A 72089-nucleotide genomic window follows, 5' to 3' on the forward strand; every position below is an offset into this window, starting at 1 on the left:
TTAATATCCTGTCCTTCACTTTACCTGTATTTGTGCAGAAATGTTTTGCATTTCACTGCTGCAAAAATGCTTGTGTATCTTACTCCCTGTCATTAAATACAGTTAAATTGAGAACCATGAAATTGTTGCCAGAATAAAAATGTGACAGTGGCCTAAACATGTTTGAGAATAACCAACTGTACCAATGCTGAAACACACACATGCTGCTGAACCTTTACATTTTGCACTCATGCCTAAAGATAGGTTTGAAACAATCAAAACAATTTATTCTATAGGGAAAAGATGCTGATTAGGTGGAAAGTCAACTCAGTGGTCATGACATTACCACGGACAAAGCATCCATAGTCGTGCTAAAAATGTGCAAGGTTTGAACACGTTCCTCTTGTTTGCAGAGAATGAACTTACATAAACAGGAAAATGTATAAACAAACTGAGTTATGAGTTCAAGTCAACAAGTTCCTCGATGATGTTGGTGAAGCTAGTGAGCAAAGCCAGTTTGACCAGAAGTCAGTGCATCTTGGAAATCCTGGTGCGATAGACTTGTGAACACGAATCCCTACAGTGGCAATGCTGTTCTGTCTCAGTGAGAAAGGGCAACAGAGCTGATGTGTAAAGGTTTTACGAAGCACTGACTTCCCTTTGGCTGACTGGGGAGGATTCAATGAAAGGCTCCCCCTGTACCAGACCGTGCTGTCGTTCAACACTTTGCTGATGTTGGACGGTCAGCAGGAAGGTTTGATTGCTGCAGATCAGAAAAATAAATCAAAAACAAATATCAATCTGATTTGTCACTACTTTCAAAGTCTCTTTCCTGCCTGCTGCTGCCTTGTTCCCTTCCCAAATGCTGTCTAAGGTTAGATCCCCCGGGCCTTCGCAAGTATCTCAAACATTCCGAGGACCCACTGTTTGCCTGGCTGGAATGAATGGAAAGAGCAATTCATTTACTTTTGAACTGCTGATCACTTCTGCTCGCCTTTCATTTCCAGACTGGGCCACGTTTATCTGTCAGAAGGCTGGGAAGGGAATGTAGCTGAGTAAATAATCAAGGGTTAGCCTGCACCAGGTCTGACGCCTTGGGCAGAGGCTTCATTCTGTGTGGAGACAGGCTTGGAGGTGGGCGTACTGGCGCCTTTTCTGTGCCAATCCACTGGCATGTCCCTACTTCAGGCCTGTTTCCAGGGAGGCTGCATCCAGAGCATGAGAGGTCCTGACCCATCAGAAGTGATAGCTAACTGGCCCATATTGCAGCAGACTGGCAATATTACTGGGCCGGCATAGGGCTCTCAAGACCGGATTGTTAAGTGTATTTGCAGCTGAGTGAAACAGGTTTTTAATTAGCAAGGGAATGTGAGCTTTTATTCCTACTTTCCCTGGTCTGTCAGGATTACTCTGGATAACAATAACCTCAGCAGTGAGACACAGCCACTTGTTCTCCATTGAAGCAAGGCACAATGCAAAATATCGCAATTATGGTAACACATCATGAACTTTTCTGTACAATGTTTACAAACTTAAGTGGCCCCGGTTTACAGGGATTTGAGCAAGGATTAGACTGAAATGGATGATTATCCTGCTCTGCCTCAATGTTCAGTCATTGCTCACAGCCTGCTCCTGTCCCTGAGAGGTCACCATTACACACTTTCTTTTTGACTCCTTTCTAAACAAGCAGCCTGTGTGATCAAACCTACAAACTCTCTAATCTTCAGTGATTGAGCAGTTTGGCAACATGTGTCATCTACCACAGTCAGGCGACTTTCCGTTCAGTGGGAATGTTGTTTGTTTTCCCCAGAAAGAGGCTTATCTCCCTGTTTTAATGAATCTTGATCTCAGGCTAGCTTGCTCACTGCTACTGCAATTTATGCATCAACTAATCGGCCCTAAGATTGACCTTTCACTCAATTAGGATTCATACTTTTTATCATCAATAGTAAGAACTGCAGATGCTGGAGTCAGAGAGAACACAGTGTGCAGCTGGAGCAACACAGCGAGACAGGCAGCATCAGCGGAGCAAGAAAGTTAATGTTTTGGGTCGGGACTCTTCTTCAGAAATGGGAAGGAGGAAAGGGGGCTCTGAAATAAATAGAAAGAGGAGGGGTGGGGCTAGGGAAGGTTGGTGGGATGGTGATAGGTGAGTGAAGGGAGGGAGTGGTATGGATTGGTCAGTGAGGTGGGAGGAGAAGATGGACAGGTTGTGTCAGGTCAAGGAGGCGGGGATGAGAGAGAGGGTTGGTCATGGGATGAGACCGGGGTGGGGAGAATTTAAAACTGGTGAACTCTATGTTTAGGCCATTGGAATGTAGGCTCCTGAGGTGGAATATGAGGTGCTGCTCCTCCAGTTTCTGGGTGGTATCATTGTGACAATGGAGGAGGCCCAGGATGGACATGTCACCCAGGGAGTGGGAAGGAGAGTTAAAGTGGTTCATGACTGAAAGGTGTTGTCGTTTATCGCGAACCGAGTGGGAGGTGCTCCACAAGCGGTCTCTGGGCCTCCACTTGGTCTCCCTGATGTAGAGGAGGCCACATCTGGAGTAGCGGATACAGTATACCACATTAGCAGATGTGTAGGTGAACATCTGTCTCATGTAGAAGGTTTTCTTGGGGCCTGGTGTGGGGGTGAGGGGGGAAGTGTAGGGGCAGGTGTCGCGCTTCTTGTGGTAGTAGGGAAAGTTGCTGGGGGTGGTGGGGCTAGTGCGGAGAAGAGGGAGTCACAGAGAGAGTGGTCCCTATGAAAGATGGATAGGGTTGGAGAGGGAAATATATCTTTGATTGTGAGGTTGGATTATCGGAAATGGCGAAGAATGATGCGTTGAATCTGGAGATCAATGAGGTGATATATGAGGACAAGGCAGATTCTGTCCTTGTGTTTGTTGTGGGGAGGGGATGTGAAAGCAGAGGTGCGGGAAATGCAAGAGATGCGGTCGAGAGAACTTTCAACAACCGAAGGGGAGGACGTTACGCTCCTTGAAATAAGAGGACATCTGGGATGTTCGCGAGTGGAACACCCCATCTTGGGAACAGATGTGGTGGAAATGAGGAACCTGTTCTTCCTCTCACCCATCCCTTCCTCCCACCCCAAGCCGCACCTCCATCTCCTACCTACTAACCTCATCCCGCCTCCTTGACCTGTCCGTCTTCCCTGGACTGACCTATCCCCTCCCTACCTCCCCACCTATACTCTCCTCTCCACCTATCTTCTTTTCTCTCCATCTTCGGTCCGCCTCCCCCTCTCTCCCTATTTATTCCAGAACCCTGACCCCATCCCCCTCTCTGATGAAGGGTCTAGGCCTGAAATGTCAGCTTTTGTGCTCCTGAGATGCTGCTGGGCCTCTGTGTTCATCCAGCCTCACATTTTATTACAGTCTGTTGGTATTTCTGTAAGCGACACAGTCTGTAGGTATCTCTGTAAGCGACACAGTCTGTCGGTCACTCTGTAAGGGACACAGTCTGTAGGTATCTCTGTAAGGGACACAGTCTGTTGGTGTGTCTGTAAGGGACACAGTCTGTAGGTATCTCTGTAAGGGACACAGTCTGTCATTATGAGTAGCATGAGAATTGGTACATCAAATAAAATACCCTGATGGAGACAAACCAACATCATATACTTCAGCAAAGTGGTGCAGCCATCAGCAAAAAAGATATGCATTTGTACAGAGCCTTTAATGTCCCCAAGATGTTCCAAAGTTGTTAACAGCCAATGAAGTGCCTTTGAAGTACAGTTATTGTTGTTATGTGGGAAATAGTAATAATGAGTTTATTATGATGTTGGGATAAAATGACAAAGGAATATTCCCCTGTTCTTGCTTTAAATAGTGCCTCACAATACCTTATAGTCACCCTGGGCACGTAGAAGGAGCATGAGTGAAATGTCTCATTTAAAATACACATCCTGTACTGTGCAGTGCTCCCTCAGTATTGCACTGCGGCCATTGGCCAAGTTTATAACCATCTAACATACTGTGGGTTGGGAGCAGAATCTGATCCTAACTCTGGATGATTGTTTGCTCCTATTCCTACACTGCACTGCTATATTCTTTCAAAGTGCATACTTTTGTGGGATGTAGATATCAGGAGCAAGGCCAGCATTTGTTACTCATTATTAACTGTCCTAGTGGCTCTTTCTGCCATCCAACAGTCCTCTATAAACACCATGTTACTCTATAAACACCATGTAGGAGACCACTCAGCCCACTGACTCTGTGCTGGCTTATATTACAATCTCCCATTCCTTCATTAAAGCCCATGTCTCCTCAAAGTTTACTCTCTCTGATGATGGTCTCTGTCTCACCTACTCCCCGCTGCATGGTATTCCATGATCCAATAACCTCTTGTGAAGAATGTTTACAAAAATCTCACTTAGTGACAGTATTTAATCTTTACCACTGTTTACAGCACAGGACGAAGCCATTCTGTGCTTGTGCTGGCTCTGTACAAGAGTGACCACCGCCGCACCCCCAACTGCGTGCCCCCCCCCAACAATTATGGAACATTCAGCATTGCAAGGAGGTATAAGATAACCTAAAAGCTCAACCAAAAAGGCAGGTTCAAAGGAGCATCTGAAAGGGGAGAGAGGGGTTTTAGGGAGGGAATTTCCAATTCCTGCCTGGACAGCTGGAGGCTCAGATACACTGGGAGTTTGAAGGAAACTAGGGCTGCAGAAGATTCCAAGTAAGGATGACCACAGTTTACAGGCTGATATTAGTGTAAGCTGCTGGATTCCTCTGTGTCAGAAGGTAATGAACTCAAATTCTATTGAGGAACTTAAGCTGATATTGCCCCTGAAGGATTGAGGCATTCTCAGAGATACCAGCTGTCAGGTGAGGTATTAAAATGCTCAAAAAGATACGAAGATGGTCATTAGTCGTGTGGGAGTGTTACTAAACACATATTCCCGAGCTCTGGACTAATACATTGAGTCTCTGAATAGAAATTCAACTGTTTGGGAATGTTAATTCCATTCACGGGTCTGAATTTAAAAACTAATCTCATTCATTATCATCATGAAATTATTTAATTAAAAATAACTTACCTAGTTCACTGTTGTCCTTCTGAAGTGGAAATCTGCTGCCTTCACCTGGCCTGACCCACAGTTACCTCCAGACCACCAGATTGTGATGACTCCCAATGAGAAACTTGTAAAACTATCGAGGTTTATGTGCATCACATGAACTGCTCCAGTTCAAGATGGCTGCTCAGCACCACCTACTTCAGGGCAATTGAGGATGACAAGAAATTCTGGACCTCACAGATTTACAGAATTGTTATGGTGCAGAAGAGACCACTCAGCCCATTGTAACTGCACTGGTTCTCAAACATGCTTAACAGCTTTGTGCCTGCTCTTTTCCAATAAGCTTGAATATTGTTTCTATTCCGATAGCCACCTCATACTCTCTTAAATGTCTCAATTGATTCTGCCTTCACCAATCTTCCAGGCAGTGTATTCTGGAACCAGTCAGTCTTTGTGTGCAAAGGCTTTGTCTCAGGTCATAGATTTGCAAATCACTTTAAATCTGTGCCTGCTCAATCCTTTTCCAAGAGAGAAGGCTCTCCCTGCCTATTCTACTGAAACATCTCTGGATTTTGAAAACCTCTATTAAATCTCCTCTCAGTCTTCTTCGTACAGAGAACAGTCCCATCCCCCCCAATCTGTCCATACAAACCGCAGTTTCTTATTCCTAGAATCATTTTTGTAAATCTCCTCTCTCCATTATGGTCAAATCCTTCCGACAGTGTGATGCCCACAAGGCAGACAATACTCCAGCTAAAACTGTCTTATACAAGTTCAGGATAACTGCCTTGATCTTGCCCAGGATACTGTATCCTTTATGAGCTGCTCTCTCCCCGCTGTCCTGTCACTTTCAGTGATATGTGCACACATATACCAAGAATTGTCTATTACTGCTGGCCCTTTAAAATTGTACCATTGTTTGACATTGTCTGTGTTCTTCCAACCAAAATGCATCGCGTCCCACTTCTGTTCATTGCACTGGGATTATCAACTTATCCACTTTCTCTACCAATCTGTCTATATCCTTTTGGAGTCCGACACTGTCTTCCTCACAGTTTACAATGTTTCCAAGTTTTGTATCATCTGTGAATTTTGAAATTGTCTCCTGCACCTCAAAAATTACATCATTCATATATATTAGGTAAGCAAACATCCCAATTCTGATCCCTCAGGAACTCCACTACAAGTCTTACTCCAGCCTAAAAGATATCCATTGACCATTACTCTCTGTTTCTAACATTCAGCAATGTTGGTTGTATCCATGTTGCTACTGACATTTTTATTCGGCGAACAATAAGCTTTCTCCCAAGTCTATTGTGTGGTACTTAAGCAAATGCTTTACAAATGTTCATCTCTACCACATCAACAGCATTACCCTTTTCAATACCCTCTTTCACCTCTTCAAAAAAGCTCCAGCAAGTTACTCAGACACATTTCCTCTTGACAAACTCTGCTGGCTTTTTCCTTTTGACTACTGAGCTTCCCTACCCCTGAGGTGAAACTGATTGGTTTATAATTGCTGGCCTGACCCTTACAGTTTTTTGAACAAGGGCATATTGTCTGCTATTTTCCAATCCTCTGGCATCCTTCCTGAGCTTAAAGAATGAAAGATTGTAGCCAGTGCCACTGCAATTTCCACTCTCGTTTCCTTCAATACTCTTGGATGCAGCTCATCCATTCCCAGAGCCTTGCCAACTTTGAATGTTGACAGTCTATCCAATGCATCCTCCTTATCAATTCTGAACCTTTCCAGTGATAGAGCTGTGTCCTCTGCCGCCATTGGGCCTGGGTGGCATCTACCTTCTCAGTAAGGACAGATGCAAAGTATTAATTTTAACACACCATGCTACTGCCTCTATCTGTAAAGTCATTTCTTTTCATCCCCAGCCAACACTAATGTTCCTTTTGCCACTTTTTTTTGTGTTTTAATTGCCTGTAGAAGTGTTTAAGATTCCCCTTTACATTGGCTGCTGGTCATCTCTCATAGCCCCTGCTCACTCCTCTTTGTGTTAGGTCTGTTCACCTCCCCTCTGAACCCACTGTATTCCTCTTCGTTCTCAGCTACTGACATCTGCCATAAGCGCACATTTAATTTCAAACTCTTATTCATCCAGGAAGCTCTGCATTAGATTGCACACACTTCCCATTTTAAAGGAATATACCTCAACCATCTCCTTTTTGAGGGTAACCAATTGTTTAACGACAGTTTTTCCCATCACCATTTTGTTCTAGACCACCTGGCTCAGCTCCATTCTTGTCCCATTGAAATCACTCTCTCCCAGTTAATTGCTCTTTGCCTGGATTGCCCAATGTCCTTTTCTATCGTCATCCTAAACCAGATGATTCTATGATCTCTGTCTCCTGAATTATCCCACACTGACACTTGTCCTATTTGGCCCGCCTTTTTTAAAAGATACAACCGTGTATCCTTTCTTGTTGGACTGGAAACATACTGCTACGGGATATTTTCCTAAATGCAACTTAAGAACATTTACCCCTCCCAACCTTTGACGTCACCCATTATCCCAGTCCACATTCAGGTTGCTAAAAGTCCCAGTAACTGGTTGAATGTAGATTGGGGCTGCCAGTGATATCCCATGCTGAATATTTTGAACTGGAACTTGAATTTCTGAACCCATTGCTGCTTTTGTGAGGTTGTTGTGTGTAAATTGGCTTATTATTTATACAGCAAACATAACAAGCATATAAGGCTTCGAATAATGAAGCACTTTGGAATGTCCTCCAGATGTGATAGGTGCTATAGCAATGCAGGTTCTGCTGTTTTGACTTTAGATTTATTGCTGAGGAAGATTCATTGAAAGCTTTCCCTTGTTCATTCATGCCTTCCTGACCACTGACAAAGAGGTCATTGGCAATCAACAAGATCCTATTTCGAGGAACTGCTTTTATTGTCTCCTTTTCCACTTTAGAACATTCCGGATACATAACTTGTCAAACAAGAAGGAGCTGGCATCTCTGTGCCAACCATTAGCCTGATGCCAACATGAGGGCAGTGGAGGATGAGTACCATTGAGAAAGCAGAGTGGGGGTTGGGCAAGGACACACAAAACTGAGGGGAAAGGAGACTTGAAAAGGCAACAGAAAGACCAGAGACACTGCTGAAAGGAACAGAGGAAGAAACAATACCTCAGAGGAAGCTTCCTAAAACCTCTATGAATATGTGTTTGCTGGAACAGAAATGAATATTTCTGAAACTGCCACTGATGAGTCTAAAATGAAAAAAAACAAAATCAGCAACACATTGTCACTTTTCAGCAAGATTTAAATATTTTGATGCTTCGGGAGAGAAAAAGTCTTCCTTTTCCAACACATAACAGGCCATTCAGCCCACATAGTTTAGGCTTGTGGTCACCTTCCACACCTGCCCCTTTCTTTTTTACCAATCAATCCTTCTATTTCTTTTAGCACATGCCCATTCCCTGTGGGAGCTAGTTTCTCCACCCACTAGGGAAAGCAGCTGCTTCCATATTCTGGATTTATTAATGGTTATTTTATAACAATCTTCCCTATTTCCTATTTATTTACTTGTTTCCTCATACATCCGGAAAGACACAGTGAAAACTATTTCATCACCACAAGCCAGTGCCATTTTGAGTTACCAAAAGAATAATAAAGAAATTACACAAGTAGAGTTTCATCTACTGTACAAGGTTCTTCAAACACAGCTCCAGGGCCTCTGCAAGCTCTCTGTGAGGTGTCCCAGGCCTCAGGGAATCCCCGCACTTCAGGCCTACAGCAGCTAAGTGTCGCCCCTCCAGACACCACCACCAGCACAGCCGGTGACCCACTGAATACCCGAGTCCAGGCTCCAGGCCTACTGCAGCCCCAGTCTGGGTGCTAAGTCCTACTGTAGCCAACATCCCACTGAGTTCTGGAGTCCAGGATCCGGGCCTACCGCAGCCTGTAGTCCTCACTCGTCAATACCACAGCTGCAGCCAATGCCCCAACAAGCACCGCCTCAGCTTCCCCATGATGTCAGACAATGAGGGAAAGAAAGAAAAGAGAAAAAAAAACGAGAAAGGAGAGAGGGGAGGGGGAAGCAGACACTTCCTAACACCTACACAAGTGAAAACATATTCTCAACATCTATTGTGTCCAAACCCTCATTATCTTTGACAACTTTCTGCTCGTCTTCCCTCAGCCTTCTATGTTCTGGACAAAGATTCCCCTTCCCTCCAGCCTGTGACTCAATCAGGAGAAGAAAATGGTGCTTTCCCAGTCAAGCATCCCATTGGATCTTCCGAGTGCAAGGAGCATGGGGAAGTGTAGGTGGCGGAGGTGCTGCTAAGGGAGAAGGGAGCCATTAACTTCCCCAATTTGACGATTTGAGGTGCTGTGAAATCACACTGCAGATTTCGCTCGATGTGGGAGCGGTGTATGTGTCAGCTGTGAGCAGTACTCTGTCTTCAGATTCAATGGAGTCTGGTTTCAAAACTCTCTCCAGATAGAGATCAGCACATGTTCTAGGCTGACACTCCCAGCAGGAACAGTACTGAGGAATTGCTGGGGAGGGACAGGGTCAAAGAAGGGGTAGATAAACTGTTAAACTGAGGCACCACCTGCCCTCCTAGGTGAAAGTAAAAGACCCCCATGCCACTATTTTGAGGATGAGCAGGGAGGTCTGACCAGGGTCACGAATGATATCTGATATCTGTCCGTCAATAAATATGTGGGAAAGAGAGTATCTGACCTTTCACTACGATGATGTTAGCAGAACATCAATGTTCATCTCTGATACCAACCCAAAACAGAAACCAAAGTACTTTAGGCCATGCTGAGATTGTAACAGGCGTTATATAAATTCAAGCATTTAATTCTTCCCTTTTACAGTTCCAGTTGGGAATGGGGGGAATCGCAGATTCTGAGAGTATAGGAGGAGGCCACACGATCCATCATGCCTCTACCTTTGATAGTTTTCCATTTCATCCGCTGGCTCCTGCTCTTTATCCACAACTCTATCATTCATTTTCTTCTGAACTATAAAGACTGTAGGAACATAAGAAACAGAACCAGGAGTAAGCCATTCAGCCCCTCCAGCCTGTTCCACTATTCAATCAGGTTGCGGCTGCTCTGACATTCCTCACATCCCCTTTCCTGCCCTTTTTCCATAACCTTTGATTCCCTGACTGATCAAGAAACTATCTCAGCTCTAAATATACACAAGGACTCTATCCCCACAGCTATCTGTGGCAAGGAGTTCCAAAACCTCAGAATCCGCTGAAAGAAGACATTCCCCTCATCTCAGATTTAAACTGGTGGCCCTTTACCCTGATACTATGCCCTCTGGCCCTGGACTCTCCCATGAGTGGAAACACCCTCTCAGCATTTACCCTGTCAAACCCTCTAAGAACTCTCTTTGTTTCAGTGAGATGACCTCTCATTTTTCTGAGCTGCAGAGAATCCTGCCATGCAGGGATCATCTCAATGAAGCTTCTCTGAACAGCCTCCAATTAAATGAAGGATTTCATTAAATAAGGGGAACTGCTCACAGTACTCCAGATGTGGTCTCACCTTGTATACTTACAGTAAGACTTCTCCAGTTTTTACTCCAACACTTGAAATAAAGGCTAACATTTCATTACCCTTCCTGATTACCTGCTGTACCCGTGTGCTAGCTTTCTGTGTTTTGTGCACACATATCCCCAAATATCGCAACTTTCTGCAGTTTTTCTCCATTTAAATAATACTGCTATTTTGTTCTCCCTTCCAAAATGAACAAATTCACATTTTCCCACATTATACTCCATTTGCCAACTTTCTTTCTCACTTACTTAACCTATCAATATCTTTCAGAAACTGTTTGTAACTCTCTCACAACTTGCGCTTCCCCTATTTTTGAGTCTTCTGCAAATTTTGCTTCCTTCCTCCTCTCAATTGTTCCTTTTTCCTCTCAATTCCTCTTTCTTGGAAGTTATAGTTAAATTCACTTCCACCGTCCATTCCATATGGCTAGTCCTTGTGTTGAAAGAGGCTTTTCCTCATTTCCAGTTATTTTACCAGACGTCTTCAATCTCTGTCTCCTAGTTAGTGACTCTCCTGTCAGTGGGCACGGTTCCTTCTTAGCTACTGCATTGGAGCACCTCAAGGTTTTGAATATCTTTGTCAAATAAACCTTAAGAAAAACAGACTTGGCTGTTGACACGAGATGATTACTCAGGCAGCCAGATGAGAGTATCTAGGGTCTGGTCAGGGAAATGGCTCACTGGTGCAATATTTGAGGGGAATTTACTGAGACAAGGCTGGCACCTTCCTATTGAGCAGTTAGGGAGGAAGTTTACTCGACAGTGAGCATTGATCGGCAAGTATTTATACTAAAGGCGTCTGGTTTGGTAAATTCTTCCATTTCCCTGCATTAATAGTCAGGAGGCTGATTAGATAACGTCTCCACTGAAGTCCATCAGTCATTGCACCATTTCACTGGCACAGAGCTGCTCAGTAGGTCCGTGGTCTGCAAGTATTTGTTTGTTTGACTTGAACCTTTGAATGAGTCAATATTTTCAATGTGCACCTCACAAACAACTGTGCAACTAGGCATCAGCACACTAGCTGCACAGAGACCTTCAGCCAAGGGGAGAGGGTCAAAGAGGGAAGACTAGTACATGAGGGAAATGAGTGATGGAGGACAGAGAGAGGCACAGAGAGGGAGAATGTGTGTGTGTGGTCTAAAGAGTGCATGGAGGAGAAAGAGTGACCAAGAAAGAGCAATGGCAGAGAGAAACCGAGGAGTAAAATAGGTTAAAAATGAGGACAGCCCTGGCAGGGCAGCCAAACAATGCGAAAGAAGGAGAAAGAGAGAGAGAGATGAAGTGAGACAAAAGAGACGGAATAACAGAGCAACAGAGACTCAAAGAAAGAGACAATACATGAGAGAGGAGAAATGGCAATGAGAATCATAGAATCCCTACATTATGGAAGCAGGCCATTCAGCACATTCCAACCCTACAACAGCATGCCAGTCAGATCCGTCCTCCTACCCTATCCCTGTAACCCTCCATTTCCCACGACTAATCCACCTGCAACACTGAACACTTTGGACAATATAGCATGGCCAATCCATCTAACCTGCACATCTTTGAGCTGTGGAAGGAAACCGGAGCAGATGGAAGAAACCCACGCAGACACAGGAAGCGCATGCAAACTTCATATAGATAACCGGCAACACACGAATTGAACCGAGGCTTTCAGCAGTATGAGGCAGTAGTGCTAGCCCTGTGTCACCATGGAGAGAGAATGCAAGAGGAGAGAGTGAGTGTCTGTGTGTGTGCGTATGTGTGTGCGTATGTGTGTGTCTGTGTATGCGCATACGCGTGTGAGAGAGTGTGTGCACATGCATGTGCGTGTGTATGTGTACATGCACGTGTGTATGTCTACATGCACGTATGTGTGGCCATGTGCGCACACATGTGTATACGTGTGTGTGTGTATATGTATATGTGTGTGTGTATGTGTGTGTGCGTATGTATATATGTGTGTATGTGTCTGTGTATGTGAGAGTGTGTGTGTGCGTATGTGAAAGTGTGTGTATGTGTAAGTGTGCGAATGTGAGAGAGTGTGTGTATGTGTGTATGTATATGTATGTGTATGTGATAGTGTGTGTGTGTGTGTGTGTGTGTGTGTCTGTCTATGTATGTGTGTGTGTCTGTCTATGTATGTGTATGTGATAGTACGTGTGTATGTGAGAGTGTGTGAGTGTGCATGTGTGTGTATATGTGTGTGTCTGTGAGAGAGTGTGTGTGTGTGTGTGTGTGTGTGTGTGTGTGTGTGTGTGTGTGTGTGTGTGTGCGTGTTTGTGTGGGTGTTTATGTGTGAGAGAAACAGGGAGAGGTGGCTGAGCCACGATTATTTTGTTAAGCACATGTTTACACCCTTGGTTATACTGAAGCAAATTATAGCTTGTGGTTCTAACCTCTGGCTAAATGCCCAATTCCAGACAGCATTGTAACAAGTGAGTTTTTATTTGAAACAAATGTGTCCCTTGCTTCTGATTCAAAGTCTAAGGTTGAGTTCTACTCTTTACCTGTTCATGTATCAATAGCCTTCTTTCGTACAGCATTTACCCGAACTCAGTTACCCCTCCCTACCCTGTGATCATTCTTACCCTATTTATCTCTTGTTGTACATTCACATGATGCAGGCCAGTTAGCTTCAACCACAAGGGATTCTTGCTAAAGAGATGGGTGTAAAACTAACACTAACTTCCACTTTGAAGTCACATCATGACTGGTATTGTGTAAAAGACCTTGAAAAACTTTGTCTGCATTTGAACGTTGCCAAAATGGAACTCATACATCAACCTCCAAATGATCATCCAAATATTCCTCACCTCAATCATGTAGAAGAGGGAATCTGGAATGCACTGAGAGCTTCCAATCCCACAGCAGCTCTGGGTGATTCCTGACAAGGAGAGCTGTCACTGGGTCAGCCATACCTGGTTGGTGCTCCACAAACTACAGCAATGATAGTTTACAACAAAAGGCCTCTATCAGTCAACAACCATCCCCTCATCTGCAGAGGTCTGCTCCACTGCACGCTGCCCCTGAAGTGGCTGCCAGGGGGCTGTGTGGGTACAGACTGTTACACATCTCCTGCTGGAAGGCGCCTTTTACGAGGGCAACCTTGCGGAAGATGCAGTGCTGTTCGTTGGGGATTGACAAGGTGTCACAAAGCTCCTGCACTGCAGGGAGTTCGGGATTGAGCACACTCACCTGGCCTATGGGGTGTCTTCGCCTTGCTTCATCGTTCAAAGGGGAAAGGAGAATATCATCCAAGGGTGTCCAGAGCAATGGTCTGTCTGGATGACCAACATGATCTCAGGAGATACTGCAAAGTAACACATGGAGAGTTTGGAACAAATCTTTTAATGTTTTTTCTGAGGCTAGCACTCAGTTAAAAAGGGGGAAAACATGTGTGTTCCAGGTAATGGAGATAATGTACCTTACGTGCAGGGTCAACAAGGACAGATTATACCCTGTGAAGAGAAAGTGAAAGCCATATGAAGGGGCTCCAACTGCAAGGAACACAATGGAGTTGAAGTTTTTCCCAGATCTCAAAAATTATTTGGGGAAGAGACAGGCCATGTCAGGATATTTGGTGGCAATGCTCCAGGGATCCTAGGAATTATCATTAAAAATAAGGGACCGGTACTATATGTGGTCAAAAACAGGGAGTAGATTGCAATAAAAAAGGAAAACACATTGACCACCTTTGATGGACGCACCACTGAGGACAAGTCCCCTGCAGAAGGTGTTTGACAGTTTTGCCTGTTTGTTATTTGCCCCCCATACCCAGACTTGGATCAGGCAGCCAGACAGGAATTGACTTGTCCAGTCGTAACATCAAGTATGATCATAACATGTCGCCTCTGGACATGGAAGAAGAAGCAGATTTCAATATTGTAAACAACCAGTAAACTGAAATGTCAACAATGACATAATGCGGAGTGACTTATAGAACAAGGAAAGACAGTTCAGAATGTTATCAACAATTGAATGATCAGTTGGGGAAAGGTGCCCGTTTTTTGTCTTCGCTTGTGAATGTTTTATTCAATATCTGTTTGGGAGCGACATCGTGACATGGAATCCAACCAGAAACCACTTCAAAGCATTTTCCTCAAACCACTTCTATCTGCTGTAAAGTTTCTGTGAGGAATGTTGCTTTGTTTGCAGAGGCGTGACATAGAAGTAAAGGGAACATATGTATGTTGCTGAGGTGCAGGTAAGAGGAGCACTACTAATGATGAAGTTGGGGCTGCCAAAATAAACTGTGGCATCTTCTAAACTCAATCAAAAGCAATGGCTTGGAACTAAAGATAACAAAGCGTGGGGCTGGGTGAACACAGCAGGCCAAGCAGCATCTTAGGAGCACATATAGAAGTCATCAAGCCAGCCGAGACATCGAATCTCAAAGACTAGTATCTGGCTGAAATCAAGTAAATTATATACCAGGATACAACTCAGCAAGTGCTCAGCAAGTGATGAAAGGATGGCCTGAAAGCATCGGAGACAAGCATGTTGCTGCCAGAAAATATCAGGCACACAGACCTGAAGGGGGAAGAACATATGATATTTTGTACAAAGAAAATACAGTAATGCCATTGGACCTGAGAGAATGAGAAAAGTGACGCTGATGCATCAAGCAGTTGAATTGAGTTTGAGAAAGGCAGATGAAGCTGGATAAATATGAACAATGAGATTATGGACCCCTCACCCAGTGCAATGCTGAGACCAATGACCAAAATAAACTAAAATAATTAAAAGATGCATAATTTTAAGGTGAAAGGCAGGAGGTTTGGAGGGGGTTTGAAGACATAATTTTCACCCAGACCATGGGGGAATCTGCTAGGGTGGTTGAAGCAGGAAACCTCACAACCTTTAAAAAATACTTGGATGAGCACTTAAAATGTCATAACATTCAGGTCCAAAGCCTGAGTGCTGGAAAGTGGGGCTAGTGCAAATTTAGAACAGTTTTTTTTTGTCGGTGCAGAGGGCCAAAGGGCCATTTCTGCAGTAAATCATTCTGTATATGATATCCCAGACTGATTACAAATGAAACTTGAAGCAGACCTTTTGCACAAATTGATTTGCTTGTAACTTTCAGCTATTATCCTGAACACTGAGTGTTAGACTCGCTGAATTTAATGACTACCAGGATGCCTGGAATCAGTTCAGGCTTTACAACGTTCCAGTCATTCTGACGAGAGACAAAGGCACTAATTTCATGAGGGAAGAATTCAGCTGAAGAATTTTTTAAAAATTGGGAAATTCAACACTATACGATATGACCACACTATCTCCAGGCAAATGAAAGGGTTGAGGTGGCAGTGAACATCATTGCAATTGTTTGGACATTACTGAGTTGAAAAAGGTTCTATCATGCGATTTCTTGAAAAAAAAATCAAGATCCAAGGAGAACTGTGGGTTGTTTGCTGTTTACTGGGGAGAAAAAAACAAGTTATTTTGGAAGAAAGACACAACCCAAAACTTTAAACAGACATACAGTGTAATTATGAATAGTTTCATGGTTACTAAAAAGTTTGGCCCCAGCTTCAGTTAAGACTATAAGAATCCATTAAACAACATGATCAAACATGGTATAGAGGATAAGATAGGCCTTGCTTTTTCTCAGTAGAATCAGAGGCCAACCATGCAAGATTCAGTAACTATTTGGTAAGATTCTTAAAAGTTTTCCCAAGTATTGTGACTTGATCATTATCTCAGAGTATGGTGAAGGAGTTAAAGACTTGTGAAGTGAGGTCAGTTGAGGTACATTCCCATAGAACAGTGTGGCTGTGCAATTCCTACTCTCCTGTATCCTCTCTGATGCAGGTATATAAAAGTTCTGGAAGATGCATTTCCTCAGATCTCCATTTGAGGCAGCAGCAGCTCTGAGTCAGTTATCTCTGTCCTTGTACATAATGTGTCTTTTTAGTGTCGACATCCTCACCCAGCAAACTGTTGATGAAGACTCAGCAGACTTTCATTCAACTGGAGCAGCATTCAGCTCTTATTTTAGCATCAAAAAGAGGTTCATTATTGAATATACCTGCTTCAACTAATGGTCTCAACATCCATGAAAATTGGCAGACTCCTTTATTACATTATAGGGCACTGAAGGGTGAACTTATTTGAGATAGAATCATGGCCAGCATCGTTGATGGCAAATGCTCCAGTTTATTGCAGTTGCAAAATTACCTAACAACAGACCAAGCAGTGGTCAAAGTGTGTGTAACTGGAGGTGCACAATGCAATCTGGAGGCTGGGTGTAAAATTGTAAATTGGGCCAACAAGAAGATCACCAAAACTGAGGAAAGGGTGTAAATTGTCTTTTTGAAATGCTGGTGTTCTGGTGAAAGCAACTGTCACATATGGGTAACATCACAATCTTTAAAAAACACTTAGACAAGCACTTGAAATGTCCCAACTAGTGTAGATTGAGTGTGGTTTTGGTGGTATGACTTGATGGGCCAAAGAGCCTCTTCTGCGCTGTCTGATTTGATGAGGAGCCAAAATTGTCCCAATGGTTTTAGTTGGCAGCTTTGTCCAAGTACAGCTTGGTTGTTCTGCAAATTCCCGTCTGCTCAAAGTAAATGAAAGAGATGGACTCAAGAATGAAGTAGAATCGAGCTAATTGAACAAGAAAAGCAGAAGGTGATATGGAAGGGATCTCTTTCTTTGGTCACGTCAATATTGTCATCCCTGTTGGAGTGCTGACTGAACAGGACTTTTGGGCAGCCACCTTAAAAATCAACAATCTTAACACAACAATTTATTCCTTGATTCAGGATCAGACATTACCATGCTGCCTCCTTCTGTAAAACTTTACACAGTACATCTTCTGTCACTAAATGTCAAGATCCAGATACTCAGAGGCACTAATCTTCCAGCTGGTTTCAAGCAATGTTTCCCTACAATAGTAAGGCTGTTAGAGCGCCTGTATATGTCTTCTGGAATCAGAATAAACACTGAGTCAGTCGGCTTGTATGCAATTAAGTTGTTTACTTTTTGTACAAGGCAGTCTTTATCAGCAAGCTGATGACTCCAGCCTGCATGATGTTTCCAATCCCTTTTGTGAGGAACCTCCATGTCCACATGGAGATTATGTCCCAATTGGTGATGACTTACAACATTCTTTTACATAGAACATAGAACAATACAACGCAGAACAGACCCTTCGGCCCTCGGTGATGCGCCGACCGGTGAACTAATCTAAGCCCCTCCCCCCACACTATCCCATCATTATCCATATGCTTATCCAAAGACTGTTTAAATGCCCCTAATGTGGCTGAGTTAACTACATTGGCAGGCAGGGCGTTCCACGCCCTTACCACTCTCTGAGTAAAGAACCTGCCTCTGACATCTGTCTTCAATCTATCACCCCTCAATTTGTAGCTATGCCCCCTTGTACAAGCTGAAGTCATCATCTTCGGAAAAAGACTCTCACTGTCCACCCTATCTAATTTTCTGATCATCTTGTATGTCTGTATTAAATCCCCTCTTAGCCTTCTTCTCTTCAATAAGAACAGACCCAAGTCCCTCAGCCTTTCCTCATAAGACCTTTGCTCCAGACCAGACAACATCCTGGTAAATCTCCTCTGCACCTTTTCCAATGCTTCCACATCCTTCCTGTAATGGGGCGACCAGACTATACGCAATATTCCAAGAGAGGCCGCACTAGCGTTTTGTACAGTTGCAGCATGACATCACGGCTCCGGAACGCAATCCCTCTACCAATAAAACCTTTTAAGGGACAGGACCTGGCATCTGAAGAAGGTCAAGAGAACATTTTGTGAGGATTTCCCACAGACAACTCTGCACACCGATGCTCAATGTCCATGGGATTGGATCACATATTGTTAAGAACTTTCACAGCTTTTCCAAAAGCTTCATCAGCATGAGGAATCCTTTCCAATTTGTGTGGAAGAGGATATTCTCTCTCTAACTGGGCGACACATCCAGAGCAAGCTTTATCACATACCACTCTCAGGCTGCATTTCAACCCTTCTGCAGGTAGCTTCTCACTCTTCAGTTCTTGAAATAGCATATCAAGATTGCTTTGATACTCTTTGAAATCAGAGAGAACAGGATTCCTTACATAGTTTTGTTATGAAGCCAGTTTATGGACTGATAGTGCTCATTGAGAAGCTCTGTAGGTGATGAATTAATGGAAGTTCTAGTACTTTCAGCTTTGTGAGGAGATCACACACACACAATTCATTCAACGGCTTTTGGAGTTTTCCCAAGAGTTCAGGATGCTATACATGATCAGGAAAATTCATCACCCATCCTGAAGTATGGTGTTCCCCTTTTGCATGGACGCCAATGACATTTATTATCTTTGCCTCGTGCTTAAGGAACATATTTAGGTTTGGCAGCAGGCAACACAAAGCTTCCTATTATCCTATTTTCTCAACTGGAAGGTTTTGCTGACAATCAGATACTGCCTCATTGGCTTGGAGACAGTAAGGACTGCAGATGCTGGAAGCCAGAGTCAACAGCCATGGAGGCTGGAAAAGCACAGCAGGTCAGACACCGTCCTAGGAGCAAGAAAGTCAACATTTCAGGTTGAAATCCTTTGTTGAACGACTGATTCAGGGAGAATTGTGAGACCTGCGCAGCATTTCACTCGGTGGGAAATTGAAAACACATTGGACAGGATCTTTTCAGGCCCTGAATGACGTGGGCTATGGTGAGATATTTGGGAGAATGGGACATGAAGTTGAGTGAGGCCTTGAGACCAGCAAGTCATATTTTCCAACTAATTTACGGACACCATGTCAGGATGTACACTCGTGAGGAGCAAGAGGTTACTTAACTGGGATTTTCACTCATTATCACCCTCATCATTACTTAATCTCACCTTGTTAATATGCACACTCCCATTCTTCTGCTACAGCTCAATAAATCCCAGCATGAAAGTCAGAGCTAGTATCTGGTAAATCAAGTTCACACATTCCTCCTCCAGTTCACCTGCTCCTCCTCCAGATGTCCATGTTGAACTCCTGGCACCAAGGTGAATGCTCCTCGGATGCTGCCTGACCTGCTGTGCTTTTACAGCTCCACATCTACTGACTACTACCTCAGTAGCCCTACCTACGAATCTTGCAGTGAAAGCAGCAGTCTCTGAAAGACTGACTTTTTTTAAGCATATCCTTGTACTTTGGTGTTTTCCTAAAAATTCACTCATCTCTTTATCCTGAACATGAGAATCCGTTGCTTATGTATGTGATCTCCCCAAATCCCCAGACCTTCCCCCATCATTGCATTTCCCTTTTTCTGGTGCTTGACCATTCCAATTTTCATTGCTGGTGGTCATGCCTCTGCTGAACAGAAAACATTGGAAATACTCAGCTAGCTTGGGAGCATCTGTGAAGAGAGAAACAGAGTTAATGGCCTGTCTAGGTCGCATCGGGCTTCTTGGAGGGATTTCTGCTCTGAGGCCTAGCAAGGCTTTTCCTCATATCTTACCACTTTTGCCTTATTAACTACAGGCCCCACCCCAATGGTGGCCCTAATGTCACAATTCCAACCCCACCTTATCTAACACACACCCTTCCAGAACAACTTGCCACCACCAGGATGTCCCAGAACTCACTGCACCCACACCAACTTTAAAAGTCTGGAGCTGCCCTGAATGGTTCCTGACATTGGTCCCAAACATGACAGATGGGAAAATTAGCACCTCAGTTTGCAGGCAAGGTCTTGGATGGCCTGCCTCGTTATTTACATGTCCTTATATTTCCTCATATGGCTGGATGTCTAATTTTGCTTAATAGTCTCTCCTATGAAGTGAGATCTCTGGAAGATTTTATTGTAATTGCAAATGTTGTGATTGCGATTGCATTGTGTGGGTCTTTGTCATCCACAGTCCAGGAAAATCTATTTGGATAAAATTCCCAGATGACTAGCTTCACCTTGGCAGAGTTAGTCACTTGAAGATTTGGCTCAGAATCCTTAGACTAGACAGCATACAAAATACAAACTCTACCAGGAATTCTGCTCCTGCCAGTTCTCGGGTAGACCCTGTTCTAATGAGGGGAGATACCAAAGTGGTTGCCAATCAGGCTGATGGGAGTTACTCAACTTTCAGTCAAAAGTCTGGCAACAGTACTCTACAGGAGCAGGGAGCTTGGCTGCTCTCTCTGAGTTTTAAACCCAACATGAGCCATTAGCCTTGGAGAGAACGAGAGAGAGAGAGAGAGAGAAGACTGAAGGCCGCTGAGTGAAGGAGAGAGAAGCGGCCAGCTTTCCTAGTCCAGCATACAGCAAGACTGCTCCTCACTTGACCTTACACAAGGAAGCAGTCAACTGGGGCATAGCCCTGCAAATTCTAATGCCAACCCACAGATACATTGCAAAAAGAGGCGCACTGCCTCCTACCACGCCCCAGGAGAGACAGGTTATTCCAAGTCACCCAACAAAGGTTGTGCTTGTGTAAGCCTGAGAGAGCTATTATCAGGCAGCTAGTGGAAGGGTGCCAACTGTAGCACTATCCCAGCCAAGGCAAGGCAGCAAGGGAGACGGCGAGCAAGAAACAGACAGAGGGAGAGAGAGTGAAGATGAAGAAAAATATGATATATTATTACGTTCGCATTTCAGAGACAATCTGGCTCTTTCTTAGCCACTCTGAATGGTAGACTGGGCCCTGTGTGCAAACCGTAAATAATCAGCCCTCTAACGGATCTTAAAAGGCAATATCTGGCATTCTTGGCCTTCAGATTTATTTACTTTCCTTGCCTTTAAATAATATAAAGTAAACAGCACATTTTATTGAAAAGGAGCTTGGGTCATGGCAATGCTTTCATCCAACAGGCCCAACAGGGCCTTCTTTATTGTGATTGGTAGCACAAAGTGAAGGGGGAAGCCAAGGCAGCTCCCAAGTCATTCCAACATTTATATATAGATCCAAAAAGGATGGAAAAGGTTGGAACCATCAACTGCATTTCCCTATGTAGAGTACTTGCACATAGGAATGAAATCTTTACTTTCTAATATAAAAGAAATCTTCTCTTCTGTATATTACCTTGTATTTTGCACCTTCTATTATACACACAATCCCCTTAAGAGCACAAGACATAGGAGCAGCAATCAGCCATTCAGCCCATCAAGTCTGCTTCACCATTCACTGATATCATGACTGATTTGATGATCCTCAATTCCACTTTTCCGATAACTCTTCTCTTTTTGATGAGAATACATATGGTGAAATCGCCTGCATGTCCATCTATCATGGCAGGAGGCATTGATCATGGAATTGTAGAGAGAGATGTAGACCTCAGGCCGAAGAAGAAAGTGGAACATATCGCTAGACAGCCAGAAGGGGTCCAGTTGGCACCGTCAGATCTGCAGAGTAAGCCCTCAGGGCTGATCCCTCTGAAGGGATGTTCTGTGCCAGGGCTGGGCACTTCAAACAAAACTGCCCTCAACAACCAATGCCATCACTGCACCCTCAGCCACAGAGAGCCCATCCTGTTCAAAGGTCCTCCCTTCTCACAAGGGATTAAACTGGTATGGCCTCCCTTTGAGAGCCAGGCAGGGCTGAGTTTCCTTCAGGAAGAGGCTCTTTCCAATGTATATCAATCGGGATTTGCCCTCCAGTGAGTACGAAATTTTGAAAGGCGAAAGCTCGTGGTTAATTGACACAGGAGCCATTACTCACCAGTTTTCCATATCTCAATGAGGAATGTGAGCTGATCGATGATTCTTCCCTCATCAGGACTCTGCCTCACTTGAGTTGGAAATCCTCTATTGTGGTCACATGGAACTCTCCCTGTCTCTACTCAATCACAGCTTTCATAGCCGGGTGTTTCTGCTAGTTCACATTAGTCACAATACTATGGCTTTAAGAGATATATTTTTGTCCTTGTTTCTGTTTTGAAGAAAGGTTGAGACAGAGGTACTTGAGTGGTCTGCTTTAAGCCAGCTTGTGAGGCCTTGGGGTGTCAAGCTCCTGCAGAATCAGGATTTTCAGCTTTCACTTTCGGCAGCTGTCAGGGTTATGACATTTCTCTCTCTCTTTGCTACAGCTGAAAGAGCTCTTCCTGCTGCTAGAATTGCATGTGAGACAATCTATTTTACTGAATTTCCCTCTGCCAAGGGTGTGTTTATGGGATGTCACTATATTGGGACGGTGATAATAGGAACTGCAGATGCTGGAGAATTGAGATAACAAGGTGTAGAGCTGGATGAACACAGCAGGCCAAGCAGCATCAGAGGAGCAGGAAAGCTCCTAAGATGCTGCTTGGCCTGCTGTGTTCATCCAGTTCTACACCTTATTATTTTGGAACAGTTGTTGTTTTGTATTTCAATACTCTATTATCCTGTTAAGTTTTCATTTGAGTTCAATTATTCCAATCCATGTTTTTGTGTTTATTTTAATGCCAAAATATGAATAAAGTGTGTTTTGCTTCAAGACTGGTAGTTTAACCAATTGAATTGCGTCCAGAAGACAACACTTGCCACTTGCCTTTAACATAAGAAAAAGTTAGGATCTAGGCTATCTTCTTAATATATTTTGAGGGGTTTTGGTCTGGCCCATAATAGTAACCCAATTGACACTTCCAGTAGACATAAGGAAGTTGAGACAATCCATGCTGTCTGGGTTGTGAGATAACCAGTTGTCCTTGGAAAATCTACATGGTGACTACAAGGCCAGCAGATAGAGCACAAGTAGCTTTGACCTTGCTCCATTTATTCAAGATGTATCATATACAGGACTTTAGAACTGTTCATGAGGCAGGGAATGGGACTGCTCTGATACTGCCTGGAGTACCACTGTTCTTGAAAGCTCATTTAGTAGGATCATGGCCGATCTCACCCAGCCTCAACTCTACTTTCTGGCTCCCTTCCCATAATCCTGTAACCTGATACTAATTAAGACACTGTCTGACCTCGGTCAACCTGTTGTCGTGTGATTTTTGACCTTGACCCCTCCAGTCCAATACCGGCATCACCACACCTTGGCATATCAAGGCATGATGATTAGATTGTGTTTTGTTGGAGATGGTCATTGCCTGACTTGTGTGCACCATGAATGTTACCTGCCACTTGTCAACTTCGGCCTGGATATTGTCTAGGTCTCCATGCATTCGGATATGACTGCTTCTGTATCTGAAAAGTTGGTGAACATTGTGTAATCATCAGCAAATATCTCCATTTCTGACCTCGTGATGAAGAGAAGGTCATAGATAAAGCAGCTGAAGATGGCTAGGCCCAGAACATTACCCTGAGGGGCTAGGGATTTTGTGATGCAATGGTAGTGTCCATACCCCAATCCAGGAGGCTCAGGCTCAAGTCCCACTTACTCCAGAGATTTATAATGACACTCAGTACAGGCTGATTAGGAAAGTACCTATCCCGAGGAACACAGGCAGTGAAGTCCTGGAGCTGAGAGGACTGACCTCCAACAACTACAACCATTTTTCTACGTGCCAGATAGCAGTCCAACCTGTGCAGCAGTTTCCCCTTGTTCCAACTGATTCTGGTTTTGTTAGGACAATATTCAGTCAAATGTGGTCTTGATGTCAAGGGTTGTCCCTCTTACCTCACCTCTGGAATTCAGCTCTTTTGTCCATGTTTGAATCAAGGCTGTAATGAGGTCATGAGCTGAGTGACCCTGGCAGAACCCAAACTGGGCGTCACTGAGCAGTTTATTTCTGGGCAGATTATGCTTGATCGTGCTGTTACTGACACCTTCCATCAGCTTACTGATGATCGAGGGGAGACTGATGGGGCGGTAACTGGCTGGGTTGGATTTGTCCTGCTTTTTGTGTACTGGACATACCTGGGCAATTTTCCACATTGTCAGGTAAGTGTCAGAGTTGGAACTGTACTGGGAGAGCCTGGCTGAGAGCATGGAAAAGTTTGGAACATAAGGCTTCAGTACTATTGCCAGAATGTTGTCAGGGTTCATTGCCTTTGCGGTATCCAGCGCCTCCAACATTTCTTGATGTCAAATAAAGCAAATTGAATTAGCTGAAAATGCGATATTGGAGACTTTTGACGGAGGTTGAATAAGTCATACTTTTGACTAAAGATGCCCTCACCCACCCTGACCACCATTGTGGACAGGCATTTGAGATTTGTGATTTGTGGTTGACAGTAGGGGAGCTTTCTGTTCCAGAGAGCTGTTTAATTGCACACAACCATTAAGGATCTGGCAGAACTGCAGAGCTTCGATCTGATCTGTTTGTTGTGGAATTGCTTCGCACTGTCTATTATGATAGTTATGCTGTTTAGCCTAATCTGCTTGACATCTCACCTTTAGATATGCCCTGTGTTGCCCTCCTGCACTCTTCAGTGAACCTGGCACCAGGAGCAGCTCTCTGTGATGGGCACTGGTTAATCTGACACTCAGTTCACCTCCTCAGCTCATTGTATGGCATTGAGTTTGAAGAGGAGTAGGGAGAGTCCTTCGTGGCATTCTCATTTAATATGTCTTGCTCCAAGAGCACCACTTCAAATAAATGAGTTGATCATGAGCACATTTCATTTGTGGGATCTTTCTGTGTGCAGACTGTTACAGCAGTGGCTACACTTCATAGAGTGAAACAATTCAGGAATTCCAGAGGCAGTGTTAGATGATTGTAGAGGAGAAAAGGAATCTGTGAACGCTGAAGTACGGAGGGTAACCAATAAAGAAACAGGCACAGGTTAGGTCCAGAGCATTTGGTAATCTGGGATAATGCAGTTTGATTTGGAGCTGGTATCTGCCATATTCTGATTTGAGTCAGCCTGAACATTTGCAAAGGAAGATGTTCTGAATTCTAGCACTTTCTAGAGACTCAAATTGCAACAGTGAGCTGGGAAATTTCATTCTTATACAGAGGGTGAAATCTCAGCTCCCTCCTCTCAGTCCTGGCACATCTAAAGGGTATGGTTGCTGGTAGCTCCATGATCTCAACTGCACTGGTTACTGTCAGAGGCTCAGGTCCAAATTCCTCAGGCCAGAAAAATGTGTTTACGCAGATTGAATTGCTCACTAATACAAATGCTGAGATGCAGCCAGCACAGCACAGTGAAAAACAAGAAACTACAAAGCACTCTTGTTCCCAGCGGGAGATAATCCCAGCAGTAAAAATGCTATGACTTTCAAACTAAAGTGCCTTTCATTCCTGTCTTACTCTGACTTTTTCATTCAACTTCTGATTCACCAAGATGAGCCTGGGCCAAGGGTCCATGGACATCACTAAGACATGCAGCACCTCTGCCAATAACAGGAGGTACCCCCTGGCAATTGCCTTGGACTGAGTGGACTTCTGAGCTTTGATTGACTCCTTTATGCAGCACTGACACATAACTCTCTGCTCGAGATTGTCTTCGATTATAATCAGGTGCTGAGCCCTTCATTGTGGACAAGCTGCAGAATGACTACTTGTTTCGCCTTCCTGCATCCCTGGCTGTGAATGGAATTCTTAGGTTCAGACAGCACAGAGAGAAAGGCCAATCAGTACATTCTGGAAAGAGCCATCCCATTAGTCCCCAGCTCCTGCTGGCTCATTCCCCTCAGCTCAATATGCTTTTCCTTCTCAAGAAGGAAACTTTCTCGGACAGGACACACTGTTGCAGCAAACTCATGAAATGTCTGATCTTCTCTCGAATGCACCAGGAACCATTACTTTCCTATATCCTATCACCTCTGAAAACTTATTGAATCTGCTTCTACTGCCCTTTCAACCAGTGAATTCCAGAGTTCTGAGATAATGGGAACTGCAGATGCTGGAGATTCCAAGATAATAAAATGTGAGGCTGGATGAACACAGCAGGCCAAGCAGCATCTAGGTCTAGGCCCGAAACGTCAGCTTTTGTGGCTCTGATGAAGGGTCTAGGCCCGAAACGTCAGCTTTTGTGCTCCTGAGATGCTGCTTGGCCTGCTGTGTTCATCCAGCCTCACATTTTATTATCTTGAATTCCAGAGTTCTATTGAGTCTCATTGTGTGATAAATAATTCTCCTGGTCCTAACAATTCTCCTACCCTGTCATTACATTGTTGATTCCTCAACCAATTATCATAAATTTGTGATTTTGTGTTACTGACTCTTATACTGCAGAGACTGTGCAACAGCTCTTAGGCATCTGCCCCATGTCCCCCGGACCATAGCCCCACCATCAAGCATCAGGCCACTGTGTCCACAGTAGTACCCAATCTCTTCTCAGCTCAGGATCCCTCTCAACTCACATTCCCACCCCAACTCCCCAGAATCTCCAAGCTCACAGTTCACCCATCCTATTGAGTCTGCTTCTACCTTTCTCCCAAAAACCACAAATAGGACTGCACATTGTTTCTTCCTGTTCCCATGGAACTCATCTCTTCCTATCTTGACCTGATATTTTCTCCCCTTGTCCAGTTTCTTCCTACTTACATCCACAATTCTTCTGACACTTTGCAGCAGTGTCAGAATTTCCAGTTTGCAGGCTCCAGCCACCTCCTCTTCACCATGGACATGCAATCCCGTTACCCATCCATCCCCCATCAGGGTGGTGTCAGGGATCTCTACTTCTTCCTGGAGAAAGTATCCTGAATCCTTCCCAGCCACCACCACCATCCTCCTCTGCCTAACTGAGCACATCCTCACTTTGAATAAATTCTCCTTTAACTCCTCCCACTTTCTTCAGGCCAGACGGGTGGCATGGGTCACCGCATGGGCCCCAGTTATGCCTGTCTCTTTGTGAGGTATTGAAACATTTTTTTTTCCAGTCTTATTCTGGCCTCCGCCCATAACTCTTTCTCTGGCACATTGATGACATCATCACTGCTGCTTCCCTCTCTTGTTCTGAACTGGAAAAATTTACCAATTTCATTTCCAACTTCCAGCCCCACTCTCATCTTCACCTGGTACATCTCTGACTCCCCTATTCTGTTCTTTGACATTTTTGATTCCATTTCTGGGGATAGGCTGGACACCTATATCCATTTCAAACACACCAACTTTCACAGTTAGCTTCTATATTGTTAGGCTGAAAGTGCTTAATAGGTCCTTTAAGGTCTGATCAAAATGATTATGAAAGACATGCGCTTTAATATATAGCATATACACACACAAACGAATGAACAAATCTATAAGTTTAAATTACTCTTATAATAATGAGTCTCACTGCCCTATCTTTACACCATTGTCTTTGGACAGTTGGCACTTGGAGCTCTATCTCAGTTTCCTTGGGGCACCGGCCTCCCAGACCCCTGTACAATAGTGAGGGTCCCAGTCTCTCAGAATCCCTGATACGAATACTAATCTGGTTATGGGCTGTATCACCATTTTGTTATCTTTTCAGTACTTCTTCAGGCATTCCATGGTGCAGAAAACAAATTGAAAACATCTCCAGGTGGCTCCTCGATAACTACATAAAAGAATTATTCCCTCAGTAAGTCAAGGTCATGCACTTACCTCCTGGCCAAAATAGGTTGTTTTTTCACACTGGGCCTTTTTCTCATGAAAATTTTTCCATGTTGCTTCAATAGCTCATAGTCATGTCCAACAATCCCTTAACCATTAATGTTTAATGGTGCAGTTTGGAGTTATATGGTTTTTTAGATTCAATTCCCTACAGTGAGAAACAGGACCTTTGGCCCAACAAGTCCACACCTGTCCTGGAAGCATCACCAGCCGGACCCATCCCCCTATAACTTACACACCCCTGAACACTACTGACAATTTAGCATTGCCAATCCACCTAACCTGCACATCTTTGGACTGTGGGAGGAAACCACAGCACCCAGAGAAAACCAAACACAGACACAGGGAGAATGTGCAAACTCCACACAGGCAGTTGCCTGAGGCTGGAATCGAACCCGGGCCCCTGGCACGGTGAGGCTGCAATGCTAACCGCTGAGGTACTGTGCTGCCCCACTACTACATCTGGATGATACGTCCTCACACCCTGCTTCCTGTAAAGACTCCATTCCAATTCTTTTAGTTTCTTCATATCCATCTCATCCACCCACCGTCTTCAGGGATGCTATGGAATTGTCCATGTTTCCTCAATCATAGATCCCTGTTACTTTTGTTGACAGGATCCTCAGCCATTTTCCAAACTGAGACTCTCATCCCTTCTCCTACCTCCCGCAGGTTAGATGGATCAGCCACGGTAAATGTGGGGTTATGGGAAAAAGGCACTTACCTTCTGGCCGAAACAGGCTGGGTCTGGATGGGTTGCTGTTGGAAGTTTAGGCCAAACAGCCTCTTTCTACACTGCAGGGATGCTTTGATTCTATGTTGTCTGATTGGGAAAACAAAAGACACACTGGGCAACTGCTCTGTAGAACATCTACATCTGTCAACAAAAATGATACCTAGTTTCCTGTTGCTCCCCACTGCAACAGACCATCCATGTGCCTGGTCAACACCTCCGTCTCAGGCTTGCTGCAATACACAGCACAAGATGGAAAAGCAGCATCTCATTTTCCACTTGGGGACCCTGCAGCCTTCAGGACTCAATACCAAGTTTAATAATTTTAAGGCCCGAACACCTTTTCCATGTGCTTTACCCAAGTCTTCACCCTCAAGCTTTGTTATTACATGGACATTTTTTAGCACAGCCAAGCCTTGTTCACCACACAATGATCCTCATTGTCAGCTCTTCTTTCTCCCTAGCTCACTGTACCCATCCCTCTGTTTGCCAAATTGTCTTTCTCTCTCTGGGTTGTGTCTCCAGCCATCACTTAGCCCTCTAACCTCCAGCTCCCCCCCCAACCCAACCTTTTCCAAAGTACCACCAGCTCTGAAGAAGAGTCCATTTGCGAGCAATGAGCTGGATGGATTTTTAATGATAACTGATGATATTAGCATCATTAAGAAGTGCTTCCAATTTCAGCTTTTAAAAAATATATGATTCAATTTAACTTCTACTATGGTATAATTTCAAGCCATTTCCTCAAGTGTTTAGCCAAGACTGCTGGATTACTCATACACTGATACTATCAGTGCATTACCATCACCCATATAGCTTAATCCTAAAGAAGGCAAGCACCAAACATGGAGAGTAATTAATTAAAGTTTTTGAAGTAGCGCACGGTCAGGTAGAGGCCTGTATTAATCTGGGTGGGGTAGGGAGCAAAGATAATAAGGAGTCGAGGGACAAACATAGCTCTTAAATCTATTCTTTTAGACAAAAACTAAAGTGTCTTTTGAAATTTTCTGACGACAGTCACTTCAGCAAGGTAATTAAAGTTTAAAAAGATTAAAGCATCCTGAAAAATGACCCAAACAGGCTTTAACTGAGCATCACAAAACTCAATGAACAGAGTCATGTTGATCTTATAGTTCCAAAACAATATGGCTCTCTCATGGACCCAAATACATAGAAGAAGGTTCTATTTCTTCAAGTCCTCTCTATCTGATATTGGATGCTCCAGTGTTAATTTACAGTTAAACATTTAGGTGCAGAACATCATAAGGCGATTCAGAAGAGAGCTATCAAACAGAGTATGAAAACTAGCAACAAAAATCAGGTCAGCTGGGCTGCAAGCTTGGTCAGAGATGTAGATTTTAAAGATCATCTTACAGAAGAATGTTGAGTAGAGACATAATGATGTTTAGGTAGAGTAGACAAGAACTTGAGATCTATAAACTGTGGAAGGCTTTGTCACCAATTGTGCACTGTTGAAAGTCAGGAATGCTCAAGATGACAGAATGAAAACAGAACAGATAGCACGGAGGACAGTGGAGTAGATTACTCACGCAGGGAGGAGCAAAGCCATTGAGAGTTTTGTAAACAGGAGTGAGAATTTTTGCTGAAACAGGGAATTTTAAATTTCACTCATTGCTGGAACAAAGAATATGGAGTGAACAGGGCACAGTGATGAGTTTCCATAAAGACAGCAGAGATACGAAGAGGTCTAGTTTAAACTCTGGTCATAACAAAAACACGGGTGGAGCAGACTGAGGAGGCAGGCAGAGAGGTGACTATTTTTAATAAGTTAGAATGAAGTAACGGGTCTGAACTTCAACTCTGGATCAGATGTGAGTATTTCCAGCTTTACACATGAACCAGATGTCAGGAAGTTCAGAATTACTCAACAGAGAATTATTGACAAACAAATATTGCTCATCTTCTGGCAACAGAGAGAGAGAATGAGAGAGAGAGAGAGAGAGAGAGAGAGAGAGGACCAACACGACAAGACTGAGATAAGGAGTCAGAGATCCAGACTGCTGATTGAAAGCAGTCAACAAATCCTATTAAGGTTCAATTGGCTCAATTCTCACTTGTTATTGCCACGGCAATATTGCAGACAAATATTTACTGAATATTTATTACATCATGGATGCAGGGAAAAAATTATAGAAAGGAGAGGGCGCCCACCAGAAAATGGATTAGGGATTGCTGCTGGAGATTTAACCTGAGTTAGTTCTGGCCAAATGAAACTCAATTTCAAAGGATCATTCTACCCACCTTCACAAACAGTTAACACTCACAACAAACATATTTGGAAAAGCTCGACACTCTTTCTCATCTGACTCCATCAATAACTGTTATAAACAAAAACGAATTTGTATTTATGCTAGGAGTACAGGATTGGGGCAGAGTGATGGAGTTTAGATAAAAGACTACATTAGATGTTCTTCACGGTAGAGCAGGGATTGTACGGCCTGTCCTGCTTGTATTGTTTATGTCCCTATGTTCTGAGTTCCTTGAGATAGTCAGTCACTATTATTATTATTATGTAAGCATGGCAAATAGTGTTAAATGATTGAGACAGTCCTCAAGGAGGGCTCCTCAGGATTGCATCACTTTAGCCCTTTGATGGGAAACAAAGGAGAGGTCCAAAAGGGTGGATGGATGAGGGACTTCAATTATGTGGAGAGACTAGAAGAATGTGGAGATGTTCTCCTGAAAGGAGAGGTTCAGGCTGATTTAACCAGAGTCAAAGCCAGGAAGAGTTTGATGAAGTAAATAATGAGACACTGATTCCAGCAGAAGGAAAAGTCGGCAGGCAGGGAACTCACTCAAAAAAAACACCAGGGAGGGAGACTTTTTTTAAAGTGAATTTAAATTCATTCACAAGGTGCTGGTGTCATTGGCTCGGCCAAAATTTATTGCTCATCCCAGAGGCAGCTCTGAGTTACTCACATTGTTGTGGATTAGGAGCCCATGTTATTCAGATTTCCTTCCCGAAAGGGGATTAGCAAACTGGATGAGTTTTAACAACAAATGATTTGGTCACCATTAGATTTTTATTTAGTTGAGTTTTAGTTTCAGAATCTGCAATGGTGGGATGTGCACCGTATCCCTGCGGCATTATTCTCGCTCTACACCATCATCTCCGCAATTTCAAAAAGTATCTCCTAGAAGGTGGTGGAATTAGATCAAACAGTAACTTTGCAAAAGGCATTGAATAAATCCTTGAAAATGAACTATTTGCAGGGCCATGGGAAAAAAACAGAGCAAGTGGATTAATTGGATATTCTTTCAAACAGTTTACAGAGGTACGACAAGCCAAATGACTTCCTTCTGTGAGATAAAGTTCTTTAATTCTAGTGCAATAGCACCAGAAATTCGCCTTTGAAGATTTAAATCAAACAATTTTCTGTACTTTCCGCTTTTAAGCTTTATAATTTGCAAAATGTTTTTTAAATTGTCCATGAATGGAAACTTCTAGTTATTCTGAAGAATCTGTTGCTGTCACATATTTTGCTGTTCATCCTTGTCTAGTCCAGGGCACCACCCTCAATTGTCCCCGAGACCAGTAACGAAATAATTCTTTGGCAGGAATATAAATGAGTCAGATGTCTCAAGGAGTTTGTCACATTTCAGTGACTTATTCTAGTATTGTCCTTGTTTGTTCCAGAAGGGGCACATTCCAGAGTAGAACATCTAATATCTAATTTCCCTGTTTCTGTCAATGGCATTGCTTCTTACTGACTGGCACCTTAGCCAAGTATTTTTCATAGTGGGAGACACGAGACAGTGAGCACTGGCAAACCATTCAAGCATGAAGCATTTCGAAGCCAAAGCTGTCTTTATTTGACCAGCCTTTTCCAGCGTGAGGCATTGGATAGTCATTGGATTGAAAGCATTGACTGAATCGTTCCCAACACAGCACAGAAATATTGAAGTCACTTGTTTCAGCATTGCTGCCTATATTCCACCTTGCACCTATCATGTCCTGTGCTCATTGATGCGCATTGGCACCAAGTCCACCATGTTTCAATTTTGGTCACCTATCGCTGTAACTTCCACCTTACAACCTATTGTGTTCCTATGATTTTAGCCAACAATTAGATCTCTAATCTTAACTGCTCTGACATTGGTGCTGTGCCTGCAGCTGCTTAGGTCCCAAGCTCTGCAATTCCATTCCTAAACTGCTGTCTCACCCCTTCATAAAACCTACCTTCATAGCCCAGGCTTTTAGTCATCTGTCATCATGTTAGTCAACATCAGCCTTTCTGTTGACGGCCCTCCCATGAAAGTTTGAGATGTTTCAGTAAGTGAAAGGTGCTATGTGAATACAAGATGTTGCTTATTATTTTTTGAAGTGAAATCAGTTAATTCAGCACCGATCAACCTGGAAGGCTCTTGTAAGGCAATAATAGTGCCCCTAGGTCTGGGCAAAAAAGCCTGTTCTCAAATCACACTTGCTCCAGTAGCATGAATAATATTACTGAACAGAATCACCCCCTAGACAGACAAACATTCCAGTGCCCACAGCTTGTGTACCTGTATGAATTTAACCCTAAGCCAGCCTCCAAACCCCACCTCCTATGGATCTCTAGCCACTCAGGAGTCAATTGTAGCTCAGTGGTAGTGACCTTAACTCAGCTCAAATGTAAATTCAATGACCACCTGGAAGGAGAGACCCTGGAATACTACACTGATAATGTGTCAAGGAAGCTTCAAATGAATGGACATAGAAAGGGAGAAATGTACTATAATCTGAAGTGTAACCTTCTGGGAGCTATTTCCAATTGAAATTATAATGGGAGAAAAGACAGCATTCCATTCAAGAGATATGTTCTGTGTCTCCTAATATCAAGAATACACAAGAATGGGGTTAAAATCTGGTTCAAGCCTGGTCTGTGTATCTTAGAGTAAGGTACTTATGTGTACCAGTGACCTGAGGTATTAATGTGTGCTAATCAGGGTTTAAGCACTAGAGAGCTATGAAGGTCAGAGAATCAGCCCGCTTTGTTGGTACAGGGCTTTCTCATTCTGAGTACTCAATGCATGTTAACCAGCAAAGCCAATTAAACAGCCAGGCAGTCACTGTCAAAAGGAAATGGAACAAAACAATTACAAAACCAAGAATCTCAAAAATAACTGCTTAACAATCAACTTCCATTGTTTGCTTGTTGTGAATTTCCCAGACTGTGACTTGTATATCTTTTAACTTCTATCTTTTTCTTGGACTCACATCCCATTTCTAATCTGTGCGTATGTGTGTTGTTTTATTACTTCTTTTCATGTTGAGTAACTAACAAAATTCAGTCTCCTTTGTTTAGCTAAAAAAGCCTGATTAAGTTAACACCTCTTAAAACATAAATTAATTTGGTGTGGGAAAAGACAGGGAACCCTTTTTAAGTTAGGACCAATTGAAGGAACAGAGAGAGTGCCAGACATCACCCTCACCCAGGAGGGTTTACAATTTCAGAGCAACCTTTCTGGAACCATGATGACTTCAGGAGCCTAGCCAGGGGTTTCATTGTAACAGTGGGCCTCAGGAAAACGTCTTTCTCACAGAGGATTGTGGGACTTCAGAACTTTGGCTCAACCATCTAGCCTGCATATCCCAGGACACTACAGACAATTGAGCATGGCCAATCCATCAAAACTGTGCATCTTTGGACTGTGGGATGAAGCCAGAGCAAACCCACACAACACAAGGAGGTATGCAAACTCCACACAGACAGCTGTCTGAAGGTAGGATCAAACCCAGGTCCACAGCACTGTGAGGCAATGTGCTAGCTATTGAGCCACCCTACCATCCTTGAAAAGTTTTAAAGCAGAGGTTGACAGGTACTTATGACTGAAGGGATCCAAAGATTATCAAGCGGGTAGATGAGAATGTGGAATTTGAACTCCAAACAGACCGGTCATAATCTCATTGAATTGGGAAGAAGGCTGAATGGCTTATTTCCGTTTATAATTTGTATATTTACAATTACAGAGAAAAATAGTGCAAGAAAGTTCACATCTTTCTTAAGAATTTGTGTGGGATGAGTTTTATGACACTTGTGCCAATCTAGTTGAGCTGTGATGTTGTGTTCACGGTGAGAGTTTATTCAAGCACCTAGACCACATTGCAAGTAACTGCCTTGTCATTCATTGAGATTCATCTATTACCAGCAACATAACAGCTCTCCACATCCTTAACTCATGCCTCATTGATGCATACCTGAATGTACCACAGAAAGAGTTTGCAAATTCTTCCTCAGAGACCATTTATCTAAGCACAAAAGGATATGTTCCATTAGATTTCTCCTCAGATCAATAGATTGTTAATCTAGGGACAGGCTTGGTCCCAAGCAAACTGATAATGACTGACTTAATCGGAAATACAAATTGGAGAGGTAGCTAACTAAAAGAAAGAAAGTGCTGGAGAAATATCACAGGTCTGGCAGAGAAAAACACGGCTTAAAGTGGCCTCACTTTCATGTTTTTCTCTTCATAGATGCTATCAGACCTGCTGAGGTGCACTATTTTTGTTTCAGATCTCCAGCACCTGTGATTCTTTATTGAACTTTAGAGATGTCAATTCATTTGCCAACTTATTATCATCCACCTTACACCAATACACAAACTCCAAATGAACTACAAGATAATTTCAGTAAAAGTATTTAGTATTCATAGCTTTCTGCACAAGCAGGTTCAGGAACAGCTTCTTTCTGGCCATTATCAGCCAATTGAATGGACGCTAGCCTCAAATAATGTAACCTGCAATGTAACTTGTATGCCTCTGAATGTTTTGGATCTGTACATCCTTTGCCTGATGTGATCTGCCTGTAACATTCATAAACGAAGTTTTTCACTGTATTTCAGTACCCGTGACAACAAAATCAAACCTAAAATCAATCCTAAAATATCTTCTGGGAACTCTCAGTATTCATTACAAAGTGTAATGGAAAATTGGAAGACACTCACTCTGAGAAACAGTTGAGGCTGAGGTCAATTGAAAAATTGAAGGCAGTGTGTTTGTTTTGACTTAGAGTACAAAGGGTATTGGAGGGATAAGGGTCTAAACTGGATAAGTAGAGTTGAGTTTCAGATCAGTCATGATCTAATTGAAGGATGAAAAATAATTCAAAGAGTCTGATTAATTTCGAAGCTTTTTTCTCTTGGTCACTGTTTCATTGTTGTGAGTGATAGTTTGTGTTCAGGTTGCTAACTTCTGATTGATGAGTCCCATAGTTATTGAACTTTGACCTCTTAGGATTATGTACTTCAGCTAATCAGGGTTGGCATGCTAACTCTTTGGCAAGAACCAAATGTTTTGAGAAAGAGAGCAACAAACTTGTGTGGTAACTGCAGATTGCACACTGTAAAATGGAGAAAGGTTAACCAAACATTGCAGGTGAAAGAGAGAGAAAGAAACTGTCAGCCTTTGTGTTGGGACTTTGGGCCGAAAGAAAAGCAAACAGTGAAAGATTCCTGGAAGATGAAGGGTGTGTTAGAAAGATGGAAAAGGCAGATGTGGTATGAAGAGTTCCAATGAAAGACGGAAATCAAAGGAACAAAATCTGCAAATACAAAGAGGGAATAAAAGCCCTCCTTGGTGCTGTCAACATCTGAAACCAGTTGAAAGAGCCCCCCTACAGCAGCAGAAATAAAGGTATTGCCAGGTTGTAAATAAATAGCACCCTGGATCGGAAGTTCCCAACTTCAAATATGCAATGAGGTTTCAATAATTACACAAGGGTCAATCAGTGGAATGCAAGAGGTACATGCCTTCGGAAAATTGGAACCTCCTGAATTCTTTGGCAAAATGTCCTCCAAACAGAAAGCTCAAGAGGCTCAAACTATTGCTCCACCTCTATGCACCTCGAGCTGAATGAGTAGGAGAGTTAAGGCCAAGTTGAAAATATTATGATTCCAGCCTATAAGTCTATGTAACCATCTTTCCTGCTGCCTTGTCCCCATCATAGTTCCCACTCTCCACCATTGTACTCCTCACCCTGCCCCCCTTACTCTCCTAAAGTCAAGCATCTGTATGGGAACTGAGGGCTGCAATGGCACATTTCAATGAGGGAAGCGGAGCATAAACATCCAATCGTTACAACACTTTGATGCGGCTTCCTTCCCCTTTGACCCTCCAGTCACACAATTAGTTTTCCCTGGTAAAAATCACTGTATTTGAGGGACTGTAAATTTCCAATTATTTTGAAGAATTGTTACTCACTGTCCTGGAACGAGCCCCTCTACTTCACCTCATCAGGAAGCTGGAAGTGACCTCTGCCAACTTCACTCTGATCAACACTATTATTATTGCTCTCTGATTTACAAGCTGCCAGAAATCCTTTCAAATACATCAGATGTTGGCTGCTCTTGCAATGGGACTCAGAACAATAACTTTTTTTTCTTTCACAATTCAATAGTGGTTCCATGAATGTCTGTCTGGAATAATACTAGTAAGCGTTATATAATGCAGAAATGCAGAGCTATCGACAAAGGGATGCATCCTGCTGAGCAGCTTGACTCATTCCTGATCATTATTTCCATGAATTTTGATAACACTGCATTTAGTTAGAACTTCTGAAATTATCAAGCATGCCAAACAGTTTCAAGCAGGAACGTAAGCTAAGCAAATTTGGCAGCAACACTAAGGCGCTCGTAGGATAAATGACCCGGTCAAAGAGTTGACTTTTAAAGAGCATCATCTTATTCTTTCACAAGAAAACTGTAAGGGCTGAATTCCAGAGGCCAGGTGAGAGTGACAGCCTTGACACCAAGGCAACATTCGAACAAGTGTGGCAACAAGGAGCCTGAACATCGCTGGAGTCAATGGGTATCAGGGGGCAAACTCTCTGGAGGTTGGAGTCGTACCTGACACAGACAAAGAAGGTGGTGGTTGTTGGAGGTCAGTCATCTCAGCTCCAGGACATCTCTGCAGGAGTTCCTCAGAGTAGTGTCCTAAGCACAACCACCTTCAGCTGCTTCATCAAAGGCCTTCCATCCATCATAAGGTCAGAAGTGGGGATGTTCACCGACGATTGCACAATGTTCAGCACCATTCGTGACTCCTCAGATACTGATGCAGTCCTGTTCAAATGTAACAAGGTGTGGAAACAATATCCAGGTTTGGGCTGACAACTGGCAAGGAACATTCATGCCACACAAATGCCAGGCAACGACCATCTCTAATAAGAGACGATCTAACCATCACTTGTCATTCAATGGTGTCACCATCACCGAATCCCCTACTATCAACATCCCGGGGAGTACCATTGACGAGAAACTCAACTGGACTCACCACAGAAACACAGGGCTACATGAACAGTTCAGAGGCTAGGAATACTGTCGTGAATAACCCACCTCTAGAATCCCCAAACCTTGTCCGCCATCTACAAGGCACAACAGACATAACCTACACTCAGTAGCAGCAGTGTGTACTATCTACAAGACACACCACAGAAATTCACCAAAGATCCATAGAGTGCACTTTCCAAACCCACTACCACTTTGATTTAGTAGGACAAGGGCAGCAGACCCATGAGAACACTACCACCTGCAAGTTCCCCTCCAAGCTACTCACTGTCCTGACTTGGAAATATTTTGTAGCTTCTTCACTGCTGCAAGGTCAAAATCCTGGAATTCCCTCCTAAATGACATTGTGGATCAACCCACAGCCCATGGATTTCAGTGATTCAAGAAATGAAGTGTGACATAAGGGTGTGGGAATGATCGGGGTGTGATAATGGGGTGTGGGAATGTTTGAGGTATGATATGGGGGTGTAGAATAATTGGGGCATGATATGTGAGTGTGGGAATATTTGTTGTGTGGGAATGATTTGAGTGTGATATGGGGATGTGGGAATATTTGGGGTGTGATATGGCGGTATTGGAATGATTGTCATGATATGAATTTTGGGAATGGTTAGGGTGTGAAATGGGGTGTGGGAATGTTTGGGGTATGATATGGGGGTGTAGAATAATTGGGGCATGATATGTGAGTGTGGAAATATTTGTTGTGTGGGAATGATTTGAGTGTGATATGGGGATATGGGAATATTTGGGGTGTGATATGGCGGTATTGGAATGATTGTCATGATATAAATTTTGGGAATGGTTGGGGTGTGAAATGGGGATGTAGGAATGTCTGGCGTGTGGAAATGTTTAGGGTGTGAAATGGAAATGTGGGAATGTTTGGGGTGTGTTATGGGAGTATGATATGGGGTTTGGGCATATTTGGGATTTGATATAGGGGTGTGGGAATGATTGGGATGCAGTGTGGGTATAGTTAGAGTGTGATGTGAAAGAGAAAGAGTGGTTAAACTGTAATATGGAGTCTGATAATATCGGTGTATAACACAGGACAATGGAATTTTTGAAGATATAATATTAGTCATATTAATAATATTGTGGGAATGGTTGGAGTGTAATACATTGATGTGGGAATGGTTGAGGGTGTTGTTGGAATAGTTGGGGTTGTGATATGGGACTGTCGGAATTGTTGGGTGTGATGTGGTACTGTGGGACTGTTGGGGATGTGTTCTGGGGGTTATGGGAATGAATGTGGTGTGACTTGAGGATGTAGGGATGGTTGGAGTGTGATATGGTAATGACTCAATGGTTGAGGTGTGATATGGCATATGGGAACTGTTGATGGTTGATGCTGATCTGGATTATGGAAACGATTGGAAATGTGTCTTTGCTGGAAGGGCATTGCACAGTTGCAGAACATTGTTAGTAACAATGCCAATTCATGTAAAAATGACACTGCAATGCTGCTGAGCAATTAGAATGCATGCACTGCTGATTCTGGTTGGAACTGTATTGACACAAGATCAGGAAAGCAGAACAGAAAATGCCTGACAAATTACAGATAGCAAACTCCCAAAAACAAGGTAGTCTGTGTCTGTGTTTTTAAATGAGAGCTACATACTGACCAGGGCACAGGGAAAAATTTCAATAATCTTCAACAAATTGTCGTCCTGGGATGCTTTTTTTGCGCTCACTTGAGGATACCTCAGTTTAATATATGATTAATTTAATATTAATATTTAATTTAATAAGACAGCATCTGTGACAATGCAGCACTTCTACAATATCACACTGATGCGTCAGCCCAGTCATTACTGCTCAAATTTCTGAAGTAGGGCGTAAACACTGAACATTCTGACTGAGCTGCTGATTGAGCCAGGGCTGAGATCCTCTGACATGCTTATACAACGACTCCCTGGAAAGGCTTCGCCAATTTTATTCATTGCATCTGTGTCTGTTTAGATAGTTTTTGACAGTGACAGACTGTTTACTTGATCTGTTCTCTAGCTTCAGTACTGATACACTGACTGACAAGTGGGCTGTATTAAAAAGGGCTCACTGGGGTTTCTTGCCTTCGAGCTATTAACTACACTTTGAGGAAAGTGAAAGAAGTATTTAACAGCAGATTTATGGAACTGGCAGATGGCAGGAATTAAATTTTATAGGAATTATTGAATAACAATAACAGTCCAAAACTGAAACAGCACCTAAACAAAGCTGTGAGCAGGAGATCTCAGGAGGCTTGCTAAGTTATTTTATGATTGGCACATAGTTACTTAATATACTGTATGACTCAGTTATTGCTCTTCTTCTCACAGTCTGTAACAGTACAAATGCTTTCTTTAATATTTCCCTTTGGGATGTGTCATTTCCTGGCAAAGGCTACACTTATTAAAAATCACTCCTGTCCCAGATGGTGTTCAAGGGTCAGCGGTAGTTCGGGGGGAATTGACGAGAGGCAGGAGGGAGCACTGGGTGGGGTGGGGGCAGCAGCAGGAAATCATGGAGGAAGTAATGTTTGGAATACTCTAACAGGTTTAATTTGTCTCAACTGGCCGACAGGAAAAAAAGAGTTAGGCCAGGAGCTAGAGAGGGAAGGGTAGAGAATAACGGAGAGGAAATTGGAATGAAGCAGAAACTGGAGGGACAAGTGCAGAGTGAGGTGGCGAAAGGATTGGATGGGGAGGTTAGGAGGGAAGTGGTACAATGCGCATTTTTTTTCTCTCCAGCAGGGTTTGCTGGAGGGTGTGCCTGATGCGTAAAGCTAATGTTATCCCTTATAACACAAGAAACTAGGAACTGGGTCACATGGCATTGAAAGATTGAACAGACATTCTTTAGAGCTCACTATTTCTTTCACAGAGACATCAGTCCCTGGGCTAACATTAAGCTATTCAGTTACAAAGAGAACCATGTTTCCATCAGCCTGTTATGCTTCAAGTGATCCTAAGTACTGATTGAGTATGTACTAAAAGGATACACTGATTACAGAATATGTAAATAATTTATTAAATCCTTATAGTGTGGAAACAGGCCATTCAGCCCAACAAGTCCACACCAACTGTCTGAAAAGCATTCCACACAGACTCACGTACACCCCCACCTTTCCTCGATCCCTGTATTTCCCATGGTTAATCCGTATTTTCTGGACACTATCAGCAATTTATCACAGCCAAACCACCTAATGTGCACATCCTTGGACTGTGGGATGAAACCAGAGCTCCCACACTAACTCTGCCTAGACAGGTGCCCAAGGCTGGAAGTGAACCCAGGTTCTTTGGACTCTGAGGCAGCACTGCTGAACCACCATGCCAAGTGGAATGGAAACAGAAGAGTGAGGCGGAGAGGGATTTAGACAGGGAAATGGACTGATAACTGAAATGAGAAATGGGTCGCACTTGGAGAGTGAAATGGAGAGCAAAGTAGAGTTATGTCAGAGCAGGAATTGAACCAAGACGTGGAGTGAGAATTAAATGGGAACTAGAGCTCAAAGTGGAAAGAGATTTCAAGAGGGATAGTGGAAGGAAATGGGAGAGGGAGGGGAATGAGAGAGCGAAGTGGGGATGGAATAGGAGCAGGATGTGTAGAGGGATCTGGAATGAAAGTGAAGCAGGAAACGAAGAGATTTCTTGGAAGAGGAAGTATGAAGGAAACTGGAGTGAAATTAAAGAGGGAAATGCAGTGGGAAGTGGTTAGAGAATTGGCATGGGAATTGCAGTAGCAAATAGAGAGAAAATTGTATAAAATGAGTACAGGAGTTGGAGTAGGAAATAAAGTTAGGAGTGGAAATTAGCCAGGAATTGGAGTGGTAAATGGGACAGATTGAATTGGAAAGGGAAGTAGAGTAAAATTGGAGTGGGAATTGAACTATAAATTGCCATAGGGATCAATGTTGGATTGTGGCAGAAATGAGGAGGGTATTGGAGAGGGAAGTGAAGATTGTGTTGGATCAGGAGGTGGAAATAGATTTGAAGTGGGAATTCAAGCAGGAACCAATAGAGTATTAGAAAGGGAAGCGGAGAGGGGGTTGTTCCAGGCAGTGGGATGGAAATAGAGTGGGATTGGAAAGTAAGTGGAGTAGAATTTGGATCAGATAATAGAGTGGAAATTGAAGTGGAGAGTGAAGCAAAAGTGTGCAAACTGTAATTGGAATTGGAGAAGAAAGTTGGGCAGGAAATGGAGTGTGGTTTGGAATTGTGAGCAGAAATTGAAAGCAGTGGACATTGCAGGGGGATCAAGGGGATTGGCACTGGCATGAACTAAGTGATAAAATGTTGCACTTGGGAGGGGGAAGATATATTGACGACTTGGGAATGATAGTCAATAATGATCAGAATGGAAAACCAAAGTAATTCTAGGGTTTGGGAAAATCCAAGAACACCTTGTTGTTCCATATGAAAGGAGTAGGATTCAGAGGGGGGCAACTCTTAGCATTGCCTCTGACCTGCAACAATTCTCTTCTTTGGCTTTCACTCAGGCTTGACAACAGTGACTATACTTCACAATGTTCTTCAATAGCTGTGAAGCAATTGGGACATGCTGAAGCCATGACTTACCTGTGGAAATTCAAGGCTCTTTTCAGGTTACGTGTAGACACTTGCGGTTGTACAAGAGAGCCTTTAGTACCGAGGGAACTTTGTCACAGGAGGAGAGAGGAAACAGGGAGTAATACAAGGTGCATAGACAGAATGCGATGAAAGGAAATCACTCTGGACGTAAAGTTGGCTGTAATTGCTCCCATTTAAGCTTGGTCTCCTGTTCTGATTAGATCCTGAGATTGGTAAACAGAAAGTAAGTTTTAGTGTTCCTGAATCATCTGGGAAAGGGTAATCAAAAAGTAAAAACAAACGTTGTTTCTTTTAAAGAAAAACACAGAGAAGGCAATGCATGCCAGGTTCATTAAACATTAAAAGGAACAAATGTATTTTTCAAACGTTTCAAGAAAACCAATTCTGGGAAACAGTTTAAGGCTTAAACATTAGTACCTCTGCTGTTACAAATCCAAGGGCCCAATTTATGACAACATGGCAGCTCGCCACACATTTCGAAAAGCAAAAATGCAGCCTGGGAATGTAATCATTCTATTTATTGACAGGAATCCTGTTCTTCTATTATCATTCATTGCCTCACCCTGTCTACACTGACCATAATCCACTGGCATTCATTGAAAATTTTAAAATTCAAAATACAGGCTGCTCAAATCGAAATCTATTTCTCCAACCATTTAACATAAAGAATAATCACATCACTGGAGAAGATAATGTGATTGCAGATGCATTGTCCCAAATGTGAAATGATGGAGAATATTGTGTAAGATTAAAAAGATGTTGGGCACAGCGGACAAATGGATATAAATCTCATATTTTGTCTGTGTCACATGTCTTGTCACAACATGTAGTTTTAAAATCGTATTTTTTTTCCTCTTATATAAGAACATAAGAACCAGGAGCAGGAGTAGGCCATCCAGCCCCTCAAGACTGCCCCGCCATTCAATAAGATCACAGCTGATCTTTTTGAGACTCAGCTTGACTTACCTGCCCACACACCATAATCTTTAATTCCTTCACTGTTCAAAAACTTATCTAGCCTTGCCTTAAACACATTCAGTGAGGTAGCTTCAACTGCTTCACTGGGCAGGGAATTCCATAGATTCACAATTCTTTGGGTGAAGAAATTCCTCCTGACTGCTTCCCTTTATTTTGAGGCAATGCTCTCTAGTCCTAGTTTCACCTGCTACCAGAATCAACCTCCCTGCCTCCACCTTATCTATTCCCTTCATAATCTTATATGTTTCTATAAGATTTCCCCTCAATCTTCTGAATTCCAATGAGTGTAATTCCAGTCTACTCAGTCTCTCCTCATAATCCAACCCTCTCCACTCTGGAATCAACCGAGTGAATCTCCTCTGCACCCCCTCCAGCACTAGTATATCTCTTCTCAAGTAAGGAGACCAAAACTGCACACAGTACTCCAGGTGTGGCCTCACCAGGACCCTGTACAGCTGCAGCATAGCCTCCCTGTTTTTAAACTCCATCCCTCCAGCAATGGCAGACAAAATTCCATTTGCCTTTTTAATTACCTGCTGCACCTGCAATCCCACCTTCAGCAATTCATGCACAAGGACATCCAAGTCCCTCTGCACAGCACCGTGTTGCAATTTTTTTTACCATTTAAAACATAGTCCATTTTGCTGTTATTCCTACCAAAATTGATAACCTCACACTGATCAACATTGTACTCCATCTGCCAGACCTTTACCCACTCACTTAGACTATCTATATCCCTCTGCAGACATTCAGTGTCTTCTGCACACTTTGCTCTACCACTCACCTTAGTGTTATCAGCAAATTTTGACACACCACACTTAGTCCCCAACTCCAAATCATCTCTGTAAATTGTAAATAATTGTGATCCCGACACTGATCCCTGAGGCACACCACTAGTCACTGATCGCCAACCAGAAAAACGCCCATTTACCCCTATCCTTTGCTTTCTACTGGTCAACTAATCCTCTGTCCATGCCAATACATTACCTGTAATACCATGTAACTTTGTCTTATGTAGCAGCCTTTGGTGTGGCACTTTGTCAAATGCCTTCTGGAAATCCAGATACACTACATCCACAGGTTCCCCATTGTCCACCATGCAAGTAATTTCCTTAAAGAATTCCACCAAACTAGTTAAACATGACCTCCCCTTCATGAACCCATGCCGGGTGTTCCCAATGGGACAATTTATATCCAGATGTCTTGCTATTTCTTCCTTAATGATAGATTTACGAATTTTCCCCACTACCGAAGTTAAGCTAACTGACTTATAGTTATCTGCTTTTTGTCTACTTCCTTTTTTCAACAGTGGTGTCACATTGGCTGTTTTCCAGTCTGCAGGAACTACCCCAGAGTCCAGTGAATTTTGGTAAATAATTGCTAGTGCATTTGTTATTTCCCCCATCACCCCTTTTAGTTCCCTGGGATGCATCTCATCAGGGCCAGGACACGTGTCTACCTTTTGCCCCATTAGCTTGCCCACGCTGCCTCCTTAGTGATAATGATAGTTTCTATGTCCTCACCTGCTGTAACCTTCTTGCCATCAGTTTTCGGCATGTTATTTATGTCTTCCACTGTGAAGACCGACACGAAATAATTGTTTCATGCCTTGGCTATTTCCTCACTCCCAGTTATTAAATTGGCCTTCTCATCTTCTAAAGGACCAATGTTTACCTTCACTACTCTTTTATAATTTACATATTTATAGAAACTTTTGTTGCCTGTTTTTATCTGAGCTAGTTTACTCTCATAATCTATCTTACTTTTCTTTATAATTATTTTGTAGTTTTCTGTTGGCCTTTAAAGATTTCCCAGTCTACTAGTATACCACTACTCTTTTTTTTTTATATGTGTTTTTTTCAATCTGATACTTTCCTTTATTTCCTTAGACATCCATGGCTGGCTGTCTCTTTTCATGCAGTTCTTCCTTATCACTGGTACATACTTCTCTAAGGTGGATGAAGACATAAGAAGACTGCATTTTTAATTTCAAAAATATACTTTATACATAAAATATTTTTATATATGTATATGTAGTCACTAAAGCAGTTAGATCCTGTACAGTAGCATATGAAGAAACACTTGGCTTTTTCATATGTGTTTGGCTTTATCCACCACACAGACCAAAAGTATATCTTTCTTATACCTAAATTTACATATATTCATGGCACGAGAATAAAGAACATTTTTTAAATTTTTCTTTATTTCAGATCATGGACCAAAAAGGACTAGTTTAAACCAAGGACTATGGATGGACTTGGCTACACTTTTAAGTGCAAGTTACTGGAACTCATTGTTATTTTGATAATACTGTTGCTTTGAAAACGAATGGGGGAAGACTTTTGAAGATGCCATGGCACCATTGGTGTGGGTGTGTCTGTGTTCAAAATGGGCTTCACTCTAAAATAGATCGATTACCAGCTGCACAGACCAATCAGGTCCAATTATGAAGGCTTCAGGTCATCAGCATACCAACAATTTCCCCTAACACTGGTGTCAGTCTGGAATGAGAAGTGTACAGTGTTAGGCCCATGTTATTGGTACACCAATAACATTGTTATCAACCAACAACAGAAAGGGAAAATAGATAACCTACTCGATACTGTGATTCAGTGTGTGGGAGCATGCTACGTACAAACTGGCTGCTGTAGCTCCACATTATAGCCACAAAATATACATTAAAAATCACAAAATTATTTGGAATAATAATGCCTCTTTGGGAAAACTTGTACTTAAAAAAGAGGGTACAGAAATGCTAAATCTTTCTTTCTTCATACCAAATGGACTAGTTCCAAAACAGCAGAGACAATGGCTGCACTCAGGAGTAGGGCTAACTCACTCATGGGGATGACTGCTCTAGGCAATGGGTCAAGGTGCTCACTGGAGAAGAGACAACCCACCGAGACATGGGGCAGCTTTGGTCAGGGGTGGGAGCGGTTCACTCAGGGTGGGGACACTCGTGCTCAGGGTAGCCACTGCTATGCTCAGGGGTGGGGGGCTGTGGGTCAGGGGTAGGCTGACTGTGGTCAGGGGTACAGACAGCAGTGGTCAGCGTTGGTGACAGCTGAGGTCAGGGATGTGGACAGCGGTTCTAAGGGGTGGGGACGACTGTGGTCAGGGGTGCAGAGAACTGTGCTAAAGCTGAGGGACTGCTGTGGTCAGCAGTGTGGACAGCTGTTCTGAGGGGTGGGGACAGCTGACCAGAGGGGTGTGGACAGCTGTACTCACTGGAATGGATTTCAGTTCATGGGGTACTGGCACCAATATTGGGATAGAAGGGAGCTGTTGAAGGGCTTCACTTTTTCCATTCTGAGACCAGTTCTGGGCAAATCAAATAACTAGGTCTAAAGAGGGGCTTTAAACTTATTGAAGGGGATGTGGTTTTGGTGGTAGGGTGTGCAGGCTTATAAAGCAAAGTGGTTTTTTGGTATTGGAAGGCAACTATTTGATAATGACATCCAGAGTGGGTCAGGAAGGAACAGAGTATACAAACTTAGAAAACGTAGCAATGGGAACAAAGATGGGCATAAAGTAAAAAATAAAATGAATGGCTCTTTTCTTGAATGGGTGGAGTATTTGGAACTAAAATAAATAAATTGGCAGCACAAGTAAAGGTTAATGGGTTTGATGTTGTAGCTAATGTGGAGATAAGGTTACAATAAGATGAAAGTTCAGAACTATATATTTAGGGGCTTGTGATCTTTCAGATGAACAGATAGGAAGAGAAAGTGGTTGGGTGGCTTTGTTAGTACTAGATGGAATTAGTATGTTAGCAAAAGAATATTCTGGATTGGAAGATGTAGTTTCCATCTGGGTGGAGGTCAGAAATAATAAGGGTAAGTAAGTGTTGATGGGTGTCATCTTACAGAAGCCCTGAGAGAGGATGTTGTGAAAGGCAGAAAATACAGCTGGAGAGAATGAAGGGATGTAAAAAAAGGCAGCACATGAATCACTTCAATTTTTGTGTAGATTGGGAAAATCAAATTGGCAGGGGAAGCTATGATGAAGAATTCATACAGTGTATGTGGAATAGTTTCTCAGAACAATATATTATGAATCCAACAGGGGTTCAAGTTATTCTTGGAGCTGGTGATGTGTAATGAGGCAGCTTTATTGAAATAATCAAAGTAAACTAAAAAATCCCTTAAAGAACAGTGACCATAACACAACAGAACTTTGCACTCAGTTTCAGAGTGAATAACATTGATCAGAAGGAACTGTACTCAACTTAAATAAGTGAGGATGGAGTTGACTGGAGTGGACTGGGAAAGAACAGAAGAATAGCAGAACAGATGGCTGATGAACAATGTTAGAATAAAATAACTCAAGACTCACAGCAAAGATATATCCCAGTAAGAAGGAAGGATTTAAGAAAGGGATAAACTGGCCAAGTTTAACCAGGGAAGTTAAGGACACTGTCAAATTGAGAGATAAGCAGATAGAAATTGAGAGATAATGGGAACTGCAGATGCTGGAGATTCCAAGATAATAAAATGTGAGGCTGGATGAACACAGCAGGCCAAGCAGCATCTCAGGAGCACAAAAGCTGACGTTTCGGGCCTAGACCCTTCATCAGAGAGGGGGATGGGGGGAGGGAACTGGAATAAATAGGGAGAGAGGGGGAGGTGGACCGAAGATGGAGAGTAAAGAAGATAGGTGGAGAGAGTGTAGGTGGGGAGGTAGGGAGGGGATTGGTCAGTCCAGGGAAGACGGACAGGTCAAGGAGGTGGGATGAGGTTAGTAGGTAGCGGGGGGTGCGGCTTGGGGTGGGAGGAAGGGATGGGTGAGAGGAAGAACCGGTTAGGGAGGCAGAGACAGGGATGACATGTCCATCATGGGCCTCCTGCACTGCCACAATGATGCCACCCGAAGGTTGCAGGAACAGCAACTCATATTCCGCCTGGGAACCCTGCAGCCATATGGTATCAATGTGGACTTCACCAGTTTCAAAATCTCCCCTTCCCCTACTGCATCCCTCAACCAGCCCAGTTCGTCCCCTCCCCCCACTGCACCACACAACCAGCCCAGCTCTTCCCCCCCACCCACTGCATCCCAAAACCAGTCCAACCTGTCTCTGCCTCTCTAACCGGTTCTTCCTCTCACCCATCCCTTCCTCCCACCCCAAGCCGCACCCCCCGCTACCTACTAACCTCATCCCACCTCCTTGACCTGTCCGTCTTCCCTGGACTGACCAATCCCCTCCCTACCTCCCCACCTACACTCTCTCCACCTATCTTCTTTACTCTCCATCTTCGGTCCGCCTCCCCCTCTCTCCCTATTTATTCCAGTTCCCTCCCCCCATCCCCCTCTCTGATGAAGGGTCTAGGCCCGAAACGTCAGCTTTTGTGCTCCTGAGATGCTGCTTGGCCTGCTGTGTTCATCCAGCCTCACATTTTATTATCTTAGATAGAAATTGAGGCTTGTTTTTAAATTTCAAAAAGGGGATCAAGGGTTAATCGGAAAAAAGGCAGGGAAGTGGGTTACCAGATCAAACATAATCTCAGTGAATGCTGGGGTAGACTCATTCAGCTGAGTGGCCAATTTCTGTTCTTACGTCTGATGGTCTTATGGAAAGAAAAACATACACCATGTAACAAAGATAAATGATAAAGCAGAGAACTGGGAAGTTTTAAAAGCCAACAAAAGTTGGTCAAAACAAAGACAGAGAAACTAACTATAAGGGCGAGCTTGCAGATAACATAAAAATGTACAGTAAGTGCTCCATGCTTTTCAGTAAGAGGCAGGCAAAAGTGAACACAGGCCCCTTTGAGAATGACACTGGGGAAATAATAATAGGGTGCTAAGAAATGGCATGAGAGTTGAACAAACACTTTGCATCAGACTTCACAGTAGAGAAGATTAATAGCTTTCAGAAATATTAAATCGCCAAGGGGCTAAAGGAGAAGGAAAGAAACACACTGACTATCATGAGAGAAAAACTATTAAGGAAACAAATGAAGCTAACGGGCAATAAGTGCCCTGGACCTCATGGACTGTATATCGTTTTCTCCAAAAACATAGCTACAGAGATAATTGTTGCACTGATACTAATTTTCCAAGAACCCCAATATTCAAGAAAAGTCCTAGAGTATTTGAAACCTGCCAATGTAAGACTCTTATTCAAAAAAAGAGGGAGACCAATAAAGCAGCTCAGTTCAAGCCAGTTAGCTTAACATCTATTTTTGGGAAAATGTTAGTGACTGTTATATAAGGATGGAATACCAGACCATTCAGAAACTCACAGTGAAATCAAGCAGAATGACCATGGCTTCATAAAGGATAAACTGCTTCTGGCAAAATTATTACAATTATTTGAAGAGGTAACAAGTATGACAAATAAATGAGAATCAGTATATGTAATATATGTGAATTTCCAAACGTCATCTGATAATGTACCACACATAAGGCTACCTAAAACACAAGAGAGCCCATGGTGACGTGGATATATTAGTATGGACAGATGGCTAACTTATAGAAGAAGCAGATTTGGGTAAAGTAGGGATTTTCAGGAAGGCAACCTGTAACCGCTAGAGTGTCACAGGACTCAGTGCTATGGTCACAACTACTTACAATACATTAATGACATCAATAACAGGTCAGAATGATAGTTCACAGCGCCAGGGACCCAAGTTCGATTCCAATCTTGGGTGACTGCCTGTGTGGAGTTTGCACATTCTCCCTGTGTCTGCATGAGTTTCCACCAAGTGCTCCAGTTTCCTCCCACAGTCCAAAGATGTGCAAGTTGGTGAATTAGCCGTGCTAAATGTAGGGTTACAAGAATATGTTGAGGGGGAGTTCTGGGTGGGATGCTGTTGAGTGGGTTGTGCAGACTTGCTGGGCCAAATGGCCTGTATCTACACTGTAATGGCTCTATGATTCTGAGACATATAGATGTGAATTTGCTATAAAATTTAGTACTGTACATTTGTGAATGTACTGATGGAAAACAGATGGGAAGGTAAGTAACAAGAATTACACAGGAGTCTATAAATGAGTGGCCAAAAAACTTGGTAGATGGAATATAGTGTGAGAAACTGGCAGAAAGAATAGAACAGTTGAATATTATTTAAATGGAGAATTGCCAAGGAATGTCTACAGTACAGAGGGATTTGGGAGTCTGAGTACACAAATCACAAATGCTAGCATCCAGTTTCAGCAGGTAATAACAGAAAATGGAATGTTGAATTTTATTTCAAAGGGAGTGGAATTTAAAAAGAAATGTCTTGATAAAATTATTCAAGGCACTAAACAGACCACAGCTGGAACTCTGTAAGCAGTTTGTGTCTACTATCTTAGGAAAGATAAAAAGGATTGTTAAATATGTTCAAGGCTAAGATCAACAGGTTTTTAATCTTTCAGGGAATTAAGAGTTACAAGGAAAAGACAGGAAAGTGGAGTTGAGGGTTATCAGATGAGATATGATTCCATTGAATGGTAGAGTTGACTCAGTGCATTGAATGGCCACCTTCTGTTCCTACACTTTGCAGAAGTGGGGATCACAGAATTTAGGAATGGGGCCAGCCATATTCCAAAAATTAGACATCACTTGTATAAGTTTCCAGATGTCAGTGCAGATCATCCAGGTTGCCACTCCTAATGCAATGCCAAGTAAGTTCAGAACTCTGAATTGTGCTTTCTTTTGGATAACAAGTTAAACTAATACCATTCTCCGATGATGTTAAACTTTAAGTTGTATGCGATCTGTTTGTTGCTTCTACATTACAGCTCATCAAAACAATTATTTTGGCTGTAAAGCACTTTCAAATGCTCTTAGGATGTAAAAGGTCCTATAAAATACAAGAATTTCTGTTCTTTCTTTCCATGTCTAACCCCAAAATTTTATTATTATCAGTGTCACAACTTCTACATGTGAGATTTTAGCTCCAGATTTCCAGTCAAGTAGCAGAAGTTAACATCTCCTGTTTGAAGAAGCAGTGCTGATGAGGGGCATGAAAATAACAAGAACAGCTCATACAAATTAGAATACTCAAAATAAACCAACTCACAATGCCTTGCATTGCAATGAAAGTTTAAGGGCTTGGCACTCTTGTCACTCCCCTCTTATGATGAAAAGGGAATTAACTTCGGGAGAAAACTGAGAGAGGCCAAAAGGGTTCAGGAGGAATTTCCAGAGTTTAGGAACTCAGTCAGCAAAAGGAATGGTTGGAGGTATGGAAATCAAGGATGTACGCAATTCAGGAAGCATTGGAGTAACAAATTTGTGCATAGAAAAAAAAATGCAAACTGAAAGTAGATCTATACATGTTTTCTCTAAGTCATTTGCTTTTTACTTGATGAGATCAATCTAACTCAGAGTTAAATGAAGCTAAGATGATATAATGCTGTGAACTGGAGTAAATGTTGGATCTGATTATTGACATTTTTCACCTTTTTTAGTAATGATTTGGTTGAGACAATATTGTCTTTTCCATTGTAATAAACACTACATCTAAGTCCATTCCTTTAATTAGGAACTCCACTGCCCTTTTAAAGGGTGGGGTAGCCAAGAGGCTGGAGGGCAGAGCTAGCATTCTCATTTTTCCTATTATTCATTCATGGGATGTGGGTGTCACTGATTATAACTGCATTTATTCCTATTCCTAATTCACATTACACATATGTATTCAGTAGTTTGAGGGACAATATCTGTAGAAAATACCGGGACCACTATTTATTAATGTATTTCAGAAACAGACACAGGCCAACTGGGCCAAATGGCCTTTTTCAACGGTACAGATTGTTGCTGAATTCTTTGTAGCAGCCACTGGTCTGACTCACTTATTGAAAAACTTGACGCAGCATGAAGCATACTCCCACAAAATTGATATAAACAAATGGGTTCTGTTCTTGAGTCTATTTGCAAGCTAATTTGTCGGCAAGTTACAGCACAATGCAGGACAACATAAAATTGCTCTTCGTGAGTACAAGGAAACATTGATATGTTGGATCTTTAAAATTACATCCCTGTATGGAACTATGTTTGTGGGTTCAAGCATCAGTAAATTGGACTTTCATAAATTAGGATTCTCTGTTTAAGACTGTCACTTCCGAAGGCACTGTGTTTTTCTGTAGTAGCTAGTTACATGCATTCTCTCTCTCTCTGCCTGCTGCAGTGTGTAAGGTATCAGCTTAGTGCATTTAGTGCAAGGGTGTAGGAAAAGGAGTATGTTTTGTAAATATAAAGCACGACCCACTGGAAACATCTCAGAGGCTGGGCCAAGAAATTGTATTGCACTCTGGGGACCCTGAGAAGGGAACAAATAAATACAACTTAAAAAGAGGAAGCTACCCACCCTCTTAGCAGGCAATGCTTGCATCAGATATAGCTCAATTAGTAGCATCCTTTTTTCTCAGCCAGAACATTGTAGCTTCAAGACCCACCCAAGTCTTTAGTCATCTTTCATCTCATGCTTACACAAGATATCTTGCAAACAGTATTGAGGAAGAGCTGGGTATCGATATTTATCTCTCAATCAAGAGCACAACACAGCAAATTATCTGGTGATAATCACATTTGTCTGTGGGACTTCTGGAGTGAAAATTGGCTGGCGTGTTTTCTAAATTACAATAAAAACTGCAATTTAAAAATGCTCAATTAACTGTAAAGTAATTTGGGATATCAGGAACACCATTATATTAATGACTAGTATTTCTTTGTCGCTGGTAGATGAAACCTGCATTAGAAGTTACCATCAACACTGGAAACACCAATTCAAAGGGTTTAAACTGAGTTTGACCTAAGGGGTAAGAATGGAAAGAAACTTGACTACTTCTGACTGCAAGACTAGCTTCATATTTAAATTATGACCTGAAATTTTGGAACAGTAAGCACAACCAGATTTCTTTCACCTCTGAGAACTGGCTGAATTCAGGCCATTTGGTAGGGTTAATTTTGCCAATCAAAGCCACTCCCTTGTTGCGATGAGTCAATCCCATTAAAATGCTGCAGCTTTCCCAACTGGCAAGCTCCTTCCAAAAAAGAAATAAAGGTTGGTATTGCAAGATTGGAAAAATCGATAGCACTAAGTTTTGCATGAGATGAAATTGAGTTGGAGAAACAAGGGAAATTTAACTCCCAATGATAGTTGAGAGGTTAAAAATAAAAATATGGGTATGTGTCCAAATGCAATTTTGATTGAGTTTGGTTAGAGAGTTTGATTAACCTGAGACCCAAGATGGCCAACAACAACAATTATTATTATTATTACTATTATTATTATTATTATTCAGTGAATACAAGTCTCGAAGCCAAGCAATAGCTTTCTCTTTGAGGTAATTTGTCCACTATTCAGTTTGTAGAGGGACGCTCCTTCGTAACGTGCAACATTGTTTGTGTCTCTCTAGAAGTGCATGGGTTTTGTTAGGGGACCCCAGAAATGGATGTTGTCTGCGTGGGGAATCCTGGTTTGACTTGGATAACACAGTATGGAGCTGGACGAACACGGCAGGCCAGGCAATATCAGACGCTTCGGGTTGGGACCCAATTTTCTGAAGGAGGGCCCCAACCCGAAATGTCAGCTTTCCTGCTTGTCTGATGCTGCCAGGCCTGCAGTGTTCCTCCAGCTCCACACTGTGTTATCTCTACTCCAGCACCAGAAGTTTTTACCATCCCTGGTTTAACTTGAACTTGTTTAAAAAGGACACTTCTCACCATGATATTTCAAGGCCTCCATTTGACAAATGAAGTTTGTCACAGGGACTCGTTAGTGAACTCCAAGATAATAAAATGTGAGGCTGGATGAACACAGCAGGCCAAGCAGCATCTCAGGAGCACAAAAGCTGACGTTTCGGGCCTAGACCCTTCATCAGAGATGCTGCTTGGCCTGCTGTGTTCATCCAGCCTCACATTTTATTATCTTGGAATCTCCAGCATCTGCAGTTCCCATTATCTCTGTTAGTGAACTCCCGTGTTTTTCATACCTTGCTCTAAAGAACGGCTATTGATCAACCTTACTCAGAGAAGTTACTCGATAAAAGGTGCCAAAATGGAAGATTGAGATTTGAGTTGAACAGGTCTTCATGAGGTGCAGCACAACTAGTTTCAAACTATTGATGAGTCTTTGGTCAATCAGCAGATGTGGGAATGAAGTGAGAATCTGAGATTCTTTAAGGATTTAGGCATCATGGCAGGTGCCAGGGTACCAGATATGATATCTACAATTTGGTACTGATGATCACAGACACGATATACATTGACTACATGGAACCCTATTGAAGAATTCAGTTATACTATGAAATGGCACTCTCAATGTCATGTGCATCTGGTCCATAACACTCTGCACCTGAGGGAAGCCCGCTATGTTGGTATAATCTACTGCTCAGGCTGCAGCACTGATATTTTCACAGGAAAACAAGATGAAGCAGTGATCATAGAGTCACGGAGTTATATAGCACAGAAACAGACACTTCATTCCAACTTGTCAATGCTGAATGAATAACCTAAATTAATCTAGTCCCATTTCCCAGCATTTGGTCCATATCCCTCTAAACCTTCATTTGCATGTACCCATCCAGATGCCTTTAAAATGTTTTAACTGTACTAGCCTCCACCACTTCCTCTGGCAGCTCATACCACACATGTACCACCCTCTGCATGAAAAGGGTGGCCCTTAGGTCATTTTTATATGTTTCCCTTAAACCTATAACCTCTAGTTTTGGACTCCACTACCCTGGGATAAAGACCATCGCTATTCATCTTATCCATGCCCTTCATGATTTTATAAATCTCTATGAGGTCACCCCTCAATCTTCGATGTTCCAGAGAAAATAGCCTCAGCCTATTCAGTCTCTCCCTTTAACTCAAACCCTCTGACCCTGGCAACATCCTTTTAAATCTTTTCTGAACCCTTTCAAGTTTAATAACACCTTTCCTGTAGCAGGGAGACCAGAAATGAACTCAGTATTCCACAAGTGGCCTTACTAATGTCCTGTAGAGACGCAGTATGACCGCCCAACTACTAAATTCAATGCACTGACCAATAAACACAATCATACCAAGTGCCTTTTTCACTATCCTGCCTACCTGTGACTCCACTTTCAAAGAGCTATGAACCTGGACTTCAAGGTCTCTTTGCCCAGTGAAACAGTCAATGGCCTTACCATTAAATATATAAGTTCTACCGAGATGTGTCTTTCCAACTTAAACTCCATCTGTCTCAGCCCTTTGATCATCTGAACAAGGTCCCATTTTACTCTGTGGTAACCTTGTTCACTATCCACTGTGCCACCAATTTAATGTCATCAGCAAACTTACTAACCATGCCTCCTATATTCACATCCAGATCATTTATATAAATGATGCATAGCAGTGGACATAGCACTGACCCTTATGGCACACCAATGGGCACAGGCCTCCTGTCTGAAAAACCATCCTCCACCACCACCCTCTGTCTCCTACCCTTGAGCCAATTTTGTATCCACATAGCTCGCCCTCCCTGGATTCCATGTCACCTAACATTGCTAACCAGTCTACTCTATAGAGCTTGTCAAATGCCTTATGTCCATATAGACAATGTCCACTGCACTGCTTTCATGAATCTTCTTTAACACTTCTTCAAAATACTCAATCAAGTGAGTGAGACATGATTTCCCACGCACACAGCCATGTTGACAATCCCTAACCACTCCTTGTTTTTCCAAATAAATGTAAATCCTGCCCCTCAGACTCCCCTCCAACAACTTATCCACCACTGACAGATTAGGAAGAAATTGCATTGCCAGCAGTCCTGACATATTTATGGATTGAAGATTGAGAGATCCCATTCAGATCCCCAGTTGACATTTTAGAGCAGCTAGTTGTGTTAAAAATGACTACAGATGTCACCTTGACAGCCACTGGAATAGGATGCCTACCCAGCTGTTCAGACTGCAAATCATACACTAGTGGATGACACAGGACTGTGACAGTAGAGGCAGGCAGAAGGTGCTCATGGACCGCGTTGATGATGCTGAGGATGACTGGCCAAGACGGAGAGCTAGAGGAGCAAGCAACACGTTGTAGCCACTAGGAACGCACTCATTCTGCTAGGTCAGGATTTGTCACTGTCTGGCTTCTCTCTATTGAGTGGGACAATAGCAAATTGAACACAAATGGAGTCAGAATAAGATAATAAAATGATGTTAACACACATACGAACAGGTTATCCATCGCTCACAAGCGATTGTCTCATCTTGTCATTAAATTTTGCAAAAATCAGACATGTTTCTGAACATTGAAATTCTCATTTTTCCAATCCTGCCACATTTTCCCACCACCTCATTATTACCATTTCATTCAGGGGATGGTATGCTAGTAATGTTTTTCCCTTTGAAGCGTAATAAGGCTATAGGCCTTAGCTACTCACCTGGAAATGAAACATTTGCACCACACAAGTACCAGGCAGCAACATCTCCAACAAGAGAGCATCTCGCCATTGCCCCTTGACAATTCAATGGCATTACCATCACTGAATCTCCCATTATCAACATACTGGGGGGGCCCATTGGCCAGAAACTGAACTAGAGCAGTCATATGACTGTGGTTATGAAAGCAGATCAGGGGCTTGGAATTCTGAGGACAGCTAATCATCTCCTGTCTTCCCCAGTGCCTGTGCACAATCTACAAGGCATAAGTTGGAGTGTAATAGAACTCTCTCCACTTGACTGGATGACACAATCCAGTACAAAGCAGCCTGCCTGATTGACACAATATCTAACACCTTCAAATTCCACTCACAGCACAGTGGCAACAGGGTGTACCATCGACAAGATGCACAAGGAGAAATTCAGCAAGGCTCCTTGGATAGCACCTCCAAACCCACAAACACAACCATCTAGAAGGATAAGGGCAGCAGATACGTGGGGACCTCACAAGCTGTACATTGAACTGACTTGGAAATATATCTGTTCCCTTGTTGTCACTGGATCAAAATCCTGGAAATTTCTTCCTAACAGAGTGGTAAGTGCATCTAGTTCCAATAAGGCAGCTTTCTGCCAACTTCTCGAGGGTAATAAATGCCAGTCCACAAGCCATCACTGACCACATCCTGTGAATGAAAAAAAAATTCTTTAGCCAACAATTTCTCAGAATGTAAATTTATGGATAATTTAAGGGAAATGTGATAATAGCTGATTGGAACAGTGAATGGAAGGTTTTGCGGATATATGTTGATAGATCAATAGACAAACAGGCAGATAGATAGATAGACAAACAGATAGATAGATAGATAGATGGACAAACAGATAGATAGACAGACAGATAGACAGACAGATTTTAGATTTAGGCTAATCTCCACCTGCCTGGATGAGCCCAGCTCCAAAAACATTCAGGAAGCTTGCCACCATCCTGGACAAAACAGCAAACTTGAGTGGCACCACATCACAAACATTCATTTTCCCCACCATGATGCACTGCAGAAATCTCTCAAAGTTCCAAAGGCAGCATCTTTCAAACTCATGACCAAAACCGTCCAAAAGGACAAGGACAGCCATCACTTGCAATTTCCCCTCCAAGCCACTCACCATCCTTACTTGAACATTCTTTCAGCGTCACTGGCTCAAAATTGTAGAAATCTGTCCCTAACAGATCCTCAGTCAACCTGCAGCACAAGGACTGCAGCAGTTCAACAAGGCAGCTTACCTTCTCAAGGTCAGCTAGGTCAACAAATGGTCAACAAATGCTGGCCCAACCAAGTCACGTCCTACGGTTGTAGCTTCATAGAGTAATACTGCATGAAATCAGCCCTTTGGTGCAGACTGGTCCATACTAACCTTGGCGCCCACTTAGTTAGTCCCAATTGTCTGCATTTTGTCCAATTTCCTCTAAAACCTGAACAAAAACAAAATTGCTGGAGAGGCTCAGCAGATGGCAGCATCTGTGAAGGAAAAAACAGAGTTAACGTTTCAGAATATTTGTTCTTTAGAAGGGTCACTGGACCTGAAACCACCGCCTCCACTTTCAGTTACAATACCACACACACCACCCTTACCGCTGCTGCTGCCACCCACCCCGCCCACGGCCGACGCCGATGGAACCCTGCCCATGGCGGACGCCGACGGAGCCCCGCCTACGGCCGACAACCTCATCGCTCCACCCACAACCTCCACAGCCAGCAACCCCAGACTAGACAGCCACACTGAACCCTGCCGAATCTTCACCATCCCCGCAGACCACCCACTGACTGAGGATGAACGGTCAGACCTAAGCAAGGGGCTCACCTTTGTTCCCCTACAACCACACATCAACGAATACCAGTCACGTTTGGACATCGAGCAGTTTTTCCGCCGCCTTCGCCTCCACGCTTACTTCTTCAACTGGGAACCTAACCCTCCCTCCACTGACCCCTTCACCCACTTCCAACACAAGTCCTCCTCCTGGACACCACCCCCAGGCCTCATACCCTCCCTCGACCTCTTCATCTCCAACTGCCGTCAAGACATGAACCGCCTCAACCTCTCCACCCATCTCACCCACTCCAACCTCTCCCCCACAGAACGGGCAGCGCTCTGCTCCCTCCGCTCCAACCCCAACCTCACCATCAAATCTGCAGACAAGGGTGGCGCAGTGGTACTATGGCGCACTGACCTCTACATCGCCGTGGCCAAACGCCAACTCTCCGACACCTCCTCCTACCGCCCCCTCGATCATGACCCCACCCCCGAGCACCAAACCATCATCTCCAACACCATTCACGACCTCATCACCTCAGGGGAGCTCCCACCCACAGCCTCCAACCTCATTGTTCCCCAACCCCACACGGCCCGTTTCTATCTCCTTCCCAAAATCCACAAACCTGCCTGCCCTGGTCGATCCATTGTCTCAGCCTGTTCCTGCCCCACCGAACGCAACTCCACCTATCTGGACTCCATTTTCTCCCCTCTGGTCCAGGAACTCCCTACCTATGTCCGTGACACCACCCACGCCCTCCACCTCCTCCAGGACTTCCAATTCCCTGGCCCCCAACACCTCATTTTCACCATGGACGTCCAGTCCCTATACACCTGCATTCCGCATGCAGATGGCTTCAAGGCCCTCTGCTTCTTCCTGTCCCGCAGGCCCGACCAGTCCCCTTCCACCGACACCCTCATGCGCCTAGCCGAACTCGTACTCACCCGCAACAACTTCTCTTTCGATTCCTCCCACTTCCTACAAACAAAGCGGGTGGCCATGGGCACCCGCATGGGCCCCAGCTATGCCTGCCTCTTTGTAGGTTACGTGGAACAGTCCCTCTTCCGCACCTACACAGGCCCCAAACCCCACCTCTTCCTCCGTTACATTGATGACTGTATCGGTGCCACCTCTTGCTCCCCAGAGGAGCTCGAACAGTTCATCCACTTCACCAACACCTTCCACCCCAGCCTTCAGTTCACCTGGGCCATCTCCAGCACATCCCTCACCTTCCTGGATCTCTCAGTCTCCATCTCAGGCAACCAGCTTGTAACTGATGTCCATTTCAAGCCCACCGACTCCCACAGCTACCTCGAATACACCTCCTCCCACCCACCCTCCTGCAAAAATTCCATCCCCTATTCCCAATTCCTCCGCCTCCGCCGCATCTGCTCCCACTATGAGACATTCCACTCCTGTACATCCCAGATGTCCAAGTTCTTCAAGGACCGCAACTTTCCCCCCACAGTGGTCGAGAATGCCCTTGACTGCGTTTCCTGCATTTCCTGCAACACATCCCTCACACCCCGCCCCCGCCACACCCACCCAAAGAGGATCCCCCTCGTTCTCACACACCACAGCACCAACCTCTGGATACAATGCAATATCCTCCGACACTTCTGCCATCTACAATCTGACCCCACCACCCAAGACATTTTTCCATCCCCACCCTTGTCTGCTTTCCGGAGAGACCACTCTCTCCGTGACTCCCTTGTTCGCTCCACACTGCCCTCCAACCCCACCACACCCGGCACCTTTCCCTGCAACCGCAGGAAGTGCTACACTTACCCCCACACCTCCTCCCTCACCCCTATCCCAGGCCCCGAGATGACTTTCCATATTAAGCAAAGGATCACCTAGACATCTGCCAATGTGCTACACTGTATCCATTGTACCCAGTGTGGCTTCCGCTACATTGGGGAAACCAAGTGCAGGCTTGGGGACCGCTTTGCAGAACACCTCTGCTCGGTTCGCAATGAACAACTGCACCTCCCAGTCGCAAACCATTTCAACTCTCCCTCCCATTCTTTAGATGACATGTCCATCATGGGCCTCCTGCAGTGATACAATGATGCTATCTGAAGGCTGCAGGAACAGCAACTCATATTCCGCTTGGGAACCCTGCAGCCCAATGGTATCAATGTGGACTTCACCAGCTTCAAAATCTCCCCTTCCCCCACCGCATCCCAAAACCAGCCCAGTTCGTCCCCTCCCCGCACTGCATCACAAAACCAGCCCAGCTCTTCCCCTCCACCCACTGCATCCCAAAACCAGCCCAGCCTGTCTCTGCCTCCCTAACCTGTTCTTCCTCTCACCTATCCCTTCCTCCCACCCCAAGCCGCACCTCCATTTCCTACCTACTAACCTCATCCCACCTCCTTGACCCGTCCATCTTCCCTGGACTGACCTATCCCCTCCCTACCTCCCCACCTATACTCTCCTCTCCACCTATCTTCTTTTCTCTCCATCTTCGGTCCGCCTCCCCCTCTCTCCCTATTTATTCCAGAACCCTCACCCCAACCCCCTCTCTGATGAAGGGTCTAGGCCTGAAACGTCAGCTTTTGTGCTCCTGAGATGCTACTTGGCCTGCAGTGTTCATCCAGCTTCACAATTTATTATCCTGAAACGTTAACCTGTTTTTTCCTTCGCAGATGCTACCAGACCTGCTGAGCCTCTCCAGCAATTTTGTTTTTGTTCCTGATTTACAGGATCCGCGGTTCTTTTGTTTTTCTCTCTAAATCCTCCCTATCCACTTACTATCCATGTGCTTTTCAGATGTTGCTATTGTACCTGCCGCAACCACTTTCTCTAGCAGCCCATTCCATATAAACACCACTCTCTGCTTGAAGAAGTTGACCCTCAATTCCTTCTTAAATCTTGCCCCTCTCACCTTAAACCGATGTCTTCTATTTTTTAAATCCTCATCCCTGGAAAAGAGACTATATGCATTGATCTTATCTATGCCCTTCATGACGTTATACACCTCAGCAAGATTACTCCTCATTCTCTAACTTCCAAGGAATAAAGTCCTATCCTGGCCAACCTCTCCCTATAACTCAGGCCTACCAGTCTCGGCAACATTCTTTGTAAATCTTCTTTACACACTTTCCAGTTTAACTATGTCTGTCCTATAACAGGGTGACTAAAACTGTACGCAATACTCCCAAGTGCAGCCTTACCAATGATTTACACAACTGTTACATAACGTCCCAATTCCCATACTCAATGCCTCGGCTGATGAAGACCAGCATGTTAAATGCCTTCTTCACCACCCTGTCTACCTGTGATGCCACTTTCAATGGACAATAGACAATAGACAATAGGTGCAGGAGTAGGCCATTCGGCCCTTCAAGCCAACACCATTCATTATGATCATGGCTGATCATCCACAATCAGTATCCTGTTCCTGCCTTATCCCCATAACTTTTGGTTCCACTATCTTTTACCATGAACTTGTATTCCTAGGTCCCTCTGTCCTACAATCTTACCATTTACTGCATGAGTTCTACCTTGGTTTGACTTTCCAAAGTGCAACACCTGACACTTGTATTGAATTGCATTTGCCAATCCTCAGCCCACTTCTCCATCTGATCAAGATCCCTCTATATTTATTGATACCCTCCTTCACTACCAACAATACCTCCTAACTTTGTATCATCCGCAAACTTACTAATCATGCTTACACATTCACATTCAGATCATTTACGTAAATAACAAATAACAAAGGTCCCAGCACTGACCACGTGGCACACCACTAAGTGAACAGAAAGGAAGTGAAGCAAGATGGAAGGAGGCTGTGGTAGAGTACAGTTGGACTGAATTTCTTCGCTTGATGTCTGACACAATTAAAAATATTCACAATATTGTTCCCTTCCTTTTTTTCTAATGGATTCTCTGCCTGAAGCCCTTCCCAATATCGTCTCCAGAGAATGCTGCTATGGGCACTCCAGTGTCACTGTGTAACTGCCTCCACTCGGATAAATAAACCTAGCTCAGTATTTCACTTCAGTTTCATTTCCCTCTCCTGTGTTGAAGGTCCCATTCATTTAAGAACAGGAAGTTAATATAAGTGAAGATTACAAGTGTGAACGTTTTCAGTGGAGGTGTTAGATTTCCAATGTGTTTCAGCTCAGTCCATATTGCCAACTTGATCCAACAGAAGTCAAATTGTAATTGAAAAATGAAATATCTTAATGTGTCATAAAGGTTCGAGCTTAAAATGTATATAAAAGTAAGCTAAATTTACCCTGGCACAAAGGCTGTTTCTATTCATATCAGACTTGCACTGTATGTAGCTACATGTCATTTTAAACAGCCCCGATACAATATTCACTGCACTTGTTAGGAAAGTTAATGTAAATTCTCATTCAGCCAACCCTGTGAGATCTGAATCAAGGGAGCACATTGTACTAAACGAGTGAATTGTACTATTATGCCAGATCATATCTCCAAACTGGAAGCTCCTTTGGAATAATCTCTACATGCATTGGAAAAAGAAATAAGAGCTCCAAGCAATGGCCCACTGTCAATCTACTGTTTTGTGAGACATTTTAAGCCACGATGCACTTCACTAAATAGTTCTGCCCTAGAAAACTTAGACCCAGTTTTACTTTTCTCAATGTTGTGGATGTTCATGTGTATTTAATCCTGTCTTCATATATTCTCATCTGAGGATGCAGACTCTTGGGAACTAACCTACTATGATTTGTTTTATGAGGAGGAGGATGGAGGTATCAGATTGGAGAGCACATGTGTCTCTATAACGCTACACGAGAAAGTTAAATTCCCTCTCTGCAAGTTACATTCCACAGCAATAACGGTGATTTTGGTAAAGAATCTAAAGATAAATGTAAATTGTTTGGTGACCATCTACTTCCATGGCCTATGAGTACACATTTTTTGCTTGCAAAGAAAAATAAATTCTTATATATCAGGCTTTGCATCTTCAAATGTCCAATTCACTACTGATCCCGATGAAATCATTTTGACTTGCAGATTCATCAGCAGTCCCTCAATTTATGAATGATATCTATTTGTGGTTGTGTGTTTCTTCAGTGGGTCTTCATGTGGCTTAAAAGACTGACCCTGGACACACAGATCTTTGGACAGAAGGGGCAGTATGTTCCATGAGATAGTGGGAGCTGGTGTGCAGAACTTTGTTTCTTTATTCTCCTGCCACTGCTGTCATCACCATGCGTTTTGGACTCAAAGGATGAAGGACTTGATGGACACATTGTCACCATTTTGACTAACAGCAAGTTTCTTCAAGTCCATAATGTCAATGCTACTGCACATCAAGAAAAGGTTCAAACTGTTTTTTAATTGTTTTCTTTATCCTCCCCTGAAACATTAATCATTTGAGAGTTGAGGAAACAAGGCCTGGCACTTGGACACAGTGTCCATTATGATGTAGTTGGCATGAGTCTCACCTGAATGTTTTTGAAACTAGCTTCAAGAAGGGCAGCACCGCTTGTGTGACTGTCTTCCCACTGGCATTACTGAAGACTATAAAGATTATCGACAACCATCGAGATACATCTAACGTGGTTAGTGTATTGGTGGAGCACATGTTTATCACAGCAGTGCAATGCCAGGAAACCAGGTAGAGTTTCCAGAGCAGTCTAACTGATGGTTCAGTGGGTTAGTCATACTTGTAGCCCTATATTCTGGACAAATCAGAAGTGTAAACATTCACTTCATTATTGGTTATCAAACCTCTTAATTTTATTTAGTTCTATCATCTCACTGCTTCATAGGCTCATAGAAACCTACAAAAGGAGACTATTTTGCTTGTCTTGCTTGTGCTAGCTCTTCTTTAGGTCACACAACCCTTTATTTTCTCCATAGCCTGTAGGCTCTTCAACCCTGAGTACCTATTCAAATTATGGAATCAGCTTCAATCTAAAGTGGAATTTTCCAGATCCCAGAAACTCAAAATGAAAATATTTGTCCACATTTGCCCACATGGGTCTTTTTACATCAGCTTTATGAGAGGAATCTTTTCCCCTATTGATTCAATCAGAACCTCTCACCATCTTGAATATCAGATCATCTCTTATCCTGTGTTTCAAGCAGATTAGACCCAACTCTTCCAGCCTCCCCTCGTTGCTGAAGTTCCTTCACATATTGCTACATCCTGGTAAATCTTCAAAACTATTCAAATATCTGTATATCTTCCCTAATGTTTGGTGCCCAGATTATCCACAATATTCAAGCTGAGGCCTAACCAGTGATACATAAAGTTCTAGTTTGATCTTTTTCCTTTACTTTTATTTATTTATTTATATATAAATCCATGCAAAATCATTTTTAAACCGCCCATCAATTTATTTTGTAGCCTTTGTGGATTTGTGTCTAGTAAGGGTACAACATCATATGAAATAGGAACAGAAGTGGACCCATCAAACTACTCCACTGTTCAATCAGATCATGGCTGATCTGATCATGACTGTACATAGAACGTAGAACATAGAACATAGAACATTACAGCACAGTACAGGCCCTTCGGCCCTCAATGTTGTGCCAACCTGTCATACCAATCTGAAGCCCATCTAACCTATACTATTCCATTTACATCCATATGCTTGTCCAATGACGACTTAAATGTACTTAAAGTTGGCGAATCTATTACCATTGCAGGCAAAGCGTTCCATACCCTTACTACTCTCTGAGTAAAGAAACTACCCCTGACATCTGTCCTATATTTTTCACCCCTCAGTTTAAAGCTATGCCCCCTCGTGCTCGCCGTCTCTATCCTAGGAAAAAGACTCTCCCTATCCACCCTATCTAACCCTCTGATTATCTTCTATGTCTCAATGTACCGTAGTAATGTTTTCTTCTCTTCCCTCATCATCCTTGACTGCCTTGTTGATAATAATGTGTCCAACTCAGCTGTGAATATATTAAATGACCCAGATTTCACTGCTTTCCAAGGTCGATCACTCAGAAGTTCAATAGTCACCTGAGAGAAGAAATGCCTCTCTTAAAGTCCTTCACTTAATTTGCACCCTTTTTTGGTCTGGTGTGTCTTTTTCAATCCATTCTGCTTCATGACTCCTGGCTCAATCTGCCTTCAACTTTATCATCTCTTTCTTGGCCCAAAGTCCAGGGATTCATCTTCCAATGTTGACTAAAAAAGAACAACATTTACCACCTTGAACATTTACTCGGTCCACCACCAAAGCACAATGGTAGCATGGTATACCATCTCCAGGGTACACTGCAGCACTTACCAAGTTCCTGCGAAAGCCTCCTTCCAAACTCACGACCTCTAACATCTAGACAGACAAGGGATGGTTGCACTACCACTTGCAAGTTTCTGTCCAAGCCACATACCATCCTGACTCGGAACAAAATCACTGTTCCTTCATGGTCGCAAGGCTAAGATGCCAGAACTCCTTCCTGTGTCGCTACAACCCATGGACTGAAGTGGTTCAAAAGATGGTTCAGTAACACCTTCCCAAGGGAAATAGGAATAGACTACAAATGCCTAGCTTAATCTCCACACTCACTTTCAATGGACAAATAAAAATAAAGACATTTGGTGGAAATGGGACAATTCAACATGGAGCCATGGGAAGTGACGCGCTGAAGGGTTCATTTTTCTCAATCGTTGGGAAGGGGTTGGCTGTAAACAGTGAGCAAGTGTTAGGGATTGTTACTTGCTAATATCAGCAGCTTTAAAAAATGAAAAATGGGAAAAAAGTTCAGAATTTCTAAATAATGAAGTGGGAATTCGTTTTGCATAAATTGTGTTTATTTAACAGAGCAAAATAGCTTTTTCTCTCCATAACAGCTTTTATTTTACTTTAAATTGTCAAACCACAGTGCCTAAATTAAATAATCTACCTCACAAAGTACTATACCACCCTGCACTGTGGAGAGGCTGCAGAAATGTCTCAAGAGAGTATGGTTCCTTTCATGCCAGACTTCATGGCACATTGTAATTGAATTTAATCCACGGCAAAATCACTGAAGCATGTGCTAGTTCAAAGACAAACAGATGTTGTCTGAGGGCTTGTAGACCAAGTGCTCTTGTGCACCTCAATCTCAATTACATTTATCCTTATGTATTTGGAGCAAGCCTTGAGCTCTAACAGTTCTCTGAACCAATGAGGCCAGTGCGTTCGATCCTAATTATCTGGTACTCATTGCCTGAGCAACATGGACAGGAGTTAGGGCAAAAATATACAAATGGTCCTCCAGTCATTCCACTGATAATTGATCTGAGCTTCCAACACTCAAAATCATGCATTGCCAAAAAAAATCCAAAGGTCTACATCATTATCTCAGGACAGAAGTCAATCTGTACAGCAGGAGCAGCAGCAAGCAGAGTGAATCAGGGCACAAATAGCTGAATCTAAGAGTACAGCTCTAAAGAAAATGTCATAACTCAAAAAGTAACACAGAATTGGCTGCTCAGGAACCGCATTTGCAGACTGAATGGATAGTGTCTTAATAGAATAGAAAAGAGAGATAAAGTGCTTAAGTTTAGTCTGCCAGGAATGGAGAGCTGGAGAGAGAGACCTGAGTTTGGTGACTAGTGGATTAGGTTGTGCAATCAATTCCTGGATCATTGTCTGTTGTTGATGAAGTTAATTTAGTCAATAAGGATCACAATGGCAGGAGAACTCAGCCTGTGGAATGATCTTCCCGCAATTTGTGGGAAATCAGGGACACTTGCAGTCTCTATGGTGACCATGTGTGCAGGAAGTGTTTTCAGTTGCAGCTCCTGATTTGCAGTGTCTGGAGCTGCAAATTGACTCATTATTGAGCATCCATGAGGTTATGAATGTTATGGATAACACATCTAGTGAGATGGTCACACCACCAGGCAGGGTTAACAGATAGAGAAAAGTTAGATAACCACCAGGAAGATAGTTGTGAGTGGGTAGTGCAGGAGTCCTCTGTGGTCATTCCCCTCTCAAACAGGTATAATATTTTGGATATTGTTGGGGGTGATGGCCTCTCAAGGGAAACCGATAGCAGCTGCCAGATCAATAGCACCACGACCAACACTGTTGTACATTAAGGAAGGTCAAATTGTAGGTGAGCAATTGTGATGGGAGACACAATACTCAGGGGCACAGGTTGGTACTTCTGTGGCCATAATTGAGACTCCATGATGGTGTGTTGCCAGGGTCAAGAAAGTCTCTGAGTGGGCACAGGATATTCTGAAGGGGGAAGGTGAGCAGTCAGGGGTTGTGGTCCACATTGGTACCAATGACTGAAGCAGAAAGAGAACTGAAGTCCTGCAAAGGGAGTTCAGTAGGAAGTTGAAAAACAGAACCCCTCAGGATTATAATCTTGGGATTACTTCCTCTACCAAATGCCAGTGAACCTAGGATTAGGAATATAGTACAGGAAAGTACTTAACTAAAGAGCTGGTTTAGGATGGAGAGATTCAAATATGTGGATCACTGGGACACTTTTGGGGCAGGTGGGACCTGTACAAGAAGAATGGTTTGCATCTAAACTGAGGGGCACCAATATCCTGGTAAGAATGTTTGCTAGTGCTGCTTTGGAGTGTTTAAACTATTGTGGCAGGAACCAGAGCAGGATGTCAGCAAGTGAAACGACTGAGAGTCAAAGACTCAAGCTAGTAAGACTCAGAGGAAGAACAGTCAGGAAGAGGTTACAGAATACAGTGGGATGGGCAGTCTGACATGTATAATGCAAGGAGTATGACAATTAAGGCAGATGAACTTCAAGTTTGGATTAGTGCAGATAACTAGGATGTTGTAGCTACTACAGAGATTTCGTTCAGACAGCGGCAAACTGACAGCTTAATGTTCTGGGATTCAGATGCATTTTGGAAGATCTAATGCTGGAGGGAAGTATTTAGTAAATGGCAAAACAATAAGTAGCATCAAGAAACAGACGGATCTAGGTGTGCGAGTCAACTGTTCCCTGAAAGTGGCAACACAAGTGGATAACTGGGCAAAGAAAGCATTTAGCATGCTTGCCTTCATCAGTCATGGCAAGGCATATTGCAGCTGTATATAACTTTAGTAAGGCCACATTTAGATTACTGTGTATAGTTTGGTCGCCACATTACCAGACAGATGTGAAGGCTTTGGAGAGGGTACAGAAATGGTTTACCAGGATGTTACCTGGTTTGATGGGTATTAGCTATGAGAAGAGATTAGAAAAACTTGTTTTGTTTTCACTTGAACTTTGAAAGATATGGGGCATTCTGATACAAGTTTACAAAATTATAAGAGGCAAGGATAGAATGGAAAGTTCAAAGTCAGAGAATCAAAAAAATCCCTATAGAGTCCACATCAACTCTCCAAAGAGAATTCCACTCAGACCACTCCCCTAACCTATTCCCCGAACCCTGCATTCCCTTCGCTGATGCACCTAACCTGCACATCCCTGGACACCATGGGAAAATTAGCCTGGCCACCTAGCCTGCACATCTTTGGACTATAGGAGGAAAACCAGAGCACCCAGAGGAAACCCAGGCAGACAAGGGGAGAAAGTGCAAATTCCACACTGATAGTCACACAAGGCTAAAATGGAACCTGGGAGCCTTTTTCTCGGGGTAGAAATATCAATTACCAGGGGACATAGCTATAAGATTAAAGGAGGTAAATTTGAAGGAGATGTGAAAGGCACGTTTTTTACACAGGGGATGGTATGTGCCTAGATTGCACTGCCAGAGGAGATGGTCCAGGCAGATACAACACCAACATTTAAGAGGCATCTGGACAGATAATATGAATAGGCAGCGAATAGAGGGATAGATGGCTAGAGGCAAAAGGTTTTTTTAGTTTAGAAAGGCATTACGTGCTGGTGCGGACTTGGTATGTTGAATGGTCTGTTTCTGTCCTGTACTGTTCTTTGTTCTTGTTCTGACATCTCAAAGCACCTTACAGTAAATGAATTACTTTTGAAGTATAATAACCCTTGTGGTATACAAATGCAGCAAACAAACTGTGCAGAACAAACTGACAGAAGCAGCAATGAGATAATGACTGGTATAGAGAATTAGAGAGAAATATTATATGGGACACTGGAGAGAACTGGGAAGCAGTCAAGGAATCATTCACATCCACAAACAGAGCTCAGACAGAGATGTGGCTTATCATGGTATCTGAAATCTGGCACCTCAGGTAGTGCGGTATTCCTTCAGTACTGACACTGGCAGCATGGATTTTATCCTCCATTCTCTTGAACTGACCATTCTTCGGGCTCAGAGAGAGAGCTACCGGAGACTGAACACTTTCCCTAAACAGTGCCCTTCAAATATACATCAAGCTTACTTGTCCTCCCCTAACAAAAACAATGAGTGTCATGCAGGCTAAGTGATGGCACTTATGTGGCACTTTGCCCAGTGATACAAGGCACGTAATATAAAGACTCTCAGCCACTGAACACAAAAACAGAAGTTGTTGGAAAAATGCAACAGATCTGGCAGCATATTTGGAGAGAAAGTAGAGTCAATGTTCAAGTCGAATGACCCTTTTGCAGACCCTTCCAAAAGCTTGGCTTATCTCAGCTTTACGTGCATATCAGTTACCGGCCTCTAAACAAACATGATTTGGGAGAGGCCATTCAGTCCCTCAAGTCTGACCTGTCATTTGATAAGATCCTGTCTGATCTGATTGACTCCACACTTCTGCTGACTCACTACACACTTTGAGTCCCTTGTTAGACAAAAATTTTTCCACCCATGCTTTAAAAACGGTCAAGGTGTCAGCCCCCACTGCTCTCTGGGGAAGAAAGGAGAAGGAAATGTTTTTCACTTTTGTCTTAAACAGGTCATGCCTTATTTGATAAACTGTGCCCCAAGAGCTGTTAATCCTAATTACCCATTTCACATGAGGAGCCACATTTCAATCTTTTTTTCAACACTCATGGTGCCTGTGAGCCCTTTCAGAAAGATACATTTTGACACAACATTAAACATGCATTAAAAATTATGAAAACAAAAAAAATTGAGCATTTAAAACAATCACAAAAGTACCTAATAAAAATGCCAAGCTCAGAAGTAACCAACAAAACTCTTTTTGCCTTTTCACTTTTCATACAGAACTGAGAGACAGACTCGGTGTCAGGTCATGGAGTTATACAGCACGGAAACAGACCCTTCGGTCCGTCCAGTCCATGCCAACTGTAATACCAAACTAAGCTAGTTCCACCTGCCTGCACTTGGCCCATATCACTCCAACCATTTAATATTCATGTACTCATCCAAATGTCTTTTAAAGGGAACTGTATCTGCATTCACCACTTCCTCTGGAAGTTCATTCCACACATGAACCACTCTTTGTGTAAAAAAGTTGCTACTCTTTTTAATTCTTTCTCCTCTCACCTAAAAATATGCCCCCTAGTCTTGAAATCCCCCACCTTTGGGAAAATATATCAGCCATTTTCCTTACCTATACCCTTCATTATTATATAATCTTCCATAATGTCACCTGTCAACTTCCTGCACTTCAGTGAAAATAGTTCCAGCCTATCCAGCCTCATCCTATAACTCAAATCCTCCATTCCTAGCAACATGCTGGTAATTCTTTATTGAACCCTCTCTAGCTTAATAATAACTTTCTGAAAACAGGGCCATGAGAGCTGGACACAGTACTCCAGAACAGGCCTCACCAAAGTCCAAGACAGCCTTAACATGATGAGCCAACTCCTAAACACGAAGTTCTGAGCAACGAAGGCAGGTATACGAAATGCCTTCTCAGCCCTGACCACAAAGAATGAAGTCGGGACAGAGCCAAGATAAAGAGTGTGTTTCACTTGCACTGACCTTGACGTTGTCCCTGTAATTAGCTTTCTTTAATTTCAAAAATATACTCTATTCAGAAAGTATCTTTATAAACATATGTAGTCACTAATGTACACCTCCGGATACAACGCATCATCCTCCGACACTTCCGCCACCTACAATCCGGCCCCACCACCCAAGACATTTTTCCATCCCCACCCTTGTCTGCTTTCCGGAGAGACCACTCTCTCCATGACTCCCTTGTTTGCTCCACACTCCCCTCCAACCCCACCACACCCGGCACCTTCCCCTGCAACCGCAGGAAGTGCTACACCTGCCCCCACACCTCCTCCCTCACCCCCATCCCAGGCCCCAAGATGACGTTCCATATTAAGCAGAGGTTCACCTGCACGTCTGCCAATGTGGTATACTGTATCCATTGTACCCGGTGTGGCTTCTCTACATTGGGGAAACCAAGCGGAGGCTTGGGGACTGCTTTGCAGAACACCTCCGCTCGGTTTGCAATAAACAACTGCACCTCCCAGTCGCGAGCCATTTTAACTCCCCCTCCATTTTTTAGACGACATGTCCATCATGGGCCTCCTGCAGTGCCACAATGATGCCACCCGAAGGTTGCAGGAACAGCAACTCATATTCCGCTTGGGAACCCTGCAGCCCAATGGTATCAATGTGGACTTCACAAGCTTCAAAATCTCCCCCTCCCCCACTGCATCCCAAAACCAGCCCA

The sequence above is a fragment of the Stegostoma tigrinum genome, chromosome 34 (genome assembly GCF_030684315.1).
Source record: "Stegostoma tigrinum isolate sSteTig4 chromosome 34, sSteTig4.hap1, whole genome shotgun sequence".
Taxonomy (NCBI): Eukaryota; Metazoa; Chordata; class Chondrichthyes; order Orectolobiformes; family Stegostomatidae; genus Stegostoma; species Stegostoma tigrinum.